The 67404-nt window shown below is 41.0% G+C and overlaps 3 protein-coding genes across 3 annotated transcripts; 1 reads left to right on the forward strand and 2 right to left on the reverse strand.

Moving 5' to 3' along the window:
* Positions 1 to 4501: 4501 nt before the first annotated feature.
* On the forward strand, positions 4502 to 18241 carry slc7a6 (solute carrier family 7 member 6). The gene is made up of 10 exons (XM_036136283.1): positions 4502 to 4764; positions 7818 to 8398; positions 8466 to 8591; positions 11913 to 12057; positions 12140 to 12263; positions 12360 to 12463; positions 12544 to 12640; positions 13581 to 13730; positions 14021 to 14204; positions 16301 to 18241. The coding sequence occupies exons 2-10, from the start codon at positions 7909 to 7911 to the stop codon at positions 16366 to 16368; spliced, it is 1488 nt and encodes a 495-aa protein (XP_035992176.1). The 5' UTR covers positions 4502 to 4764; positions 7818 to 7908; the 3' UTR covers positions 16369 to 18241.
* Positions 18060 to 27240, reverse strand: slc7a6os (solute carrier family 7 member 6 opposite strand). The gene is made up of 5 exons (XM_012852535.3): positions 26996 to 27240; positions 25725 to 26048; positions 21170 to 21376; positions 20243 to 20375; positions 18060 to 18911 (listed from the first exon to the last, which is right to left on the reverse strand). The coding sequence occupies exons 1-5, from the start codon at positions 27182 to 27184 to the stop codon at positions 18784 to 18786; spliced, it is 981 nt and encodes a 326-aa protein (XP_012707989.2). The 5' UTR covers positions 27185 to 27240; the 3' UTR covers positions 18060 to 18783.
* Positions 27241 to 34788: 7548 nt separating this feature from the next.
* On the reverse strand, positions 34789 to 50155 carry LOC105917657 (adhesion G-protein coupled receptor G1). Its single transcript, XM_012852536.3, has 12 exons — positions 49787 to 50155; positions 49521 to 49578; positions 49076 to 49163; positions 45187 to 45315; positions 44796 to 44957; positions 44661 to 44715; positions 44484 to 44575; positions 42712 to 42836; positions 35845 to 36125; positions 35651 to 35747; positions 35242 to 35555; positions 34789 to 35158 (listed from the first exon to the last, which is right to left on the reverse strand). Exons 1-12 carry the CDS (start codon positions 49839 to 49841, stop codon positions 35043 to 35045), a joined length of 1572 nt encoding a protein of 523 aa, XP_012707990.2. The 5' UTR covers positions 49842 to 50155; the 3' UTR covers positions 34789 to 35042.
* Positions 50156 to 67404: the final 17249 nt, after the last annotated feature.

Raw genomic sequence — 67404 nt, forward strand, 5'->3', positions numbered from 1 at the left:
ACAGACCACAGTAACAGATCCTACCTCTCTGCAGCCATCAGCACTACAACAACTCACTGAAGAAACCCCTGTAATATGAGTTACTACAATATTTAATTTCTCTTAGGGGTGAATGAAGTATTTTTGAAATGAACTCAATTGAAGACATTTGCAGCTGTATGCAGCTCAAGGCGGTCCTACACGTTTTGACTGGGCGGGCTGAAAATGCACAGCCCACAGCCAGATGTATAGTCAATGTGTAAAAACAAAAATAAAAACCATGTATCCCTGTTCTCCTACCTCACAATAAAACACCAAATTGTTTTGGTCTATCATTAAAACTCCCAGTGAAACACACTTAGGTGAGTGGTGTTAAACATAGCAAGCTGTGGAAAAGTTCAGGAGAGAGTAACGCCCCTGCACGGCCCTGTCAATATCAGCTACTACTCCACAATCAGGCCAAACAAGTCTCACACAAAAAGACCCACTTTTATCTGGAAAGACTCAATAATTGTGGAATAGTTGCTTGTTAATATAGAATGATATGATGGATGGAAAAATTACTGTGAATGTGTAATAAATGTAAGTTATTACATTGTCATGGCTGTGTGAGTGGAGCACTCACACAGCGATGACACATACCGACCAGGGCTCCCTCCTCGGCCCCAGGCTTCCAGCAGGATCCTCCTAATTACATTCTCTTCTTCACACACTCCCTCTGGGTCAGACTGAAACACTGTGGCTTCCTGCCGATGAGAAAACCGCGCTGATAAGGTTTAATAGAAATGTTTTCTCCTTCTTGCTTGTAGCTGACAGAGTTACGGTCACTAGCCGTCTTTCTTTGCCAAGTATCTTTGTTTGTCTCCTAATATCTCAGGCGATCTGAGTAAGTGCCAAGTCCAAACCTCGCCGACGCCATTGTGGCGTCTAGATTTGCTACTGCAGAGAATGTTTGGACCTTCATCATGACCTAATGGGAGCGTCCGTGGCTTCAAAACTTCTCTATATTATTTAGTTCCGGACTTTGGCTGTGACTTTTCTTCCAAGTCTCCCAAATCTTTGTACACTTTTTAAAACAGTTCTACTGCAGGACTTGGTTTTTTGATGACGATGAACTTTATTGTCCACTACACTACATTCACACATAAAAACACTACTATAGAAATGCCATTATAAGAAAAATGAATACATAAAAGAAGCATGTCAGTTTAGTTTAAAATTTTGAATACCATTGCCTATTCCACATTTTTCAGCTTGTTTAAAAAATGGAAAAAAAGAACAAGAAAACCTTACCCAATGCTTGTTTGCAACTGGTTGAAGGATGTAGTTTTCCTTCGGCTTTCCTCAAGTTTAAATTTTAATGTATTGATGAGAAAAAACTGTTTTAGTGGAGTTACGATTTTGGAAAGTGGAAATGTTAGAGATTTCTCACCAGACATAATCTCAAAATCCAATATGGGCGCCCAGTGTGTGAAATCTAGCAATGACTTTGATATAAACTGTTCATTTACACCTCTGCAACACCATGTAGAACACCGCCTGCTTAGTGAACATGTTGCTAAAATACAAACTGTTATTAGTTGGGATTTATATTAGCAGCTGGCCTGGTTGCTGCCAAGCCTGCTGGTTTCTTATAACGCCAGTTCACAGCAGATGTTGTCTCAAGGCACTTTACAAACATTCTAAGTATTTGCTGAAATACGTAGAATCTGTCTGTATGACTGGATTAAGTAGGCTGCCTCCAGTTTAAATGAAACCTGGTTGACTGGGCTCAACCCCATTACCAGGTCACTTGTTTCTGGTCCACTGTAATCAACTACATCGCAGGATGTCGAGGACTAAGGCCTCCGTACATGGGTTGCACTACCCGCTGCGCCACCAGCACACCCAGTTTTCTGCATTGTTGATGGCTTTGCAGCAATCCCTCATACAGAGCAAGCATGAAGTGACAGTGGAGAGGAAAACTCTCCTTTAACAAGGAGGAAAACCTCCAGCAGAACCAGAACCAGGCTCAGTATGAACGCTCATCTGCCTCGACCCACTGGGGGTTAGAGAAGACAGAGCAGAGACACAAAAAGCACAGAGGTACACATTGGTCCAGGAATTTCTATGTGCTACTAGCGGATGATCTGTCTCCCCAGGAAGATGTCACAGCTAACAGAGCGCCAGACCAGGTGTACCTACTATGCAGAGAAAACCACAGAACAAAATGTTAAAAGTTGAAAAACAACAAACAATTCAATTCAGTTCAATTAAATTTTATTTATATAGCACCAATTCATGAAACATGTCATCTTAAGGCACTTTACAAAGTCAAAATCAATCAGATTATACAGATTGGTCAAAAATGTCCTATATAAGGGAACCAGTTGATTGCTTCAAAGTCTCTCCAAGCAGCATTCACTCCTGGGGAACCGTAGAGCCACAGGGAGAGTCGTCTGCATTGTCCATTGCTTTGCTGCAATCCCTCATACTGAGCAAGCATGAAGCAACAGTGGAAAGAAAAAACATCCATTAGCGGGAAGGAAAAACCTCCAGCAGAACCGGGCTCAGTATGAACGGTCATCTGCCTCGACCGACTGGGGTTACAGAAGACAGAGCAGAGACACAACAAGAGAAACAAAAAAGCACAGAAGCACACATTGATCTAGTAATCTGTTCTACATTAGATGGTAATAGCGGGTGAGCCGTCTTCTCTGGATGATGTCACAGTTAACAGAACGCCAGACCAGATGTACCTACTATGAAGAAAAACAAGAGAGAGAACAAAAAGTTATAAGCAGGAATGATGACAAGCAATGCATAAGAATGCATAAGGACAGTAGAACTCGATAGAGTGAGAAAAATAGACCCTGATGTCCTCCAGTAGCCTAAGCCCATAGAAGCACATCCCCATAGGTAAGTCAGGGCAACATAAGCCACTCTAACTATAAGCTTTGTCCAAAAAGGAAAGTTTTAACATTAGTCTTAAAAGTAGACAGGGTGTCTGCCTCACGGACCAAAACTGGGAGTTGGTTCCACAGGAGAGGAGCCTGGATCTGCCTCCCATTCTACTTTTAGAGACTCTAGGAACCACCAGCAGACCTGCAGTCTGAGAGCGAAGTGCTCTGTTAGGAACATATGGGGTAATCAGAGCTCTGATATATGATGGAGCTTGATTATTAAGGGCTTTATACGTTAGAAGGAGAATTTTAAATTCTATTCTTGATTTAACAGGAAGCCAATGAAGGGAAGCTATAATAGGAGAAATATGATCCCTCTTGTTGATTTTCATCAGCATTTTGGATCAGCTGAAGGCTTTGAACTGCATTTTGTGGACTTCCTGTTAGTAAAGAAGTACAATAGTCCAGCCTTAAAGTAACAAATGCATGGACCAGTTTTTCAGCATTACTCCTGGACAGAATTTCTTATTTTGGCGATTTCCCGGAGGTGAAAAAAGGAAACTCTGGAAACCTGTTTAATATGGGATTTAAATTACATGTCTTGGTCAAAAATAACAACAAGGTTTTTTTTTTTTTTTTACTTTATTACCAGAGGCCAAGTTAATGCCATCCAGATTAAGTGATTGATTAAGAAGTTTATTTTTTGAGGACTCTGATCAAAAGATTACAACTTCGGTTTTGTCAGATTTTAGAAGCAGGACGTTTCAAGTCATCCAGGTTTTGATGTCATCAAGACATGACTGCAGTCCAAGCAGTCCTAGTAATTGATTGGATTCATCAGGATTTATGGATAAATATAGCTGTCATCAGCAAAACTTGAAATTATTCCCATGCGGCAGACTCTGAAGGCCCATTGCCTTTATTCAATCTTATTTGATGTATCAGAGGAAAAGGATGTGGATGCCAATATTCAGAGTTTTATTTATAAAAATAAAAAACTATAAATAAATTATGTCCCATTTAAATATAGGTGGAACACCACTGTGAATGAACATGATGTGTGGTCTTCCACATTTTTAACAAAACAAAATAAACCTCAGTATAATCAGGATGGGAGAAACCTCTTTTCTCCCATCACATGATATCCAAGAAAATGTATACTGAGGTTTATGGTTGGAGTGACAGAACTCAAGGTTGAAGCTTTATGAATGCTTTTGCAAAGCACTGTAATATGTTTTTCTTAATGTATTTGCATTTACTTTATAGCTGTTCCCACTATTTAGCTATTTATTCTTCCAACGTGTAACCTTACAAACTTAGTGCTTTCCTTAATAGCCTCTGAAACAAACAATGCAAATCCTTACACAGTGAATTTCACTGTGGGGAGGTGTGGATTTGATATTTAGTTTTTTCTCCGCATCATCCTTTAGCATCTGTTTAAATACTTTTGATGTCACCATTCTCTTTTTATGAATAAATCAGTCAAAATAGAAGTGCTTCGTGGGATTTTGGAAGATGTTGTACTGTTATCTTAGTTATTTTTCTTGCTGCTTTCAAGTGTCCCGTACAGAGTTAATGTACATGTTGTACATGATGCTTCCAGCCCACCATGCCCTGTCACATGATGCCTCCTCCAGCAGCAGCAGCAGCAGCCGGCTGTTTACGAGGCTGCGCATGGAGCGGCGCAGTCCTGGCTGCCTGTCAGAAAAACCCAAAGGGAGGAATTCAAAAACAAAAAAAAGCCAGCAGCGGTAAAACCGGACAGTTTCAGCCCGACTCCTGCCGCTGAGCACACACACTGTCTCTACTTGGTGTTCGGACGACTGTTATCACCAGCAGCTGAGGAACCGGGACAAAAGAGACTGGTCCGTGGCAAGCTAGCGAGACCAAGCCGAGACCGGAAGTAAGTTCTGGAAATTTACTTCGTCACCGTCTTAAATATTATTATAATTACTCTGTGTCTTTTAGGACATTTTTGGCACTATTAGGCGAGGTTTAAACTTAATAAACTACTCATATTTCTTACAGACTTATAAGTCTCATTATATATCTATCTATCTATCTATCTATCTATCTATCTATCTATCTATCTATCTATCTATCTATCTATCTATATATATATATATATATATATATATATATATATATAGGCTCTCTCTCTCTCTCTCTCTCTCTATATATATATATATATATATATATATATATATATATATATATATATATATATATATATATATATATATATATATATATATATATGACTCACAATATACTTGAGTAAAATAGTGAGTTTGTATTACACAAAATAAACACTACTGTGAATATCGAATAAATGCATGATAGAGAAAATAGTGTCAAATTACACGAGTTGTTGTTTTATTTTGTAATTCTTCAGCGGAAGCTAAGCGTCTCTGCTAGCTTGATGCAGACAGAGAACACCGGCTGCTGTCTGCGGTTGTTTGTCTCCTGTTGGTTATTAAGTCGCTTGTGGCCTGGCGGATGTTCGACATCTGTCCATTTATTGAATAGAGGGGTGGGGGCATAATAAAGGCTGGAAATACATCACTGCCGCGCTGCTTTTTATGTGTTTAAATGATTTGTCTACATAGTACAGATGTCCTGACTTTGTCTGGGAGGGTGGGGTTAGAAATGGCCCCCCATGGGCCCCATCCTACTGATGGACTGTCAGGGAAATATTTGCTTAGAAAAGTATTTTAGTGGTTGTGAGGTTTGTTGGAGCTCTGAAAAAACATCGACAAACACAGAGAGCTGCATGACGCAGGGCGTGTTTCCTCAGCCCAGGTTGTGTCATGTTTACCTGAGTGTTGCCCCTCCTACACCCAGATCCCCTGTTCTTGTTACTCACTGAGCCAGAAAGCACATGACACAGAGGAGAGCCACGGAGGAGTAAATAAAGGGAGACCACATCCTGAAAAAAAAGAAAGATTCATGGAATTTGATTAGAGGATTTTTCAAAATCTGACTAGAGGAAGAAAAAGCTCAAGACTTTGTGCACTCTGCTTTTGTTTCCAGGATAAAAGTCTGCATAAAAATCAATGACTCTTGTATGGCAAGATGTCGCTACAGTAGTCTGCCATCAGCACTCTGTTTATCTCAGTCATACATGTGCCATGGACCCCTGGGGGCTCGGTCATATGACAGCATGCCCACTGCTGATAAGGTTAACACTTCAGGAAATAACTTTTCTTTATATGTTAAGGTATAAAAGACCTTAAGACCAAAGCATATTCATGTACTAAAAGGCCTAGTCCAAGTCCAATTAAGAATCCGTGGCCAGATTTGGAAACCCGGTGTTCACCAATGCTCTCCAACCAGCCTGACAGAGCTTGAGCTAAGTTGTAAAGAGGACATGGTAAAGACATAACCCCGACTATGTGTTGCTATCTGTTGCTAAGGATGGTTCTACAAATTCAATTCAAATGTACTTCATTGATCCCAAAGGGAAATTTAATTGTGTTGTAACTCCTATTGATCCAAACTCTCCAGTTACCACTGACCAGCCATGTTTTTCAGGTTTTTATATGTCAAAAACGTGGGACACCACGCATCATTTTCATTCACAATGGTGCACCTATTGCATTTAAATGGGACATAAAAAGAAAAGAAAAGTGTTAGGTCTAAAGGGAAACTATCTTCAGCACATCAGCATCCAAAAGGCTCTTAGCTCTGGCAAAGAAATCCGGTAAACATCTAAAGTTGGACCAGAGACGTGCAACGTCCTTCAGAAGTACAAGGTCCTGCTCTCCCCAAATCCAAACAGACATTTAACACAGTGGAAAAGCTTAAGGCACCGGCTGATTTCAACACAAAACGGACCTCTCCTTTGATTATTGGAGACAGTATTGCAGCAAAACGCTGCTCAGTAAATCCTCCTGCCTGGAGTTGACATTTTTTTTCCCCACAAGAACAGATGATAAACAAGCAATCAGCTTCCTGTTTGTGTTCAGGAGTTATTTTTGGTGACTTGAGCTTTTTGTAGGGAAATCTGAGGAGTCGTGGGACGTGGAGACATGATCCAAATACGAGACATAGAACACCAGCCACATGTTTTGTCTTGCTAAGGTTTACAAGGCTAATGCCTGGAGACTTTTATCTCTCTCTCTCCCTCTCTCTCTCTCTCTCTCTCTCTCTCTCTCTCTCTCTCTCTCTCTCTCTCTCTCTCTCTCTCTCTCTCTCACACACACACACACACACACACACGTTGGTATATAAATCGTTGTAAGGGCATTACTTTGACTTCCATTTATTTCCTGTTGCTTTCTATGCCCTAACCCTGAACCCAACCCTAAGCCTAAGGTAACGGGTACATACCTAACCCTAAACTTAACCTAAACTCAATTCACAATTTCCATTAGGACCTTGCAAAAGGTCCTCACTATGCCAATTTGTCCACACGACGTTGGTGTGCGGTCAGTTTTGGTCCTCATAACGATAGCTATACATGCCCACACACAGACAGGTTTCTTTCAAATACAAAGTGAGGACCGCGCCTTGACTTCCATAGACTTCCATTCATTTTCAACCCTTCCTATGGTCTAACCCTAACCTAAACCTAAACCTAATTGAATCCTTAGTCCTAAACCCAACCTCTAGCCTCTAGGAAAAAAGGCAACATCAAAGTCCTCACTTTACTAGTAAAATAGGTAAAAATGTTCTCGCTCAGCTGCAAGTACAAGAACACAGACGCATGCGCACGTCGTCTTGCTCATCCTTTAGCTTTCTTGAACTTCAACTGAGTCACAGAAGCATCCTAAAGATGAAACTGTCTCCGCTGTTCCAACTTCTTACCTGCAGGACTGATTCTTTTGAAACACTGCTGCCCCCTTCTGGAGCGAAGACAACACAGGAGCCCTTTTTAATTCCCCCTGAGATGTTCCAGAACATTTTAGCTCTGTTTTAATAATGAATGTTCTGTATTCTGGATCTGTTGGACAGGTTGTGCCCGAGGCTGTTATTTAGGAACCAGGGATAGAAGCACCCAGAGCCACTGGGCAGGGCCCGCTGGTTCAGGCCTGAGACCGACACCATGTCCAGCGGCGAAGGATCTGACCAGGCTAACGGCAGCGCCGGCCTGTCTTCCACTAATCGGGACCATTCCAAAGAGAGCATGAAGCTGAAGAAGGAGATCTCGCTGCTCAACGGCGTCAGCTTGATCGTGGGAAACATGATTGGCTCGGGCATCTTTGTGTCCCCCAAGGGCGTGCTCATCTACAGCGCCTCCTACGGGCTGTCGCTCGTCATCTGGGCCATCGGGGGCCTGTTTTCAGTTGTCGGGGCCCTCTGCTATGCTGAGCTGGGCACCACCATCACCAAATCAGGGGCTTCTTATGCGTACATCTTGGAGTCATTTGGTGGCTTCGTCGCCTTCATTCGCCTGTGGACATCGCTGTTGATCATTGAACCCACCAGCCAGGCGGTCATAGCCATCACGTTTGCCAACTACCTGGTCCAGCCACTGTTTCCGACCTGTGAACCATCGTATGCAGCGGCCCGCCTCATCGCTGCTGCGTGCTTATGTGAGTACCGTTGCGTACGCTCACCTTCCCCCGTTGCTCCGTGTGTGAAGGTTCCCTCTCTCCCCAGGTTTGCTGACGTTCATAAACTCTGCCTATGTGAAGTGGGGCACCCGTGTGCAGGACGTTTTCACCTACGCAAAGGTGGCGGCGCTCATCGTCATCATCGTTACTGGTATTGTCAAGCTGTGCCAGGGTGAGTGGAGTCAAAACAAGAGAATGAAACCCAAACACAAGGCATCCAGTATCAGAATACCAGAAATCTGCCCGGTGTGGGAAAAAGTGCCTTTTCTTAGCGTTCTGGTTTTACATATTAGTATCCCTGGGTCTTAAGAGACAATAAACGTCACGTTTGATGTGCAACGATATGTGACGTATCATGCTGCCGTTTATTTTTAGCAGAAGCAGAACAAAAGTAACGTAAAGTTTTCCTTACTGCATCCAGATGGATTTGTAGAGAAGTAGCAGTAAGTTATTGTGACCACTGTCCAAATGCACTGATTCATCTTTCTACTTTAATTCAAAGGAGGAGTAAGTAATAATTCAATTCAATTTTATTCAATTTTATTTATATAATGCCAATTCATGAAACATGTCATCTCGAGGCACTTTACAAAGTCAATCTCAATCATATTATACAGATTGGTCAAAAAAGTCCTATATAAGGAAACCAGTTGATTGCATCAAAGTCTCTCCAAGCAGCATTCACTCCTGGGGAAGTGTAGAGCCACAGGGAGAGTCGTCTGCATTGTACATGGCTTTGCTGCAATCCCTCATACTGAGCAAGCATGAAGCGACAGTGGGAAGAAAAACCACCCATTAACAGGAAGGAAAACCTCCGGCAGAACCGGGCTCAGTATGAACGGTCATCTGCCTCGACCGACTGGGGTTACAGAAGACAGAGCAGAGACACAACAAGAGAAACAAAAAAGCACAGAAGCACACATTGATCCAGTAATCTGTTCTACATTAGATGGAAGTAGCGGGTGAGCTGTCTTCCCTGGATGATGTCACAGTTAACAGAACGCCAGACCAGGTGTACCTACTATGAAGAAAAAAAGGAGAGAGAACAAAAAGTTAAAAGCTGAAATGACAACAGTCATTTAAAAGCAATGCAATGCAAAACTGGAGAACAGTAGAAATCAGTAGAGTGAGAAAAACAGATCCTGATGTCCTCCAGCAGCCTAGGCCTATCACAGCACAACTATAGAGATAGCTCAGGGTAACATGAGCCACTCTAACTAGAAGCTTTGTCAAAAAGGAAAGTTTTAAGATTAATCTTAAAAGTAGACAGGGTGTCTTAACCTGACTCCGCCAGATAGATTTGCTCCGCATATCCATCTGGAAACCTTCCGTTGAAGTAATTTTGGGAAGGGGCGAAAATACTGGTTAGCTGATTGGCCTATGTTGGTGATAGACGGGCCAAATGAACCAATCAGATTCGTCGTCGCTCTGTTACGAGCGACGACGAAAACACAACCACAAGCCAAGCTACTCTTGCTGCTGCAGGTAAAGGCTCGTTAGCTCAGCAAAGAAATACTCTGTAATTCCGATAAAACTTGCTCGATAACCACGCTAACGCTAGTTTCATCGGCTGAAGCCGCCATGTTCTTTAGACTGAACTGACGCGCTTCCCGTTGCGTCACACCTCAACCCGCCTCAAAGCCAACGCTGATTGGACGTTCGTTTGGTGAACGGCTCCAAATTTTCTTTAACGGAGAGTAGCCAGACTGATCTGCGAGTGAAACCTTGAAAGCTCGCGAGATCAGGATGGTCTAACGAGGCTAGGGTGTCTGCCTCACGGACCAAAACTGGGAGTTGGTTCCACAGGAGAGGAGCCTGATAGCTAAAGGATCTGCCTCCCATTCTACTTTTAGAGACTCTAGGAACCACCAGCAGACCTGCAGTCTGAGAGCGAAGTGCTCTGTTAGGAACATACGGGGTAATCAGAGCTCTGATATATGATGGAGCTTGATTATTAAGTGCTTTATACGTTAGAAGAAAAATTTTAAATTCTATTCTTGATTAATGACACCTCTTGTTTCTAATTGGCACAACACTTACACAATTTTTACTTTCACAGGACAGATCTATGATGTTGTATTCTATTACTTGTCCGCTTCCATGTTTGCATGCTGCTGCTCTTTTGCCAGGAAAAAACAACAAACTGCTTTACTCTTTTTTGGGAATCCCGGGAGCTCTCATACGATTGGCTCAGGAGCCAGGAAGGAAACACGGGCTACTCTCTGAGCCAAAGTAGTTCCGCACCATATATCTAGGTTCGAAAGAAGAAAAACTAAGACATTGTTGATGGAGAGGACCGATTGTTTGCAGGGGAAAATGAGAATGATTTTGATTAATTTCACAGTAAATTCCTTACTTATTGTGCCTTTAATCACACTTAGTGTATACAAAAGGAGATTTTAGTGTTTTTACTGTCAAGTTGATTCTAAGTTGATGATCAGCGGACTGCAGCAAAAAAAGGCGACAACAGGCATTATTTATGCAAGCTAATGAAGTTAGACAACTTTGAGCATAACTCTGACCCTGCTGTACATAACGCTCCACTAGTTTGAAGTCTTATTGTTCAGACTCAGTGACAGAGGGCTTGTCATGCTCTCGTCAGAGAGAAAAATCTTGATCATCTTCCCAGTCGAGCCAAGCCAGTAACGTACAGGACAAACAACCACGCACGCACGCATTCACACCTAAGGCAATTGTAGAGAGACCACTTAACCTAACAGTCATGGTTTTGATCTGTGGGAGGAACTTTCTGTCTGACTACCTGGAAATAAGCCACACATGCACAGGGAGAACATGCAGAAACAGGTCAAAGCCAGGGTTTGAACCCAGAACCCTCTTGCTACTAGGCAGCAGCGCTACCCAGCCAGTTGGTTTTAGTTTTCTCCTGTAGGCAAACGCGCTCTGCCTCCGACGCGTCAACATGCAGCTCAAGCCTCTACAGTCTGACATGACGTCTGTTCATGTGTTGTCATTTTGCAGCCGCACTCAGCTGTCTGTGACAACCAACTGGGGGAAGACAGCGACTTGGCTTTCTTCTGGTGCAGAGTCACTCTCACTGTAGAAGGACAGAGACTTTTCTGGCGGTGGTGGTGGGATGACAATAACCACCTCATCATGTGGATTTACTTCTACTTCTTTTAATTCATCTGGAAAGAGCCAGAATAAAACCGACATGATCGTTTCAGCAGGTTGCGCTGTTGCTCATCTGGTGGTTTGTTTTGATCATTCTATGACTGCCTGCAGTGTTTTATCACCACCCTACCAGAAGCTGTTTTCACCACTGCTTGATTCAAGCCGCTTCTGTCTGCTTGAACTGTTCGAAGCGTCGCTTGCTATGTGTATTAAGTCATTTTTCCCCCCCCTGCAAACCATAATCAGATATTGATGGTGGAACAACAGCGTACCTAGAGGAGTCATGACCTGCCTGATCTCCACAATATTTTCACAATTATTTACTTGGATGGAGTGGAACACAGTTTGCTTCCATTTCCAGGCTACACGGACAACTTCAGGTCCTCCTTTAAGGGCTCGTCTACAGATCCTGGTGATATTGCTCTGGCGCTGTACTCTGCACTCTTCTCCTATTCCGGCTGGGACACCCTCAACTTTGTGACGGAAGAGATCCAGAACCCAGAGAGGTGATTTTTATTGCTCAGTGCAGAAAACGTCAGCAGTAGTAAGTCCTGACGCTTTTAATAATCAGATGTGCTGCCGTTGCAGGAACCTACCGCTGGCCATCGCCATCTCCATGCCCATTGTCACCGTCATCTACATTCTCACCAACGTGGCCTACTATGCTGTTCTGGATGTTGGCGCTATACTGGCCAGCGATGCCGTTGCAGTGGTGAGTGAACCGTCTGCTTCTGATGGAGATACGCTGATGGGAATGAGAGGAAGACGCTTGTGTGGACGGATGAGCTCAGACTTTCCACCTTCTCAGACTTTTGCAGACCACACGCTGGGCGTCATGAACTGGATCATCCCCATCGCCGTAGCTTTGTCCTGTTATGGCGGCCTAAACGCTTCCATTATAGCCGCATCCAGGTACGTGTACTAATGCATTTACCCGTTTGTAAACGTCAAGTAAAATGTTAGCATTCACGATTGACGTTTGTGTTGTGCAGGTTGTTCTTTGTTGGATCCCGGGAGGGTCACCTCCCAGATGCTCTTTCCATGATCCATATTCAAAGGTTCACTCCAATCCCTGCCCTCATCTTCAATGTAAGAGAAGAAATCAGCCCCAACAGAGAAAAGAAGTTGGACTTTATGGAATCTGCTGACATCTAGTGGCACAACTGTAGCATTGCGCCAGTTTTAACCATCTTGCTGAAACTGAAAAGCAACACGATCCACCCGCTGCTCTTAAAATGGGCTTCACGTTCCTCGGCTGGAACTGTGGTTGCTTTAAGGCAGTGGTGTCCGAACCTTTTGTTACGTGGGCCATGGGAACGTCATTGGCGGCCCTGAGTTAAGATTTTAATTCTTTTTAAATTCAGAATGGATTAATCACGACCTTGAACATTCTCAGCTCTGAAAATATTGTGTCACTACAAAGAAAATTTGGCTTTGAATTAAAAGATTTCCATGAAAAACCATAAAACACATAATAAATACTACCACACATATCTAAGATCTACACAGTTAATAACCAGGAAAAGGCTAATATAGCTTTAAACACAATCACAAAGGGCCAATTCTAATAGACTTTAGGGTGTCTTGATGTTTCTTGTTGCAACTAGTAAAGTTGTTAACATTTATGCCCCGTCCTTCAATTTACTTCAATCCATTTATTTAACAGCAAATGTCATTTCACGGCCCTTTATGTAGACCTAAAATATACCAAACCTACTGACTCAGTTGATGAAACTAGTTTGGTCTCCATGAAAAACCTAAAACTGAAATGGTCTGTTTTCCAATATTTTAGCGTATACTGTAGTTTCCAAACGTCTGCAAGTATGATGGTACATGGAAACATTACTGAGCATGGGGCTCCGGATAAATGAGTGAGAACCATTGCTGTATGTTGGGGAAAAATTAGGAATATTAAGGACCATCCCAGACAGCGGATCGTGATTAAATCCCACACTGTGAAGCATTCTGCTGATTAGATTCTGGTGAATAACCCACTGATGACTCCTCCTTTCTCCGTTCCCCTGTCTAGTGCATCATGTCGCTGATCTACCTCATGGTGGAGGATGTCTTCCAACTCATCAACTACTACAGCTTCAGTTACTGGTTCTTCATGGGTCTGTCTGTCGCCGGTCAGATCTACCTTCGCTGGAAGCAGCCTGACAGGCCCAGACCGCTCAAAGTAACTGATTTGTGGCATTTATCCATATTGGGTTGATCACAAGAGGGTATATTAGTATAAAAAAATAGTATCGAATCGGCACATTGATACCAATTCAGTAATACTTTCAGTAAATATTGTTTCTTTTAGATAGTTGAAGGAAATACTTTTCAGCAGAGTTCATATAAATGCAGCTAAATGCAGATGGTCCAATGTGATTAACGCGGACTGCAGTCCTGACAGCTTTATGATACATCATGTTCTCCTATAAAGGACATACTTGCTGCGTACTTATTCCAGTCCCTTTGCAGCTAACCCTGTTCTACCCCGTGGTGTTCTGCCTGTGCGCCGTCTTCCTCGTGGCAGTGCCTCTCTACAGCGACACAGTCAACTCCCTGATTGGGATCGCCATCGCCCTGTCCGGTGTTCCTGTCTACTTCCTGGGTGTCTATCTGCCAGAGTCCAAAAGACCACCCATTATCATCAGGTTGCTGCGTGAGTATATCACAGCTCAACAACACACTAGTACATCTAAAAAAAAAAAGTGAATGCTGTGTTAAAGAGCACTATTTTTTTTGCCAGTCATCTCAGAAAGTGAAACCCATAATCATGCCACGTAAAGTGATACATATCAAAGACCTGATCATTTGATGGTTATGGCTTACAGATAATAAAACCCCAAAATTCAGTGTCTCAGAAAATTAGAACAGTGCAAAAGTTGATTACTTGAAACGCATGGTATCGCAGCGTAACCAGCTAATTAACTCTAAAGTCCTGCAAAGGTTTCCTGAGCCTTTAAACCAGGGGTGTCAAACTCATTTTGGTTGAGGGGCCGCATTCAGCTTAATCTGATCTCATGAGGGCCACACGAGTAAACTCATTGCAAGATTAAATAGAACTAATAAATGTGGACTTGTTGATTTTTATATTAAGTTAATTTCACTTTTACACAATATATTATGAATAACCTCAGCGTTTTTAAGAAAAGTATGTGCAATTTCAACAATACTTTTACTCAGTTTAACATTTACTTGTGCATTATGCATAAGAACTGATCACAGTGATTATACAATGTTGAAAAACATTTATTCACATTTTTTTGGAACTTAAAAACACTGTCCTGCATGACAAAATACATCAAACAGATAAAAATTAAGAAATTATTTGAATTTTTCCACACCTGAAGCTTTTAAAACACAGTGCCCCTCGTGGACAATATAGGAACTGCATATTTTCAATTAAACAAAGTACATGTTTTTTTTTCAATAATTGTTTTATCATTCTTTTCCTTTTATCTTTTCCACTTGTGAAAGTCAAATCTGATGAGCTCTTTGTGGCATCTTATTGCCACATTGCCAGACAGGACACTGTCTTTTTTTTTTTTATAATGATAATGCATTTAGCCACAGGGCCGGACTAAATTGTTCGGCGGGCCGGATCCGTATGTTTGACACCCCTGCTTTAAACAGTCTCTGACTCTGGGTCAGCAGGCGACGCTGTCATGGGAAAGACAGCTGACTGGACAGATGTCCAGAAGACACTCATCGACACACTTCACAAGGAGTGAAAGCCACACACAAAAAAAAAGTCACCAATAAAGAAGCTGCTTGTTCACAGAATTCTGTATCCAGTCATATTGAAAACTGAGTGGAAGGAAGAAGTGTGGTAGGAGAGGGTGCACCAGCAACAGAAAGGACCACTTCACAAGGAGTGGACTGATGCTGGAGTCAGAACATCAAGAGCCATCACATTCACGTTCCTCGTGCCAAGCCACTCCTGAACCAGAGACCTCGTCACAAGTATCTTACCCATGATAGAGTTCTTACTGTTGCCATAATAAAAGGTACAGGAACATGAGCATGGACCTACAGTTAAGTTTTTTTGATGGAGTCAATGTCCCAGAGTCTGGAGGAGGAGAGGAGAGGAGCAGAATCCATGTTGCTTGAGGTCCAGTGTAAATTTTCCACAGTGATAGTTAAGGGTGCTGTGGGATCTGCTGGTGTTGATCCACTGGGGTTCCTGAGGTCCAAGGTCAACACAGCCATCTACCAGGATGTTTCAGAGCACTTCATGCTGCCCTCTGCAGACAAGCTGCATGGAGATGCAGAACATGGCACCTTCCCACTCTGCCAAAGGTGCCAGAAGCTGGTTCACTGACCATGGTGTTCCTGTTCTTGATCGGCCAGCAAACTCCTCTGACCTGAACACCTATTGGCTGTTGCCAAGAGGAAGATGAGACACCAGACCTGACAAGGCAGACAACCTGAAGGCAGCTATCAGAGAAACCTGGGCTTCAATCACACATACGCAGCACCACAGGCTGATGGCCTCTATGCCGCTGAACATTGACGCAGTAATTCATGCAGGAAGAGGCCCAACCATGTACTGAGTAGAAATGGAGAGACTTAAAACATCCTCTTTTGATTGGTCTAAGCTTGAAATGTTTTACTCCACGAGTAATGAATCACTATAATTGTTTCACTTTCTGAAATGGCTGGCAAACAAATATTGCACTTTTATGCAATACTATTGGCCTACTTGTATTAATTTGATGTTCTCAATGAAAGACCTGCTAACGTGTCTTACTGCAGGCTCTCTGACGTCCTTCACCCAGTACACCTGCTTCTGCGTACTGACAGAGATGGACAAAAGCCAGTAGCTCCTTTCATGTAGAAAGATTTCTTCCCCAGCAGTGCTGCAACAGATTCTGCTGGGAAAGAAGCATCCACTGTAGACCGCTGATAGAGACCGTTCACCGCGTTGCTGCCAGACACTGAAAATGCTGCCGTGTGCACATGCAGATTTACCTGGGGCTCAAAACACGACCCCTGCTATGGATAAGGACCTGGTACAGCTGCACTGGCAGCTGAGCGTACATCGGCCATTAAATGACGACCCCCGTATGTTACGTATTAAACAAGTACGAGCATGTGTTGAAATGAAATGAAATCTAAGTGCCCTGGGAAAGTAGCTCAAACCTCTCGGATTCTGTTTACATTGCAACCAAAAACGTCCCAAACCGTCAGGGAACCGTTCCCCAAACCACTCAGCAAGAGGAAGAGAATGGCTCGGCTGCAACCCCTCCAGGAAATGGTCGTTCACCTGGACCGACGAGCCGGGCCATGCGTATCACAGGCCGTGAAGGGAAAACAGCCAAAGAGGACAGGGGCTGTGGTCAGATGAGAGCAAAAGGACCATCTGTTGGTGGTAAACCAGTTCACCCTGAACACACCACAGGCTGGTGAAACACGATTGAGGCAGCGTCATGCTGCGGGGACGATGTTCTTCAGCAGCGAGCGTCCTGTTGGTGCGTCACCCAAAATCCCAAGAAAACATTCAGGCTGGAGTTGCAACATTTACTTGAGTTACTTTTTTGGGGAAACAAAAAAAACCAAAAAAAAAACGGACTTTTAGTTTTACAGCACTGTACTTTTTACTTAGTTGCATAATGTCTTTAAGAAGTATCACCACTCTTGAGGAAACTTTCTGGCTTCTCCACCCACCCTGAGTAACTTCACTGAATAAAGAACAGGCTCGTTTCAACCAAAGATGCACCTACAGTTTCTGTTAAAGTGACACCTCTCGTTTGTATACCAGCTCTGTTGTTTTTAATGTGATTCTCTAAACATGTTTTTTCATTGGACGAACGTTGCTCACTTCTAACATTCACCATATTATCAGAAGCATATTGGGGCCACGCCACCAAACAAAGGGATTCAGGGGTCCAATGATTATGGCTACAGGTGTAAACAGTTGGGCTGCAGTCCTGACTTCCACCTTTAGGGTGAACTGGTTCATTCAGCCATGAACCTTACCAAAGCATTTTTTTAATACCAGTATTTGTACATAACTTCATACTCTTGTCTGTTTACATAATTTTTAAGTATCAAATCAGACATTTATTACTGATTGCTCAATATTGTTATCAAATACGTTTTTACTCTTCAGGAATTTCTTGGTTGGTCACCGTTTATTTCTACCTGAGTAAAATCTGTTAAAGTAGTTTTGAGTAAATTTTTTGGCCTCCTGACCCACCTGTGGCTGTAACATAAAACATTTAAGAGCGAGGACTACCTTATCCAGGCCCTGGATGTTAATACTAGAAGTTCACCAAACTGGGGAAGATGGTATTTTATCCAACTCTCCACTCGTGCAGGTACTTTTATATTATTTTGCATATTGCTGCTCTACACTGAGAGAAGTCTCTCCCTCCTGTTTGTGTTGAATGGTTTTACCGCGATCACTTCCCTGTCTTTAAATGATCTAGTATTTGCACTTTATTCTGAAAATAAACGTTGGTTCAAAAATCATAGCTCAAAGCAGTCGCTTCATCATGCAGAGAAACAGAAACGGACTCTGGTGTTTTATTTTGAAAGCCTTCTTTGTGTACACATCTACATATTTACAGAAACTTTATTTCAACAAGCGTTCCAGAAACAATCAAAACTCCAAAGTGGATTTATCCAAACCCAACTCATACATCCACAACAGAAAGTTACGCACCAGCCTTTCACATTACGCAGAAAAAAAAAGAACAAAACAAAAAAACAGCTAGGTTTACGTACGCGCTACCATGCACAAAATGCAAACACTCTAAACTGCAAGCACACACACACACGTCTCAAGACGACTCGCCAAACAAAAGTATTGAACAGCACGAAGCGTACGAGGCATACCACACTAATGTGCAACGATTCTAAAAACGCATCCACTTGGAACAAACACCCACATATAAACCCACTCTAGCACGGCGTTAAAAATAAAGACGGGCGCTCTGGCTCCCCCTGGAGGCCACGGCCACTCTGCTCGAGCCTCTGCGCAGCCGAGACGGACCCAGGCAGCCGGCCTTCTCTGAACGCGGAGCCTTCTGTCAGCTTCACCACCAACACTGCAATACTTTGGCACGCCACACGAGTCCCGCATCAGAGGAGTGCTGAGCCGGCTGCCGTCCAGTTAGGAGCGGAGTTTTATTTTTTCCTCCGCTCTCAACTACATAGAAGCTCGGAGAGTGGGGGCGTTTTGTGGAAAAAGGGGACTGGAAAGGTTAGCGGAGCGGGGAGCAGGGAGAAGCCGGTCAGTCGGAATCGTATTTGTCTGCGTCGTCGTCGTCTTCTTCACCGCTGCAGCCCAGCTCACGCATCACGTCCTTCTGGTACCTCTGCCAGCTCCTCCTGCAGTAGGAGTGTTCCTCCTCCCAGTAATCTGGGAAAAAACAAAACACCGTCAGATCCATGTCCGCCCTCTGAACTATTCTAGATCGACATGGAGAGGTATTCCATCTTAACCTGAGATACGGCACATTAGCCAGGTCACAACAGAGTGATGATTTTTCTCTACTGCTTTAGGTTTCAGACCAGATGTGCTGGAGCTAAGTTCACATTGCCTTGTCAGCATGTGGATAATTTAAAAGGAAAAGTCCGGTCAAAATCAGAATTCAAACTGCTGAAAGTACTTTAAATAGAAAATTATTACATACGGTTCAATAAATGATAAGTTTTTTTTAAATTAAGAGTAATTTTCATTTGAATATGCTTTTGTGGAGGCTTTCGTGTTTATGGACCAACAGTACTGCACCTCCTGTATTGTGACGTCACGTTGTGGGATCGGCTGTTGAACAAGTCCAGAGGCTCTATTTGTTGTGTATCGCTGCTCGCTATTATCCAAGATGGCGACGACGAGTGCAGCAGAGTAATGGATTAATTAGCGACAGCGATGGGAGTTCCATCGATTTATCATCATCATCATCTGATGGCGATTTGGAATATATAGAAGACTTTCTTGATAGCAACCTGACTTTTGACGAAATCCAGCCATGCCAGTTTGAGGCAAGGAGACCAAAACGGGACGATGTGAGTTGAATCTCTGCTGCAGCTGCCGTCTCCTTATTTTTGTGTTATTCTTCTCAGTTTGTTCTTCTTGCCGATGAAATATCTCATGTCCCTTTTTTCTAAAGTCACTTGTAAATTTCAGGAGTTTGCAGGTTGCAGTTTTTTGGGCTTGTTTCTGAAAGTGAAGTCGCTTGTTTGGGCTCCACACTAAGTGACTTTGCCGCATTACAGACACCAGCTGAAATATCCCTACGCCTCATAACTGAAAGGTGAAAAAACTAATGTTTTTTTTTCACTTTTACCCGATGTATTGCAACATCCAACTGCCATACGTGGACATTGTTGCTTCAACAATAGCTCTCGTGAATTTCAATGGTGAAGTCCTCTGGAAATCTGAAATAATTGTTGTTGATCGAAGATGTGTATAATAGTTCCTATTGAATTAGCTTGTAGAGCGCAGTGCCTCTCCGCTAAGAAACGTCACAGGATGTGATCAGTATCAGTGATCGCCACGACAATTTATTTACCGATTGATGCTAAATTCATTAAATCACCACGAAGGTATTAGTTTTAGGTGTAGATAATGATCCACTGATTTTTCCTTGTTGACCGGACTTCCCCTTTAAACTGACACCAGGAGCAGCAAACAGAAGCTCTTAAACTCAGCAACATTCTTGGTTCTCCCAGGCTTACGGGGCCACCTACCTCCATAGCGCTCCTCTTTGTCACCGTCAGAGTCGCTGCCCTCATCGGGGTAGTCGTTCCTCCAGTTGCTTTCTTCATTTTCGTCGTCTTCGTCCTCGTAGACTTCCTCTTCGTGGACCACCAGATCTGGAACCTGAGGAGAATCAGCAGAGTAGTTACGTGCAGGCAACATGCTCCTGGTTTTTGCTCGTGTTTAGCTACAGAGGGAAAAGAAAAACTGCAGAAAGCAACAGAAGAAGCATGAGCCTTCAAGCTCCTAACCAAAAGGTACAACTTTCAGAGAAAACGTTTAGGGATAAAAGTTTTAAAAGATGTGGAGAGAAGCTGAATCATCTAAATGTATTTGACCAGAACTAAACTGGTTGGACTTTAGTATGAAGTCCCTACAGACCCAGAACAGTGCTGGGTAGGCCAGAGCCATGCCGGATTTTCCAGACAATAAGTCACACCTTTTTCTATAATTTGGCTGGTCCTGTGACGTATAGGTCAGGTGTGACTTATACATCAAAATAAACATTTAACACTTTAAAATGTTAACTCCTACTGACAGACACAAACCAAGGAGTAAACTTAACCGTCTACAGCTGAGAGGGGGCGCTCTAGTCAAAATGAACGGACACATTAGCTTAAAGATGACAGAGAAAGACTGAACACCAATGAAACGCCCCCAAAAGAAAATCCTATCCTGCAGAATTTTACTCTAGTCTACTCTCACTGCACTGAAGGAAACAAAGAAAGCAAAAGAAAGAAACGGGCGTGACTTATAGTCTGGAAAATACGGCCCTTGTTACATGGGACACTAGAAGTAACAGCAAAGGCAGCAGCTTGGTAAGCCCCGCCCTCTCTGTGGTAATTCAGTCCATTTCTTCATTCACTCACTCCGATTCCAGCACTCATTCATCTGTCCGTCCATCCATCCAAACACACCAGTTCTCCCTCGTCAGCATAGGCCCTGACGGACAGGATGTCCTGGATCCAGCCTGGTGTGACCGTTTCCTGGTAGTAAAGGTCGTAAACGTAGTCGTCCTCGTGCTCCCGGTGCGCCACGCCCAGCTTCTCCCCGGAGATGTCCAGCCGCTCCCGCAGCATCTTGGTGTTGTTGCACAGAATCACTTCGGGGTCTGAAGGAAGAGCCTTTAGGAACAGACAAAGCGGGACACGTCAGAAACAGCGCCAGGTTTCCAAACCTGCACCAACTATGAAGTGGAAGGAAATTAGTGTGTAGTTTAAGATAAAGCAGCAGACGGCTCAGGAATAAAGCAACCTCCCACAACCTGAACGTCTCACACAGCTCTGCTCATCTGAACCTGGGAAGGAGGTGGACCAGCTGCACACCTGCCAAGCAACGGCCGTCCACATGGGCATTAAGCAGGGAAGCAATCAAGAGACCTACTGTAACTCTGGAGGAGCTGCAGAGATCCACAGCTCAGGTCTGTCAAAAACGAACAGCTCTGGAGCTTCATGCATGAAGCGTGTGAACGACCAATAAACCGGCAGCACAATGTTTACCGCCTGCTTTGGCATGTGGAAAAATGTATGTGTGTTTGGTTACCCAAGCACATTTTTACCCTGCTGGGAAAATGTGTAGCAGCAACACAAACTGTTTAATCAGCAATAAAAAAAAAAAGAAAAAAAAAAGCAATCAACATTGATGATAGAAAAAAAAGGGTCAGTAAAAATTTCAATAGAATAACAGTTTTCCTTCCGTTTGCATTCTAGCCATGAAGGTTAATATTACAGTCATTACATCCTTCCAACCAATCACAAACGACCCAGGAACCAAGCTCCGCCCCCTTCAAAGAGTTCAGACAGCATGCGTTGTGTTTTTTAAACTTGCAGTTTTGGTAAAAAGTTGGTTGAATAAAGGGCTGAGTTTTAATTCAGTGTTTGTTCTTTATCTAAAAATAGGTAACTAACAGCATAAAATGGTTTTAAATGTGTTGATAATTATCGATAAATATGATTTCTATTTTATCTATGTGCTTTTTTCCTATATCATACAGCCCTAGATTTAAACCCAAACAGCATCAAACTCAGAGTTGGAGCTGAAATAATGATCTAAATCTGTAATAATGGTCTAAATCTTTACAAAGCTATAGAATCACATTTAGCCTCATACAACAACGTAACAGTTCAAAATGATGGAGAACACCTCAGTCAGATGGAAACTATGAATCTTCCTCAATGTTTGTCACAGGTAGATGTAAATGTGCACCAGTCTCTGCGCTGAGGAGAATAAAACGCACATGATTCACCTAACAGGAGCTGTGATTCTGACTGAAACAGAAAACGGCATCAGATCAGCAGATTAGTTCCCAACAGGTCAGGTGGGATGATTCCTGGCGTGGAGACAGTCCCACGTCCATAAATGACAATAAAGCTGTGAAAGAGTGGAACGATGGCAGCGCCGGCGCTGCTGGAGGACGGCGTGGACGGAAGGAAGAGAGTTTTCAGAGATCCTGCTGACCTGCTGGCACTTAGGCCAACTGTCCGGTTCTGATTGTCCGGGGCGGTTCTTGTTGACCAGGCTCCAGCGTTACAGAGGGAAACCTGGGGGAACCGTGCGTCGGCGGTGCTGTTTCAGGTTCTGACTATGCCACAGTCTTTGCAACCGGAGCTTCTCAGAGGGAGCTGAGCGACGGGTCGGGTAGTTAACCTCCCTGACCCGTCCAGAACCACCCACCCCCCCCCCCAGGAGGACCTCCATGTGGTCCGGCTCCATAAAAGGAAACCTGCAGCGAGGAGCAGATCTCCTAGGTAATCAGAACAATGGGTGCACTCATGTTGCTATAATTCTGCTCAACTCAGGACTCAGCTACACCATCGTAATAACACTAATTACTCTCATTGTAATAGTCGTCTCTGGAATGAACCGAGCTCAGGCTCCAGGTCATTATTTTGTGCACCATCCTGACTCCATGACTCAAAGCGGTCCACGGTGAGATGTGACAGACTTCCTGATGGGACGGGGCCTCTGCAGGCACCAGCCACTCTAAGCTAAAGGAGCGATCAGCGACAACAGCCCAGCCGTTTGCTTCTGGTAGTTCCAGTCAGGCTTTCCTGGAACATGAGCCCGAACGGTCCAGTCCCTGTAGAACCGAGTGCTCTCCGGATAAAGTCTGCTAGTCCAAAGCAGCTCCTGTCAGCAGTTTTATCTACAACCACCTGATGTTGTCGGGTTATTACGGTTAGCAGTGAGCCATTAGCTGTACGGGTGGTGTTTAGTCATCGTGTGGAGAATCAGAGTGCAGGCTCTGAGCTGAAGACAACACGGAGGACGCTGCAGAGCTGCTGTCTCTGTCCCACTGCAAAGGGAGAAAGCTAATTTCTGTTTCCACCCATGGACCACCCAACAACATGCATGCAGATTGGCTGGCTGGTTTTAGCTGTACACACATTTAAATAAAGCCCAGTTGAGCGACAGGGGAGTGTTTTACTTTGCATTTCAGGTAGTGTTAAATGGGTGTTAAAGGTTTCAGAATCAGACATACTTTAATAATCCCAGTGGGAAATTGTTGTTAGGTTTGACTTGAACACAGTAATTCAGTGAATTTAAGACTTTTTAATGCCTTACATTTAGATTTTTAAGACTTTTTCGGACCCTGAGGAACCCCTGACAGGAGTCATATTCACCTGATTACAACAATCAACAATAAATTATAATTGAGCTCCAGGCAGCAGTCAGACAGCAGCGTTCGAATGTGATAGAAATGGAAGAACTCAGCGGGTACAACCAGACAAACTTTAGATTTCCAGACAGTTTCTTTAATGAATCGCTGATGTCGTTTACTACAAATATCCCTCCAGGTCTCCAGGTTTTATTAGTGCTGAGACTGCCCTGACACTGAAGCTGCCAAAACGAACTTTTATAAAATAAAACTACCACTGCTCAGCAGCAGGGGTTGGACCCCCTTTTCCCTTCAGAACTGCCTTAATCCTTCGTGGCATAGATTCAACAAGGTGCTGGAAACATTCCTCAGAGAGTTTGGTCCATATTGGCATGACAGCGTCACACAGATGCTGCAGATTTGTCGGCTCCACATCCACGATGAGAATCTCCTGTACCACCACATCCCAGAGGTGTTCTATTGGACTGAGATCTGGTGACTGTGGAGGCCATTTGAGTGCCGTGAACTCATCGTCATGTTCTAGAAACCAGCCTGACATGATTCCTCCTTTATGCCATTCTGTGTTTTCCTGCTGGAAGTAGCCAGCAGAAGATGATACACTGTTGTCATAAATGGACGGACATGGCCAGCAGCAATACTCAGGTAGGCTGTGGTGTTGACACGATGCTCAGTTGGCAATAAGGGGCCCAAAGTGGGCCAAGAAAATATACCCCACACCAGTCTGAACCGTTGATACGAGGCAGCATGGATCCGTACTTTCATGCTGTTTTTCATTTTTCATTACTTTTCATTTTCTAATCTTCTCTTGGCCAATTTTGGTGAGCCGTGAGCGTGTGTGAATTGTAGCCTGAGTTTCCTGTTCTTAGCTGACATGGGTGGCACCCGGTGTGGTCTTCTGCTGCTGTAGGCCATCTGCCTCAAGGTTCAAAGTGTTGTACGTTCAGAGATGCTCTTCTGCATCCCTTGGTTGTAACAAGTGGTTATTTGAGTTACTGCTGCCTTTCTATCAACTCTAACCAGTCTGGCTATTCTCCTGTGGAATCAACAAGACATTTCTCGAGGCACTTTAAAAAGTCAAATTCAGTAATATTATATAGATTGGTCAAAAATGTCCTATAAAAGGGAACCAGTTGATTGCATCAAGTCTTGACAAGCAGCATTCACTCCTGGAGAAGCACAGAGCTACAGTGGATAGTTGTCTGCATTGTCCATGGCTTTGCAGCAATCCCTCATACTGAGCAAGCATGAAGCGACAGTGGGAAGAAAAACCACCCATTGACGGGAAGGAAAACCTCCAGCAGAACCGGGCGCCTCACATTATGTCTAGGGAAGGGTTGGGAGATATGGACTTCTATCAAGATATATTGTTGTACTATTGTAATAACGATAAAAGGGATAATAAAACTACTACCAGCTTCTTGTAGTCTTACCAGTTAAATGAAGAAATGTGATTGTTTGAATCACTAAACTTCACTGATCTTCTTAGACACGACTAAATGGTTTTTATTGTTGTCAAGATAAACACAAATTCTTATAAGAGATCTTTCACGAGAACGATACAACGATATGATAAAGACGTAGCCGTAGTCTGCCGCCATTTTAAAACAGACGGTCCAACTTCCCAATAAGCCGGGACAACAGCTGGGAGCTTCGTTGATAGAACAGGTCACATCACTTTGTCACGTATTCGCTCATCAGTACTGAGCGACACCACAAGCTCGACTAAAACATGTAAGGCTCAACAATGCAGCAGAGAACTACCAAGGAGAGGCTGCTGTTACCCTTCCAGTAAAAAGCTTTCGCCCACACCTTCTGGAGAACAGAAACATTAAACGACACAGAAACTGACCCACCTTCCTCAGAGGCTTGTCTGGGTCCTCCTCATCCTCATGGATGAGATCTACCACCTGGATTTCACCAAGACCCCAACATTTATCCGTCCGGCTGTCATCTACAGCCTCTGCAGCCTCTGTCTGCGGGGTCTCCTGCTCAGCGGACCTGGACAGCCCCGCACGGTTGCTGGACAGTATCCTGTAGCGCTCCTCCCTCCTGGTGCTCCACTTGGTGCTGCGCAAGTCCCCGATTATCCGCTGGGAGCTGGCGGCAGAGGGCCGTAGAGCGTGGGCAGCCCGGGGCCGAGCGAGAGCCTGCCGGACCTGGGTCTGGACCGGAGCATCCTGACGGGGAGAAGATTGACATGGGTCATGTCAAGCTGGACAACAGAATCTAGTAAGAATCTAGGATCGAGTCAGGTGCTACAAGCGCCTTTATATTCATATAATTGAAAAATAAACGAATTCTACTTAAACAAATAGAATCACACACACATACATACATATATAGTATAATATATAGTATTTATAGCGCTGACAGTGCTTGGCAGAAGCACTGCAGTTGTCACAGTACCCAGCAAAACCATCAGAATTTCATGTTTACCTGTTGTTGTGCAGGCCTGCTTTTAAAGCCCTACATCAATCCTGGTCATTAACAACTCAGACAAAGTGAAACAATTATATGTTTAATAGCAAAAACCCTAACTAACCACCCCAATCAACCCAACAAACATCCATTTTTGTGCTCCCTGTAAATGAAATATTAAGAATAAACTGGACAACTGCCCGGATTCACGTTTTTTTTTTTTTAAAGAGAGAAGTTAGGAGACTATGGCCGAGTCAAGTTAAAACTTTTTCTATTACCTATTAAACTCCGTATAAACCTAAATGTTATCCTGCTTGGCTAATTTCCTCCATAACATAAAATCCACAACAAAGCTGGTCAAGATGAGTTTAAGTAAACTGCTGTATCCGTAGAGAATCTTTGTTGTTAAAGCAGGAAAAAAAGTGGCGTTTTAGAGGCTTGTAAACACAGGCTCGGTTCCCTCAGCATCAACAAAACACCTCGGTTAGCTTAGCATCCAGGCTAACGCTACCAGAGCGGCCTTTGTTTTCAAACAGCTAGCGCTCCTGCGCGGTTTAACGCTCCACCTGCCAACAGCCCCTCGGCTACACACCAACCCTGCGTCTGTGCCGTCCACCAGCCGCCACTCCACGTCCACCGAGCTGTCCGCATTCAGCTGCGCGTTTGGCCGGGGCTGACTGGGTGGTCGCCGCGGCGGGCCGCTCACCTGTGTCGCTACGGTCGCCACGAGTTTGAACACGGAGTTCTCCACCTCGGGTTCGTCGGGTTCCGGTACCGTTTCCCCAGAGCTCTGGGACGACTCGGGTCGGATACGCTTGCACGCCAGCAACAAGGCATCAGCGGGGTCTGTCCCCCTTTTTCTTTTCACTCGCAGAATGGTCGTGTTGGGATCCATGATAGCCCTCTGGCGTCTGCTCGTCTAGCTGCTCTGGTTTGTGTCTGGAAGAGCGAGAAATCGCGAGATCTCGTCAGGATTCTACTTCTTCTTCTGTAGCGTTTTATGACACTTTACAAACTTTGTGTATTACCGCCATCAACTGGACGGAGATGTATTTCGGAAATTCATTTTCCCATACAGCTTCAAATCTTAAAATAACTAAATTATATACATACTTTCACACACACGTGCATACTAAATCCTCTCAGCTAATTTTGTATCTTTTAAATATTTTATAAGTGCTTGAATTATATCATGTGATTTATGCTTCCCTAATAAATTAACCATAGTTACTGAACCCCCCATTACCCTTTCCAGTTCTTTCCTCTCTTTTAATTATTTTCTACAATTAATTAACACATGTTCTTCTTCTTCTGTTTCCTCACAATAAGAACAATCACCTGATGGATGTTTCCCTATTATTTTAAACCACTATTTAAACTAGTATGACCAATCCTCAACCTGTTAATCCATATCTTCTCTCTCCTATTCATTATACTATTATTTCTTATGATTACCTCCTTCTGTGTTTTATGTAAATGCCTTTCTCTTTCTTCTAAATTCCATCTGTCCTGCCATATATTATTTATTTTATCTTTAATAATTACTTTTATTTCTGCTCTACTTAGAAAGACATCATATTCAATTTCTCTTGCTTTAACTGCTTCTTTAGCCAACTTATCTACTTTTTCATTACCTACAATTCCTTTATGTGCTGGAACCCATGTGAATTGAATACTTATTTTTTGTCTCTTTATACCATATATCAAATAACTAACTTCATCTAAAAGATTTTGACGGCTTTCAGATTTTCCACTTATAATCCTGGTTAAGCAAGACATTGAATCTGAACAGATAACTACCTTACTAGATTTCATCTCCAGCACCCATTGCAACGCCAAAATAATTGCCAACATTTCTGGTGAAAAAAAAACAAGTTATCTCTTGTTCTTCTTTTTATAAAAACTTTTTGTTTCGGAATATAAACTGCTACACCTGTTTTACCGTTTTCCTCTTTTGATGCATCCGTATATATTTCTGTAAAATTTTCATTCATCTAATTACTGCTGAATAATTTGATACAAACCTCCACAGGACTGTTCTATATTTCTGGTTTCTAAATTTACTATTGGCATTTCAAATAACCATGGAGCAATTTTAGATTTAATCACAGTTTTACAGCATGCTATATTATTTATCCCCAAATGATCTGCATAAATATTTCCTTCCCATCCAAAACTCCTTATGTGATGGCCATACTCCCAACATTCTCTGAATACCTGTTTAGTAGGGTGATTTTCCTCATGTCCTTGTAAATTTAACCAGTAATGTATTGACAGTTTCATCCGCCTTAAGTCCAGTGGCATTTCCCCAGTAATCACCTGAAGAGCAGGAATTGGAGTGGTTCTAAAAGCACCACAACATATCCTAAGCGCTTTAGCTCTGATTCTATCTAAATCTAATAACGAAGAATTTGCAGCTGACTTATAAACACTACATCCATGGTCCAACACAGATCGAATTAAAACATCATATATTCTTTTCAAAGATGTGCTTGTCACCCCCCAATCATTCCCTGACAAACATCTCAAAATATTCATACCTTTTTAACATTTATCGATAATCTTCTGTATATGTAAAAGGATTAACCCTTTTTCTTGAAAAAAACCACATATATTGTGTCTACTCAACAGACAAATGAAACCCCCTTCCATGTGACCATCTTTCAACCGTATTAATTGCTGATTGCATTCTATTTTTCAAATTACTAATATTGCTTCCTCTCACCCATAATGCCCCATTATCTGCATAAAATGCTTTACTAATTCTAAAATCTATAGTATCAAAAATATCATTAATCATTATATGAAAAAGTAATGGACTACATACACTACCTTGTGGAGTTCCATTTTGTATATCATAAATATTTGAATAATTTACCCCAACTCTTACTTCTATTGTTCTATTCTTTAAAAAATCCTTAATCCAATTAAACATTTTTCCTTTAATTCCCATTTTATCCACCGTAATTAATAAACCCTCCTTCAAAAGCATATCATACGCTTTTTCAATATCAAAAAATTTAGCTAAGATAATTTCTTTATTTACCTGAGCCTTTCTTATTTCATTTTCTAAACAAACAATTGGGTTTACAGTTGTCTATCTATTCCTAAAACCACTGCGATAAGGAGATAAAAGACGTATTTTTCTCTATTTCATACATTAATGTCTTAGTTATCATTCTCTGCATCAATTTACATCAATTAGATGTAAGAGCTACAGGCCTATAACTTTTTACCTCTACTTTATCATTACCTGACTTTACTATTGGTGCAATAGGAGGGCAATTCACATTGTTCCCATATTTTTTGTATAACTTCATAACTATTCCTTTAGCAGCATCTGATAACTGTTCAATCATCCTATAGCATATGCCATCTTTACCTGGAGAAGTATTCTTAAGTACAATCAAGGTTTAATGAATTTTGTTGTGCCATATTAAAGCCATGATTAAATAATTGATGTCAGAAGGAATTTCACCACCCTGCTGCAAAGACAATCTCTCAGCAGGGGTGCCTGCCGTAAACCCAAACCACTCCCCCACGGACAAAAGGTCAGAGCACTTCTGACCAGACTCTCAGACCACTTTTTCCTGGAGCCCTCGAGGAGAGGGAGGCTGCCACCCAGTCTTCACTTTCTTCCTGCCTGAGACAAAGGAGGAGGGAGGCCGGCCTGAACCATGAGGCCAGGAAAGACCCACAAGCCAGCACAGGGGAGAAATCTCTCTCCGCCTGGGAACATGACCGGGCAAATCAGAGTTAAGTCTGGTGTCTTAACTTCAACATAAAACACTAGAGGAAAGCATTCCTCCATGCCAAAAAGAGCTTTGTTTATTTCTTCTCAGCCTTTAAAGGAAAGCGGACTCCAGACAGAGCTGAAAAGCCGGCAAAGGACCGACTTCGCCATGCTGAGGAAAAATTTGCTCAAGTCATGGCTGCAACCGGGTCAGAGGACGCCATGGAGCCCAGGCCTCCAATCCTGACCACGTGTCAGCTCATGGCCACATGTCTACTGCTAAGCCACTAGCCGCTGCTGAAGAAATTACATTTTCCCTTTTCAGTGTTCCCTTCCTTGGATGACCAAAGTGGCCCGAAGTCACACGAGGCGCCGACAGGTCGGGCAGGTTTGAGGCAGGGAAAGGTTACACGGTCATTGGGAAATGTTTGTGTAATGTGTTTACATGGTGTTTTTAAAACAAAGAGCTAACGGGATTAGCTCATGCTAGCATTCGGTGCCCTATCATTGCCGATGTGATTTGGGTGTGTTTTTATGGTTATAACAAACGTTATCTCTATAAGGGTTTCATACATTGATGGGATATTAATGTTTATTTCAAATGGCCCCCTCTTTATGACTAAAATAAAAGCTGAAGCTTTTAAAATAGCGCCAAAATGCTATTTAGCTTCAGGTAACTTCCAATTCCCGGTTGTTCAACAAAAGCCGTTTTAAAGCATAAGGCTTGTTCGTTTCGCTCCACCATTGTTTGATGGTGCTATGAGCCTTATTCCTGCATTAATATGGAATATTAATGTCAATTTAAAGGTGTATTGGTTTAGGAGTAATCGATTTTAGCGACCGATCGCTGCAGTGACCCCTCGCTCCTGGAGGTAGAATCACATTCATAAAATCAGTTGTCCCTAAAGTAAATGATTTTACTGAGCAAATCATTCTTTAAAATATTATTTACTCAAATAATGTTTTTTGTAACTTGGGATTTGCATTGTGAATGGGTTGAAACACATACCAAATGTTCTGAATTAGTTAAGCTAATTTAACCTCAATTCACATTCTTTAAGATGAACTTTGGTTCTTTAACTCAAACAAAATTTCATCAAATAACGTTTTGTTTAACTCAGTATTCGCATTGTGAATGGATTGCAACACATGCCAAATGTTGTTCTAAATTAGTTAAGTGATTGAATTTGACTTTGTAAAGTGCCTTGAGATGACGTTTCATGAATTGGCGCTATATAAATAAAATTGAATTGAATTGAATTTAACTCCATTCCATGTTTTTCTTAAGTCAGATCTGCAGTGAGCCAGGATTCACTGAATTATTCTGATTAAGATCAACCACTTTTGTTTCATCTTTTGTTTAGTTTTTGCATGTAAATAGTTCCTTAGCGTAGCTTCTTTTTATCTCACCCTACACCGTCTGCTGTAAGACTCTGGGTTCATCATCATCCATCTTCCACTCTATTCAATAAACTCACTCCTAAGAACTAGCTCTGTGTGTGTGCTGTGTCCAGGTTCATCCTAGAAAAATATCATAAGATATATAAGGAGTTAAAAAATCAATTTTATTAGAATGGGATGTTTAAAATTATTTAGACTTCACTTTATTGGAGGTTAAAAGTTTTATTGATTTTAATCACTGCAGCCCATTTTATAAGTAAGTACTGACCAGACAGATTGGTCAAAAGGTTTTCTATCTGGGGAAACCCAGCAGATTGCATCGAGTCTTGACAAGCAGCTTTCACTCCTCCTGAAAGAGCATAGAGCCACAGTAGACAGTCGTCTGCATCAGTGTTGGCTTTGCAGCGATCCTTCATCCTGAGTGTGCATGAAGCGACAATGGTTTCATATTTTCATTTACACTGCTGTCCTTATATTATGATTAGTGATCTTTGTATTTTTTACTGGATTTTTGTGGCACTAGTGGCTCATTTTGTCAAAGTAGGCTGACAGGAAAGGGGGTTTGAGAGAGGGAGGAAGACATGCGGTAAATGACCTCGGACTGCAGCCTCCATATATAGACCGTGTTCTCTGGCCCTGCACCATCACAGCACACCCCGATCTTTGTATTTTTAAGTATTACTGACCTCATCTTGCACAAAATGAGGCAAGAAATTTATGCTGGAAACAGACTATCATGCTATGCCTGCCAGAATATGTATCCCGCCCCAAAAATGAACTAACAGTATCCCACATTCTTGAGTTGTCAGAACATTTATCCCGTGTCCACAGGTCAAAGTTTTGGAAATTCGAGGATGTTTGTTTTGATGTAGTACAGTTGCATAAACTGCCTAAAGAGCACCGAGAGAGGTTAAACCTATCCGTGTTCTAATTGCATCGCTATGAAATGCCGAAAAATGTTCAAACTGTTGTGATATTACCACCAGGATCATCAAAATAATTGATCTCAGATTGAATTCTGAACAGTGGAAGAGTCACAAAGGAATCCCACTCTGCCCGTAACACGAGACTCTCAAGGCTTGGACGGCCCTTTTTCCCAGCAGGAGGTCAGCAGTGAGCCCTCCTAACAGATAAGACACAGCACAGACAAAGAGTCACCAGATCACTTCAGCCTCTTCTCCTGACTCCAAGCTGCTGAGACACACACCTCCAAAACCCTCTGAGGACCAGCACTCAAGGAGAGGGGGGAGCCATGTGACTGAAGGCCTCCTGGAACCATCGATGGGGCCTGGAAGAGGCCGCGAGCTAAGTCAGAATGAGCCTTTCTGAAACTCATTTCCTCCCTGGCATAGGGATAAACTGCCAGCCGATTCAAAGATAAGTCTCTCACTTCTGCGTAAAACAGATGCCGAAGTGAAGGAATCCGTCTATGCCAGCTTTGTTCTGCTTTCTCAGCGCACCACAGACGGAGCTGGTTCCAGGCAACGCAGAGCTGAAAAGCTGGCACAGAAGCAACGTCCCCATGCCGAGGAGAGATCTGCTTAAATTGTGACTGCAACTGTGGTCAGAGTCTGCCTGGAGGACCAGGCCTCCAACCCAGACCACGACGTTAGCCACATGCTGCTGCAAGGCTAACGCTAGCCTGCCAAGAGCCAAGCGCTAGCCGCTAGCGCTAGTCAACAACTTCACTCCTTCAACGCTCCTCCCGTGAATGGCCAAAACTGGACAAGACTGACACGAAACAAAGGACAGAGGTTTGGGCAGCGGTCTGAAGAAAAAGTTTTATTGGGAAATGTTTGTAAACCGTGGTGTTTAGAACAAAGGGCTAACCGGTAGGTCGCGCTAACCAAACATGCTATTAGCCTTGCTAACATCCGGTTTCGGACAGTTCAGAAGAAGTTCGTTTTAAAGCATAAAGCGTAACTGTTCTGCGCCGCCATCCCCCGATGGTGTTATGAGCCTTATTCCCGCATCAATATGGTATATTAATGCCGGTTTTCAAGATAATTTTGGTAACTATAGATTTTAACCAGGTTAGCGACGATTGCTGTAGCGACCCCTAGCGGCCGGAGGTAAAATCGCATAAACAAAGGCAAGCGATTCTGAATTAAATGATTTTACAGGACAAAACGGTCCTTGTAATATTATTTCAACAAATAATGTTTTGTTTGACTTGGGCTTTGCATTGTGAATGGATTGAAATACATGGCAGATGTTTTTTTTAACTCCATTCCATGTTTTTGTTAATTAGATCTGCAGTGAGCCAGGATTCACTGAAGTATTCTGATTATGATCAACCACTTTTGTTTGTCTTTTGTTTGTTTTGCATGCAAATAGTTCCTTAGCTTAGCTTCTTTTTATCTTCATTTTGCTTAGTAGTTTAGTTAAGTTTCACTAGCCTAGTAGAGAGGATTTATTAATCGAAATATTGTGTTAATTCAGGTAAACAGCATTACATAGTGATGTTCTCTGGATGTTAATTTTATTTCTGTTATTAAATTCTTGAACTTGAAAAGAAGCTGTCACTCCTTAATCCTATGTGTGTGCAGGTTTTGCTGTTAAAAGATCGCTAGTGCTCAAATTCATCCCTTTCAACCATTGTCTTGATATCAGCTTAAGAGCTGATCATCACCAGACAATACTTAACAGACAGAGAGTTATTTATGAAACATTAAATAACTTTAAACAGTGCATAGTTGCACAACAAAACTTTCAACAAATGTACTCTTGTACAGATTAAACTATAAATATACAGTAGTCAAAACAGTAGTCAAAACAACCCATCGTGTTATTTCTAAACACAAGCAGGACAATGCAGTGAGAGATCTGAAGTACTGTTTGCCTGTATGGGACGCTGGACAGTATCACTGTCCATCTAGAGACTTAGCATCTCTTATTTCTCATGAATGCCCAACAAAAAGACAAAAGAAAACAACATTTAATTATATGTCTCTCTATATCTGTCTGTCTGTCTGTCTGTCTGTCTGTCTATGTATTGGTAGGGGCTGAAAAACGACCCTAATTACGTAGTCAGAGCTATATTAGGATGACTTAGATCAAAGGCATGTGTTAGAATGCCCCAGTCAAACTCCAGACCTAAATCCAAAAAATATCTGTCAAGACTTGAAAATTGTAGCTCCTCAATACTCTCCATCCAATCTGACTGATCCTGAGCTGTGAATAACGAACAATAGATAAATCAGTTCCTTGTCAAAATTGGGTTTTCACTTTGGTCTATAATTTAGATTTCCAGTGAAATACATTAAGATTTGAGGGTTTGACTCAAAATGTTTAAGGTTTGTATTTTCTTTTATGCTCTCCTTCTCAACCAGACAGTTGAACAGAAAACTCCAGACAGACATAGATGTTTTTAAAATGTTTATTATTTACTGGTATATCCAGTGAAAATGATTCATGTCTTTGCGTTGTAAGCAATAAGAAATAAAACTGAACAATAAATACATTTAAAGGAGATACAATTTCTAGTGCATTTCATTTTTTGATAGATCTCAAAGAAAAGGTTAACAATAGCAAAAATGGTCATTGTAACATTTTAAGGCTTCTAAATTTAGTCAGCCATCACCTAATATAGGCACTGTGTTTTTCTTTGCAGCAAATATCAGTTATTGAAGCTGGTCATCATCATTTTCTGAGAAGAAGGATCTCGAACTGAAGAGTTATTTTCTGATCGAGTCTTGCACAGCAAAGCCACAGACCATAGGAACATGAATACACCTGAACAAACAAAAGGACCATTAGATCTTTCAGGTTAATCAAATGATATCAATGCATGCAAAGACTTTGTCCCATATACTGACCTTGCAGAGAGTTACAGATGGTGAACAAGTAGATTCCAAGTAAGGTAGCGTAAGTGAGGCCAGCTAGCCCCCACGGTAATGCTAGTACCCAGCTGAGGCCCAGAACTGTGGCACAGTCTTTCCATAACCTGGGCCATTTCTCCTTGTTCATCTTCAAATCGTTGCATTCATAGTCTCTGCCACTTCGTAACCCCCTTATTTTAACAACCACTAGCAACAGCATACAGGAATTACACAGCACCACCAGGCAAATAGAAGCCAAAGTGATGTAGGTGACCAATTGTCTCTGTCGGAAGTTGTCGCTCATCCAACATCTGCTCATTGAGGAGAAACAAGACAAAGAGACTGGGGTCATTTGGAAGTTTCATTGAACAATCTTTGCACAAGTTAACTCATGGTAGTTTCTTACATTTGTGATGTTTGATTGTTGGAATCTTTGATTTGCAGAGTGTATTTGCCATAAACGCCTAAAATCCCACAAATGACTGCAACAACGGTAGGAAGGCCTAAGAAGACAAGATAAATAGCAAACCACAGCTTAGTTATTATGATCAAGGTAAAAAGTGAATTAACTTGACAGTCCCAACCAGACTCCCAACTCACCCCATCCCACCATGGAGAGTTTGAGCAGGTATCGTCTGACATAGATGTTAAAGACTCGGATGAGGAGTAGGTAAAGGTGGAATCCTTCCAGGGCCACCCAGGTGAACGTGGCCATCAGAGACCAGTGCAGGAAGAGACCCAGACCTCGACAAACCAAGCCATCCTCTTTTTCATCTAGCAGAAATGTCCAGAAACTGCAGCTCAGAAAGCTGAGGTGGAGGCACAACAAGGCCACTGTCAGCTGCATGTGGATGCCAAGGGCCTTCTCGGGTCGCCGTCGACTAAAGGAGACACGGCAGTGATGCACTATTAGTTTTATGATGCAGATTCAGTGAATTGTGCAGAACTGCTCTTTTCGTTCATCACCACGTCAAAGCTTGAAGTCTTGCTGCACAGTGTAACAAAGCACATGGTTAGAATGTATCAATTAAATCTAATTCAGGAAGTTAACCTTCAAAGTTTTCTTTCACACAAATGTGCTTAACAACATTCAGGCCAGCCTCTTGAAATTCCAAAATGTATCTGAACCCCGTCTTGTTGATGTTACCTCTACAGCTTAACACTCAACATGTTTAAGTGGGACCACGGCCCCTTTAGGAGGTTTGTTTTTCCAGCTTTGGGGTATTTCAGCAATAATTTAAAAGTGAGCTTCTGTTAAAAGTTTGTCATTTCAGAATCAGAATCACATAAGAATCTAGCAGTTAACTAGCTACTTATATTTCCTCTAGAGTACACTACTCTTGCATCGTCTTCCGTTTGTATGAATCCAGAATCTTCGAAATACAGAGGCTGAAGCAAATGGCTAGCATGATGAGGGCCCAAGACCAAAGCAGAAAACCTCAAATTATTACAAAGTTTGTGTGGTTGGTAGTTTATGAACCTTTGAACTGTTGTCATGTTGCGATTGGGAGCTTAGTTACAAGAAGATAACTATTATCTACACAGGAAATTGAGATACGAGACGGTTCACTGCAAATGACCTTCCTGTAAGAAAGGTTTTGATAAGAGAACATTTAAAGCATTTCTGTAGCGTAAGGGTAGCTCTCTGAGATAAAAGGCAAAAAAAAAATCACGTGGAGGTGAAACATATTTTTGTCAGACACAGAAAAATGGATGTGTTTTGTTCTGTTCCTAGCATGGTTCACAAATCGTATTGTATGTTGTGAGCACTGTACCCAAATTCAAAATACTTGATTTTACACTGAATCGTGACAAGTAAATATGAATTGGATATTCTGTTTAAATAATCATCAAATGAAAATCATGAGTCAGCATTTCATAAACCTTTGCTTAAAATAAACTGAAAATACCACTTTAAGTGCCATCTAAATATGATTCTTTGTCTTTATTTTACTTATATGATATTTGTAAGTGTAAACACTTGATGATCTGGTGTCCATTAGTGGACACTTGTCTTTAGCAAAATTTAGTCAGAATTCGCCCCTAAAAAATGTGGCTGAATGACATAACTGTAGAGAAAAGCTCCCATCAAGGACACTTTGATTACATGTACCACTGTGTGGAAGGTTCAACTGGAAAATGTGAACCTTTTTTTTTTTTTTTTTTTAGAACAAATTAGGTAAACCTAGAAAACATAAATAGCGAACCAGCATGTACTAAAATCCTGCTCACCCCCCAAACCTAGTAAAATAGCTCTTAATTCTGAAGTGGAAAAATGAGGAGACCTGACTTTATATACCTTTCAGCAATAAAAACATAAAAGGATGGCCTGCATTTGTTTTCAGTCCCCATTACCCTTCTCCATCTTCTCTTTCAGCTTTTCCATTTCAGGAGTTGCCATAGTGAGTCATCTGTCTCCATCTAATCCTATCTCCTGCATCTTCTTCTGTCACACCAACTAACTTCATGCCCTCTTTAACTCCAATGTCTTCTTTAGTCTTTCTCAAGGCCTCCTGACTAGCAGCTCCAGCCTCAGCATCCTTCTGTATTCAAATGAATTCAATTCAATACAAAAATACCAAAGGTATATATGATGCTGGTATACATTATGTAATAGGGGATTCCTCAACAACTTGTTGTAGATGCTGATGGCTGCAGGGAGGAAGGATATCCTGTCTTACAGGGGATCTGGAGAAACCTCTGACTGAAGACACTCTTGTTACATTAGTTTGATGAAGAGGATGCTCAGGATTGTCCATAATGTTCTTCATTTTATTAAGAGTCCTTCTTTGCACAGTCATCTCCACAGATTTTAGAAGCATCGCCAAAACAGATCCAACCTTCTTTATGGAGCTCGAAAGGGCACGTGATTAGGCAGTGCATTGAAGGATGCTGTTGCCATTTTCTGGGGGAACGGCTTTTGTTAAATTGCTGATTTGGATAGAGCTAGAGAAGCAAAGTGCTTGAAAAATTGACCGTACTAAAGACATAGGTGATGTATTGTACCAAGACAAGTACCAAGATGGCAAACCTTTGGAAAAGGAAAAATCTCCAGGATCATGATTGATCCATATGAGCATGATAACTGGACAAAGGATTTAACATGACCTGCCACCTCTGCCTCTACAATTCTCCTCCCAGGATGGAAATAGTGTCAGACCCATTCCTGTTCTCCTGAAAAATACAGTCATCTCCTTTGTTTTATTCACAGTCAGAATGAGATGATTGCTTCCACGCCATGCTACAAAGCAGTCCACCAGCTCCCTGTACTCAGCTTCCTGTCCATCTCTGATGCATTCAATGACTGCAAAGTTATCTGAGTATTTCTGCAGATGACAGGAGTCTGCCTTGTATTGGAAGTCTGAGGTGTAAAGAGTGAAACAGAATGGTGAGAGTAATGTCCCCTTTAGAGCTTCTTTGCTGCTGACTAAATGGTTAGACACACAACCCTTCAGGCCTAGCCCACATGCAGCAGGGTTTAAAAGCAAAAAAAAAACTACACCCTACACCGTTTTTAAAAAATATGACCATGCACAAAGGAGTTGTTTTTTTTTTATAAACGTTTTCATCCACACCAGCCCACAGAAATGCACCACTGAGCATTTTTTTTTAAATATGCCAGACACATAGGGGGCAGTGTACCGCAAAATGAAAACTTATGTCAGGTAATCAGAATCCTTCATAACAACCACAGCTTTCTGTTAGGAATGAATCATGGCGCCGGGAGGTTCGATCTTGTGGACAGATAAAGAGTTTGAGCTTCTTTTTTTTACCTGCCACCACTTGAATGTATATAAGTCACCTTAAATCTCTTCTTCTTTATTTTTTTTTATTATCCCCCCCCCCCCTCGATCCACTGTATATATCTGGATGTAATACTCCATGCACCTTTTCCTCCTTTGTGCACCGTCTGTTGCTTATAAGAGCCGATATCACAAGTAAATCTCTCCATTGTGAGATCAATAAAGTTCTATCTAATCTTATCTTTTAAACACCTTATTAGAATATAAAGTTAATAAAACTTAAAACAATGTTAATTGGGAGTCGTGTCAAACCAGCGGCGTTGCAAGGCAATGTGCCTCCATAGTGGAAGGGAGAGCTGGTGCAATGCAGCGGATCTCCAAGTTCTCTTTCTCCTCTGGCCCTCCCCGTATTGCAGCAGTTGGGCTTGTAAAACATACAAACAAAAGGTGTCTGACGTAATGTAAAAATCAGCACCTCTCTGACAACATTTATTTTTAACTCCACCGTATGGCCAAGTGTATAAACTATGGTTGCACATATGTGACGCAGCACAGCAATATTCGTTGCACACTGTGATGTGCCAGACATTAATATCCGTCTTTATCAAGTACACTCGCGGGATCAAAACCAGCGCATTTATACCTTTCCACTTTGGCCGGAGTTTTTAGGATCATTTGTTTTTAGGATCATTAGTTTTTAGGATCATCTGCATAAAAATGTCTAATTTTTCCCAGACAACCAGCTAAATGGCATCAATCTCACAAACTGTGGTCTGTTTGTTTGGTAGTCTCTGATCCAGGCGATTGTTGAGGCCTCCACCTGAGTGTTTCGGAGTCTATGACAAAGGAAATCAGGCTGAATTGTGTTAAATGCTCTGGAGAAATCAAAGAACGTGATCCTCACTGGGATGTCTGCCTTGTTTAAATGACAGTGGGTTTGTTGATGCAGGTGTGTGATGGCATCTTCCACTCCAACTTCACGGAGATTAGCAAACTGTAGTGGGTCCTCATAGCTGCTTGTTTGCTTACTCAGGTGGACCAACAGGAGTCTCTCTGGGACCGTCATGATGTAGGATGTAAGGGCAGCATGCCTATAGTTACTGAGGGCAGATGGGTGAGTTTTATTTGATACCGGTCTTCCACAACATTGGAACCTTCTTGGTCCGTCTAAGGTTGAAAAGTTGCTGTAGAATCACAAGGAGCTGCTCTGCACAGGCCTTCAAGACTCTGGAGTGGACATCATCTGGACCTGCAGCTTCATTCTGGTCAGTCTCTCCAGCTGCCTCTTCAAGCGACTTCTATAGACAGAAAAGTGGAAAGGGGAGGCAAAGGGGGCATCGCCTTCTTCTAATTTGGTTGAGAAGAAACATGCTGAAGTAAAAGGGTCCATGCCGAGGTGGAAGATAAAATATCTGAGGTGTGACATGGTAGCTTTTGTGTCAAAGAGGGTAGGATATCTGTTTGGCTGTGGGAAGGAGAGAAAAATGCCAAGCTTGTTCTTGAACTGAATCTGTGGAAGAGTGTGATCTGCAGGTGTACCTGCCCCTGGCCCTGATTCCTTAATCAACAGAGGAGGGAGTCCATGTTCACATTCCTGAGCTCAGCAAGTAGGGAGCCAAAGTGGACCTCTATATTGTCCATGTTGCCAAGGTCAATGAAGAGGGAACTCAGGTGGATCTGCCTGCAGTTCACATTCCCGAGTTCTCCAATGTAGGCATCCAGGTAGGCATGTCTCTTGTCAAGGTCCCCGAGAGCTTCCATGAGGGAATCCAGGTAGGAGTACCTCTTGTCCGAGAGGTGCAATGGTCTATATGGCTTAAGCACCCAGGGCCTCGTCATGACTCCAAGTTTCCAGAGTCCCTGTGAACTGAAGTTCCCAGAACTGCTACATGGGTTCTCCATCTCTCTCTTGCTATGAATGTCTTCCTCATATGAATGTCTTCCTCCTCTTCTTTGCTCACAAAGAGTAACCTAATTTTCACCTGTTTGTCACCAGTACCAGTTGTCAGTAACGCTGTCCTTGACTGATCCCATATGGAGATCTTATTATTGACTTGCATTGAAAATTTGGCAAAGGTTTTAAGCCAGATACCTTTCCTGACACAACCCTCTGCATTTATGCAGACTTGGGACGGTCCCACAATACAGGACACAGGAAACTGTGCCCCCATTGGGTCTGTATTCCCTGTTATTCTGATGCAACTAAATAAAATCCAGTACAATCAATTGGTTTCAGAAGTCATCTAATTGGTAAACGGAGTCCATCTCAAAGGTCTCAGAGAGTTTTCACAGAACTTTTTTTTGTGTGACAAACTTCTCATGTGTCATGAGAAAATCTTTGCATCCAGCATTTTGAAATGTCTTGTTACTGAAAAGTGCTATACAAATAAACTTGCCTTGCCTTGCCTTTGAAACCGTCAAATGTTAGGGAAAATCTTGCCTCACAAATTGTGGTTACACAGCTCTGTGATTAGTGTTCACTTTCTAATTCAATGCTGCTCATCAAGCAATTTCACTTCCTTAACTTGATAAGAACCGCATACAATCGTAGATAGTACATATCTGATCAAATGTACGTGGTCAGACAACACCTTTTTTCCTCAGCGTGGAACATAGTAGATTTGTTAATTTAACATTTATCGCCAGCTAACAGCCTTCATGAGAAAAGGAAGGGTTTTTCCATTTTTTCCCCTTTCCTCTCTTTCTTTTTATATGTTAATATCACAGTAAGCATATTTCTATTCTCATGGCTAAAAACTCATTCACTGGTAAGATCGGTATTCATGCCAACAAAGGTCTTCAGATTTAACTTGACTATTTATTCATCTTCAGGCACAGACAGGCTTCATACTTTGTCATGTTTGAACCAAATGTATTTTAGAATTGATGTTATAAATCAACTCAAAGTGTTATACAATTGTAAAGTGGGGAAAATACAATACATGTTTTGAAAAGTGTAGTATGCATTTGTAGTTAACCCCCATCTTAATACTGTAGGAATCCTCCTTCCATAGTGGGAACCAATTTTCTTTCACAAAACAACAAAAGAACAGCTCAGTCAGTTTGCATAGCATTTATGAGCGCCATTTATTAAGTTTTGCCACTATTTATTTAGCAGGATTTAAACAGGACCATTCAATCCTGTTCCTGCTGAGGAGAAGCATACCCACAGCGTGATGATTCCACCATAATGTTTCATGGTCAAGTTGGTGTGTTCAGGGTAATGTTCTTCTATTCTGGGCCCCACATAGTAGTTCCGCAGGTAAACTAAAAAGTTACATTTTGGTTACATCTGATCAGAACACCTTCCTTCCCGTTTTGCTTCATCACCTAGACGGCTGGTAGCAAATTGCACTCTATTTCACATATTTCTTTTAACCAGGGCTTTCTTCTCACTAGTCCTCCATAAAAGCCAGAGTTGTGAAGCCCATGGCAGATAAGACTGATAATAATCAACAGCTTACAAAACAATGACATCATATATACTTTAGCAAGTTATTTAAAGGAATTGGAATTGTAGTTTATGTAAAACTTAATATGAAGAAAGAAAATGCTAATCTTTTCCATTTATTTAGTGAAACAGAAGACCATTTAATAATCCTAACTGAGCTAAAACAGGAAACAGTCTAATTTAATGAAAGCCTGCAAGAAAAAAAGGTTATGTCTATTTTGAGGTATGTCACTTACGCTATAAAAAGAGATGCAAGTTAAAGAAACAACTTACTGCAGATGAACATAGTTGAACAGGCTGATAAATGCGAAGAGGGCAGAGAGCACTGATCCAATGTAGGTGATGACACTAAGTCTCACAGCATTACTTCCATCCACCTTCAAATTCAAGTCTGGATTCTGAACAGAAAAAATATTGTGCTTAGCTAAAATGCATTTTTACACCAGTCCTCAGGGGACTTCTATTTGATGCAGCTTCTGCCTTACCTCCCATATATTAAGCTCTTCACAAGTCAAGCTACTATTAATAGAAATTTGTGAGCATTGCTACTTGCAGTTTTTCAGAACCCATGCAGGGGGCACAACCAACATCTAGTCCATTGCAGCAGGGAATAAAAATAAATCAGACAAGATTACGATGACCCTGGCCTGTCTGCATCCGGACACATCTTGCCTGCTCTGTTTCCATCCGTTTCATGCACCGCACCTCTGAGCATTGCCAATCCTCTCCTCCGCTATCAAGCTCCTGGCATACGCCTGATTCTTGCTCCTTTTAGCTCACCGCAGACACCACCAGCGTTTTGAAAGCCTTTGTCTGTAGGTGTCCAGCATTTCTCTCACGCCTGCCTGCATACTCATGATTTCACCACTTTCGGAGTTCCCTGACTTGCCTTGACCAAACGAGCAGTTTGGTCAAGACTTCTACCAAGCTTCTGATCTTTACACCAACTGCGATTCTCCTCCTCAACCAATAACCTTTGTTTAGTCCTCGGTTTTGTCTGCATCTTACCAGTTTCCTCTTTGAAATAAAACTCCTTGTCCTTGTCTGGCTGAAATTTATGGTCTTCATAATTAAGAGACTGCCCTGTAGTTGCAGCAAAAGGTCCAACAAAGTATTGTCTCAAGGGGTCAAAATGGTAATGCACATGGCATTTTTCAGATTTACATTTGTCAAGGATTTGAAAAGGATGTATCGTTTTCCATTGATATTACAATTACGCAATCTTTTCCGTTGACCTGTCATACAAATTCCCCTTCATGTAATATTCTGAGTTCTGTTATGGTTTATGTTAGTTTTAGTTTTTCCTTCTCTCTCCTGTCTTTTGTTATCTGGCTGTTTTGAGTCCTGTCTTGTCTGGTTTCTTGTTTAGATTAGTGTTTACTGTTGTAGTTTATTCTGTTATGTCTTCAGAAGTTTCTTATTTTTTTTTTTATCTGTTCTTGTTTTGAGCCTCAGCACTGATGTCTGGCCTAATTAGTTACTCTGCACACCTGCCTAACTCCACCCCTGCTGCAATCACCTCTCACCGGTTTCACCTGATTCCACCTCCATATAAACTGCTGAGACCAGACATCAGTGCCAGGTTGTCCTGTTGAATATGGGTGAGTCTCCTACTGCAAATTCTGTATGATAGTTTGCTTTTTGGATTTTTGACCCCTTTTTCTCCAGAAACCTGAGCCATTCTGCCCGGTCTGTTCCTGCCTTGTCTGCCCTGCTCGTTTGTTTATTTTTTGTGTCATCTTTTTGTTTTTGACAGCCTGTTTGGATTTGTCCCCTGTTCTTTTGATTTTGTGATTAAAAAGCTTCTTTTAAAAGAAACCTCTTCTGGTCTGGCTGAATTCTGGGTCCTTTCCCTCTGACCATTACACTTCAACAAACCTTTGAGGTTAACGAGACAACATGTCAAAATAGACGTGATTATTTTAACAAGACACCGCACGAACATGTAAAACTGCTGGTCATTTCACGCCTTGCTTTGCATCACTGTGTCTCAGTTAGGCTATTTGGATGATGTTTGGTGTGAAAAAAAAAAAAACTTAGTTTACCACAAGCACAGCAAAAAAGCTCAGGTGGTTGCAGCTGCATATAAATTCTTCTTCACTTTTGGTGGTGTCACAGCCTTCAGCGCTCCACTGGCCTGAAAGCAACATAAACCAAACATGTAAATCCTGATCTGATGCTTTCATGTAAGAGTAGAAACGTTGTTTGCAGACTTAACGCACCTGTTTCATTCATAGCATGTGGCTCCTTCCAAAACACACACCTTCCACTGTTCTCCTGAAATAAAAAAGGGAACAAACAGAAGGTGAGAAACTGTTTTCCCCCTGAAGCATTTCTTATTCTATTTATGTAGTTACCGTTTTATTGTGGTTGAAGATTAACTGGACAGGCTCAGTAAGACCGCTGACTGACTGGCTTCCAGCCTTCAAAAACAGGACCTGCTCTGTTAAAACGGTTTCCTGTTTGTCGACAGGCTTCTGGGTAATCAACACCCTTCTTCTGCTCGGAGGAGGTGTTTGCTGGTATACGGAGACAGAATAGACCCTTGTATTAAAACACCATAAAACTAGCAGAGAAACTAATAGCAGAAAAGCTTGTTTGTGTACTGTGAAAAACATCACTCTGAAAATGAGCGCAGATGAGCATGAAGGAAAGGTCCACATTTTGCATTCGTACACTCAAGCTAAAACCTAAAGTCAATCTAGATGTGGAAATGATATTACACTTGTTCAGTTCAGAGGATCCCACCTGAAAAAAACTGCTGTTGATCACTGCGGCTACCAGGCGGATGGATTCATCCGACTGCGTTCTCCCGATTCTCTGAAGAGCTGAGGATGGGACTTCGACCCTGTGTCTCGATAGGATCTTCACTTCAGCCTTAGAACCACAATCACACATCAAAACAGGAATCAGCATTAGAGTGTATCAGTTATGTTTAAGGACATGTGCTTTAGATATAATCTGTTGGTTTATGTCCTGATAACATCTATGAACAGTCTATCAATCTGTGAGGGATTATCAATTAAATATAAGCCATGATTAGATTCATCTGCATGCAATTTCTGTGTTAACTTGCTGATTAACATCATTTTTACATAAATGTGCAGCTCAATACATTTTACTATCCACAGTTCAGTTAATTAATTAAATTCAACAGGGGAAAGTCATATTTTATTTTGACTACACAAAGTGATGTATTTCACATGCTTATTTATGTTAATTTTGATGATTATTATCACTATAAACAAGTTGTGGGTGAGAAGGTGAACTGTAGAGAAAGTTATGAGTAGTAACAAATGAGGGTAAATATCAACTATTTTGTTGCTATCCCTCCCTTTCCCTCTACACTTTGGGAAATTAACAAAGGTGCACAGCACCACATTCTTGGGAAGATGGCGAGGAAAATTTGTGAAAGATTCACAACACGTGGCATGAGCTTGGAGTCAGTATTTTAAAATCCAACACATGCGGACCTTTCTAGAGCATGGGCTACAAAATCATGTCTTAAGCCATGCTTGAGCCAGAGACAGCATGAGAAGCACTGTACCTGGGATAGGGAGAACAACGCACTGGACCGTTGCTAAAAGCCAAGCTTGCAAGTCCCAGAGTCTGGAAGAGGAGTGGAGAGGCACAGAATCCCTGGTGGCACCCCAAATCAGCAATGATGCCATGTCATCTGCTGTTGTTGGTCCGCTATGTTTTAAGAAGTCGGAGGAGCCAACCACCAGAAACACTTGGAACAATTCATACTTCTAAGCTGAATTTTATTGTCCCAAAGGAAATTTGTCTTGGGTACAGACTCTGGCTGCTACATAGTCCACACTATGAATCACACTACATTCACACATAAAAACACTACTATAGAAATTCCATTATAATAAAATTGAATACATAAAACAAGCATGTTACATTACATTCACAATAAAAAAAAATAAAAAAAAAATAAAAAAAAATCATAAAGACCCTTCTACAAATAATCCGTTATAGAAAAATGAATACATAAAAGAAGCATGTCTACTGACAAGCTCTATGAAGAGGCTGATTTCAGTTTCCAGCAGGAGTGTGGGCACCTGCCCACACTGCCAAAGGTCACAAAAACTGGTTTCAGAACCACCAAGTAACAGCCAAACAGCTCCTGACCATAGACAGACACTGGGGTGTTGTCAGGTGTAATATGAGTGACACCAGCCCGAACAAAACAGACACGTTAAAAGTAGCCGGGGCTTCCTTAGCGAATTCACACCTCAGCAAAACTGACCACCTCAATTCTACATTACATTGGAACCTCAACCTACAAGAACCATATACTGTTAAGCAAGGGCGTAGGTTTGATTTGAACTTTGGTAGGGATACTATTGGTCCAAAGCTTCCCTGGTCTGACATGATTGGTTCTAAGCAATATGCATGCTCCTATTTTTTTATGCTTGACTTGAGCGTCGGGATGCGTTTCGTCTGTTTAAAGAGAAAATCAGTATTTCTTGCTACATTTATACATATTTTAAAAGCATGACACACACTAGATGCTGTTTTTTAATGTTTAAAGCATCACCGGATCTGATGAATGTCGAATTAGGACTTTTCTCCCACTTTGAAAAAGTTTGCATTTGAACTTACCAGCAATAGAGACAGACGGTAAATATGTGCAAACATAGTCAAAATATGTCTGCTGTCTAGATTTATCCTGTATTTTCTTTTGAAGATATAGAAATGCGCAGAGATAAACCCCACCATTATCTTTGTTATCTAACATACTCTCTCTGCATCATAAAACACAGCAAAATTATACTTTCAAGGGACTGCAAATGAATTTATTGTGTTTACTCTGCACTGGAAGTATAAGTGTAACTGACACTAACAGCGTTTCAAATATTAAATTCAAATTTCAACAAATGTAAAATTGGGTTGTAGTTGCTCTGTGTAGCCCATTTCATGTAGTTTATCTTAACATTCCAAACACATTTCTTACATCATATATCTGAAGTGTAGACAACTTTACTTACATCCTCTCAGACAACTAATTATTTCCCTAACAATAGTGAGTAGTTATTAATGTCTAAAGGTGCAGTAAACCTTAATACAAATAAGCGGCATGGAGGACCCAATGCTGTACTTTGAGTAAGACTGGTGACTCCAAGACTGAACTGTAACCCGAGTGGTTGTCCATTTCATCATTGAAATGAGAACAAATTAATATACTATTGGTATATACTAGTACTGCTATTAAAGAACAGCAGATTAAACTTTAAGATATGTAAAGGCCTATATTAAATTAATTTTGTGAGAACATCAACAGATTAAATAATTTCTTACTTTTTTGGTGTACCAAATTATCCTTCATAATGATGAAATATTTTGTAGACTAAGCCCCTGATGATGAGAATGTCTAGCTCCACCCCTGGTGTGTACTAATTTACTAATGGACAGTGAGGAAATCTATGTACAATAAAATCAATGTAAATAGTGTTCCTCTGTTTTATTTTTATTTATCCTAACTCTAGAAGTAGAAATAGTCAAATAAATAGCACTGTTATTTTGTGGAACCCTAAATATGCTATTATAACTAAGCAAAAGTTTAAACAAAAAATAGCAGTTGTTTAGGCGGCATGTTGTTGTGCTGTATATCATGTAAAAGAAATTACACCTGCTATTTATGCCTGAACTGCCTCAAAGGGTTGACAATAAATGAAAGCAATAATAGCAACGAAATATTGGTAAAAGGGACACTCTCACCTTTTCTTTTTCAGACGGAATAGAAACATGAGAACTCAAGAAAAGCCTCGTGTGGAGAACTTTTTTCAGATTGTTCGCTGGCTCTCTAGTTTAATATAGTCATGGTTGTGAGGACAGCACAGAACCCCTTTTGGGTGTAATTTTGACAACTCTGTGTTAAAATAAGGAATGTTGAGCATCTTGTAAAGTTATATTTTGGTATTGGATTTACAAATAACAAAGTACTAAGTCTTTTTAGTGAGTCAGCATCAAATTATTATTAGTATCAGGACTTGGAAAAGATTGAGCAAACAATTGTGTGTCTTCATTCTTGCAATCTTATAACTTTACTCTCATAATTTCCAGAATTTTTTTTCCCGTCAGTGCCATCGTAGATTAAAGAAAATAAATTATCCACCATGAAGGTGTAAATTTCCAGGAGTAAATATTTTGAGATTAGTTTCACATATTTGCGACATAAAAAAACATGGATATTATCTGATGTTGAATAGTTGTAAAAATGAAATAAATAAATGTACTTTTTCCATGACTAAGGGTAAACATTTGCAATATCAAAGCTAGGATATTCTCTGACATCTCATCTCAAGACCCGCTTAGGGGTCCCGGACCCCTCTTTGGGAACCCCTGCTATGCAATACAATGACATATAAGTTGGCCAACATTTAGACATTTAGGTATTAAAACTCCTTTACTATTGGTTTTAATTGTCTGAAACTGATTTTTTTTTTTTTGAGGGGGGGGGGGGGTTATTAGCTCTAAGCCACAATGATCAACATTGACAGAAATAAATGCTTAAAGTGTCTCACTTAGGGTAAAAAAAACAATAACAGAAAAACACGAAGCATCTCTCATGTGTTGTGCATCCCTAATTAAGGGTTTTACCGCTGATCAACAGTTAAGAGCTCACCTTCTCTGATGAGTTCGCTGTTAATTGAATGACGCTTGAAGGACCGATCCTTGGCATTAAACATGTCGTAATTTTATCCTCATAACACCTGTTGGGAAATGTTTCACATATTTCATCCAAACGATCATGCCATGCAGGAAAAAAAAAATACTGGGACCATAACAGATTTAACACAATGTAAACAGGAAGTTTACAGAGGAGCCAAAGATAATTAGGGAAGAATGTACACTTGTCTTGTTAATACAGCACTTTCTAAATGCTGGGACGAATAATGAACAAGCCAAAAGAGAAAATCACTTAAAGTAAAACACTGTGGCAGCATTTATGACATAGGTACAGGGACATGCCTTTATTTATGTAAAAGGGAAGCAACCATTAGGGAGTAGGGATAGTTTTGCGAAAAAGAAAAGCATCCTATCAGAATGACATCGGCAGCATTATTTACCTGGTCCATATTGAGGGATCTTGGTCCATACAGATAGAGACGATAGCATTACACGGCTCTGTAAAATGGAGACAGAATGTAAAGAAGTCAGACGTGCTCATGTGTGAACTCGGGCAAACAAGAAGGACAGCGGAATATCCAGAGCTAACAGATCATCCCGACTGTAGCTATTTGCATATCACTGTTTCCCTATAGGGACCGTTGAACCTCGAGCGAGACATTAACAGTGAAACTGGTCCTCAAACTAAAAACCCCAGAATACTCACCAGCTTTGGTTGTAGAGAAGCAGAGTGTCAGGAGATAGAGAGCAATCCGCATCATGTCTGACTTTCTCAAACACTCAAAGTCTACAGGTCCAAGCACGGCGTTGATCCGTATGGTTGAGGGTTGCTTGTTGCAAGAAGCGGGGAGTTTCACATCTGGTTTGATCACATGCTGACAGAGAGGTGGCAGACAGCCAACAGCAGGAAATGACTTATAATAGTTCTATATGGCTTTCCTTTTTTTAAGTTCAGTTAGAGTTATTTTTATTAAATCCTAACAACAACCATGGTGTAATCAAGAGCTTCAAGACTGACCCGCTTCTTTTATGGCCAATATCAAACAAACAACTGTGACTAAATTGCCAAACGTAGGCTGCGAACAAAAGCAGAAGTTTAGCAAATCTTGTCCCAATGTTTTCCCCTGAACAAGAGCCAAGTCATATTGGTTAAGACACACTGACGGTTTGCAGAAGAAGTAAAACTCTGATGTGGGCGTAATGTACACGTTTAAAGCTAGCAGTTTTGCTGGAGGCAAACTGATGGGAGGAAAAATGGATTCAATATGTTTTTTTTCTTTTTGCAGAAGAACAGTGACACTACAAGAAGTGGTTTATGTATATTTTATTGAGCTAGTCTTCCTATATACAGTGACAACTAAATGTTTATAGGAAGCACTTCTTCTTCTTGCCATTTGTCTTTGTTCTAGTAAAATCTGACTAAAAGGAAGGCAAATTGTTAAAAATAAAATAAAATATTACTTTTTCACATAGGAGTAGGTTGATTTGGCTAGGTTCATTCCCCTAATGAAGGAAATCATTAGTTGAATATTGTTCCATGCATTTACTCGGGTTATCTTTGTTTGATGATCTGGAAATATTTAAGAGTGACAAAAAAAATGCATAATAGGGAAAACATCTTTTGATCTGACTGGATGTCATGTTATAGGTGGCCTAAATATATTTACTCATCTTAGTTCTCTGAAATATTCCAAAACAGTTTCATTACCTTTGTTGAGGTTGAGTGTAATTTAGGAGAACCTGGCATTAAGAAACCCTGTCCTTTCTAAAAGAAATACTCACACAAAACATATTTTGTGATGAAAGAATGGAAGGTGGAAATGCAGCAATAGCAAGAGCTTCTTGTGCAGCGTGAGAAAAGTCCGAATTAGACAGTGAAGTTGACACATCTACCACAGAAAAAAAGGTTAGAGCTTCATTTGTGTTGCTAAGGTTTCTAAAATATTAAGAAATTATTTCTGAGGTCATTCAGCTGTCACCATTCCCCCAGTCTGCTCCAAAATGAACCAAATTGTTTTGTCGCTTCTGGTTTGTGCCATTAAAAGTTTTGCGTGCACTATACATGATTATGAGATATTACCAGTGGTGTTTTCAGTCAAGCACATGACCTTTCTTGAAATCAGACATCAGCACCATTGTCTGTGGCAGGCCACGAACAAGCACTTTTTCCCCCTTAGTTTTACGTCAGCTTTCTATGTTCCAGTGCGTTTTTGTTCACGATTACGTCAGCGACAGGGTTCAGACATCAGATGTTATGACAGCAGGAAGGATCACAAGGTTAATTTTTTTAGTTCTTTCTGCAGAGGAACAGCGACATTACAAGAAGCTGTTTATGTGTATTTCAAAGAGCAACTTTTTGTAAGCATATTTTATGACTTTTCATATTAATCACCATTATTACTGGAGCTGTCTTAGGACATTTGTCTGATTTTATTGAATACATCCTTGTGTTAAGTGTTATTTTGAGTAGGTTTGATTTATACTACCAAGGTTGACACTGTTATTAAAGGGAATGTGCCACGGCGGACAGGTGATGAGGTCACATGATCAATATAGATTATTCCTTTAGAGAAATAATGAACCATGACTTCTAAGACAATAAACAATAAAGTGACTGTGATTAAAAATGAAATATAAATAAACTTAAAGAGTGAAAAAGGCCTAATTTGGAGAATGTACTTAATGTGAACAAATGAACACACTGATAGCCCAAGTCTTTAATCAAAATGCCTGTTTTCACATGATGATCCAGTCTGTGTAGGAGCCACTTCTGTTTTATCTACAGGAAGTATGGGGCTTGAGAGGGTGCTGTAAAAACAACACGGCATTGTGGGATACCTGAGCATCTGGAAACATCCTTCTGTTTGTTTACACCATATACATCCACAATGCTGCCTCTGTTTTTTGTTCTGTTTTTTTTAAGTTGCAATCCTGAGAGCTGTTTCACAAAACCAGGATAAATTAGGCTAGGATTTTCCAGATATCCTGGCTGAATTAAGCCTGGACTCTGTTTCACAAAAGCAGTAACACGTAAGTCAACATGGCAATTCATTATGTGCAGCAAGGCTGCTCCAGAGCAGGGAAACAGCCAGGCTTAGTTAATCCTGGTGCCCTATCTGTTTAGTCAGAGGTCACACTGATCAGAAACCAATGAATTTTGTGAATGATTCTGTTTTCTTATGCGTGTTTGGTATTATTTTTATCAACCTGCATTACAATGCCACTGATACACATTGGTATTCAGTCAAGTGCTATTATTATTTTCAAATGTTGATGGTAGCCTGTACCATTATTAACTTAATGGAATATTATCCATGTGAGAGCATTGTTGGTGTTCAACTGTTTTTGAAGACTACTGTTGTTCTGAGTTACTGTTGTTCTGAGGCCTTTAACAGACTAAAGTGTTGAGGGAATTAGTTAAATAGCTGATGAAGAAGTAAAGGTGTTGTCCATAAGCTCTGGTGTTACACCATTTTCCATGAAATTCAGCAACTCTAGATTCCAACATGTATAAATGTGGTTTGGACTTTAGAATCCAAACTACATTTATACATGTTTTTATGTTATAAATTTTCACCCAAAGATAGCAGAGGCACCCACAGTGGATGAGGTGAATAAACAACAGAGGCTGCGCGTGAATCAGTTACAGGGAGGGACCTATAGAAGTGCAACCATTTCAGAGAGAAGAAAACATTTGCTGTTAAATATTATGTTGATTATATATTTACATCCTGCTTTAAATCTGGTGGAAGTTTTGGTCATGCGTTACTCATTTTCAATGGGAAAACAGACGAGTTGGTCTCACTTCTCTGACTGGCTGACTGCCTGTCAGTGTTTTCAAAGCGGGAGAGGCTCACAGCTGCACCCACGGTTTGCTGAAGAGACAATAAACTTAGAACGATTGGTGCTTTTATTTTAACTTATTAAACATTTATTTAGTTAAATTTTTGGATAAAAATTCGCTAGAGGTGTTTGAAAAGTTGCTAAATAGCTGGCAGCAGTGTTGATAAAAGTAAGCGAGACAAACACGTGAGAGCAGAACGTTAGCCCCTCCCACCAGTCCCCTCGGCGTTAGCCCCTCCCACCAGTCCCCTTTCTTAAGAAGCCTATTGAGGCTATTTTGTGACATTCTTAACCAACTTGTAATGTAATTTCTAAAATCAGCGGAAATACACGTTTGTTCTGTGTTTCTTGGAAGCTGTGATGTCATCTTTAAAACGCTTTGTGACAGTAAAAGCATGATACTCCTTCAACGCCCGGGATCAACTGAAGCCAGGGGAAGAACTCATATCAGTTTCTCTGAAATCTTAAAGTTTTATCAGCCAACGTTTAACACAAAATGGTCTTGGCATCTGGCTGATGTGGCTCGAGGATTCCCACAGAAGATCCCTCCCCTGCTCTATCATCATCATCTGCAGGCTCTCCCTGACTGTCAGTGCTGCAGCCTACTCTCTGCCATGACACATGACACATGACCCTGTATTACAATACAACATCAAATATTTTGGAGTGTGAATGCGATGCGAGTTATTGTGAAATATTCATGAAAACCCTCTGCTAATACCTGCTTGGTTTCTCCTTGCAGATAGCAAGTCGTAACCTCTCCTAACCTATGAAGACCCAGCATCATCGTTCACTGCTGCTGCTGACCTCTGATCTCCCTAACTCTCCCTGGCTCTTTTAAATATATGGAAAGCCGCAGTGAGCTCAGGTTCTACACAAAATATTAAGATGAGTTTATTTATTCTTACCATGAACTAACTAGCAAGGAATGGAACATAGCTAACTACTCTTGTTAACTAGCTTAACATGATATATTGGCACTTATTAACAAGTCATCATTTAGCTAACATTATCTGCATGCAACAACATGAGTCAACTTACACGGTTTGTTTGGCAGAAACCGTTAAAAGTGTTTTACCTTCTGCTGGTTATGACTCGTTTGCTGAACACTGCGCAGCACGCTTAGCAGTGCACGCTTTTGGTGCGTTTAATGACAGCTCGGAAAAAAAAAAAACCCACATGTAAATTTACGGTTGTAGCGGCTGAAAAAAGTGCAGGGGACAAAGTGCGCTTACAGGGAAAGTGGGGGTGAAATGTCCCACCCGTACCCCCATCAGTCACGGCCATGGTCACAACAGTGATGGCATTCAATAGCTGCTTTGCATGGCCCAACTAAAAAAGCTTTGCTATTAACCTGACAAAGAAGTCTTTGACATGGTGTGTCCCACAGGCAGATCATCTTGATGCAGCGTGCTACATCTACCCTCATTTACCAATAGGGAGGTTTTGCATCTGAGTGTGACTCTAATAGAGACAGAAAAAATATGCTACCTCTGTGAGGTGTGCTATATTTTAATAAGTGCAAAGATACGAGTTCTTTGTGTTTGGAGCTAAGAGTCTGTGTAAAGATAAATGCACACACTCTACATTTGCATGTACGCGCTTTACATATGCAAGGCAACTTGGGGTTAAGTGCCAAGGGCACATTGATACGTGACAAGGGGAAGCTGGAATTGAACCCACAACCATCTGATTACAAAACAATTGCACAACTCATCAAGTCACAGTCGCCGCACGGCTCATAACTGCACACACAGGACTCACAAATACACAAAGAATTCACAAACAGACACAAAACTTAAAAAGTATCCAAAAGTTTCAGCCCCACATAAAGCCGACTGTAGTAACCTAAATGACTCAGAATAAAAGGCTGTATTAACATTTCATAATGGTGTTGTTAAAGAAATGCTTTGTCAGTGTGTTTCATCAGAGGAGGACCCAAATGCTAACAGGCAGCCAGAGTCAGCACGGTGACTTGAAAATAGGTTTAATAAAGTAAAAACGTACAGACCAAGGCAAGCATGAACGTGTACAGGCTTGGTGTAAAACTAAACAGCTGTGGACCTGAAAGACATGGCACACTGCAAAAAGGGAACTGAAAGTAAGTAACATTTTCTTTCCCCTGCTTAAAACATTTTATGACTCTGTGGTGGTCTCAGCCCTCCTCTACGCTGTCGTCTGCTGGGCCCCTGGCAGCACAGAACGGGACAGAAAGAGACTGAACAAGCTGGTGAGAAGGTCCACTTCTGTCCTGGGCTACATTCTGGACTCAGTGGAGGAAGTAGCCATGAGGAGGGTGTTGTTCAAGCTCACATCCATCATGGACAACACCTTCCACCCCCTGCACCAGACTGTAGAGGAGCTGAGCAGCTCCTTTAGTGCAAGGCTTAGACATCCTGTCTGTAAAAAGGAACGCTACCGCAGGTCATTCATTCCTGCTGCCATCAGACTTTACAATGCTGCACTATAACTGTAATAACGTGTGCAATAACTAGAGTGCAATTACTAATTAATACCCTGTGCAATAACCTGTGCAATAATCCTGTTAAATAAGAGACTTCAGCTGTATAGGTATCTCACTACCAGGTACCACTTTAATGTACAATGCCAAATCAATATGTATATAAGTCACCTTGAATGTACATAAGTTATCTTAATTCTCTGCTTTATTTCCTTTTTTTATTTTTATTTTTTCTCGATCCCTAGTATATATGTGGGTGCACTGTATATACCTTATGCACCTTTTCCTCCTTTTGGCACCTTCTTTTGATTATTGATCCGATGTGACAAGGGAATTTCTCCACTGTGAGATCAATAAAGTCTATCTTATCTTATCTTGAAATTGGTTTATTTGTCCTTGATCTGAGCAGGTTAATCCAATTATCTGCCAACGGAATTAATGTTTTGACCCTTAAAATAAGATAATTAGATATACTGCACTTGAAATAAGATGATGGAGATGAGTTGTTCCTATTTTAAGTGCAAAAATCTTATTGCCTTTGGCAGGCACATTATTTTAAATTGCCTGCTCAAATTTAGGAGAAATACACTCATTTCAAGAACATTTGACTCACTTTTAGTTCCCTTTTTGCAGTGTATGGCAACAGTATATTTCAGCAATACATTCAGCAGTAGTCTGTTTTTTAAAGTAACAATTTCAAACCTGTTAAAAAGATGCCCTTGCTTCCGCTAGCATTCTGGAAACCAAGCTTTGCTGATCTGTTTAAGTGTGTTTTAACACTTATAACAAACCTCTCTGAGAGCCAGGGAAAGCTCTCAGAGAGGTTTGGGAAAGGGTGTGGGTCTGGGAGGGGATGACAACCACTGAGCTATATAATACACTGGAGTGCTGATTTTGCCGAAAAACTGAAGTCACTGGCCGCCATCTTGCTACTCCCAGAGAATCCCATATGATTTGGTTGCAACAACAAGCAGTTTTCTAGCTGTGTGAAAACGTTTCACAGGTAATTCTACAGTCAGTGGATGTACTAACACTATCAACTACTGGAAAATTAGGTGCTAAAATATTTTACATGTTATTCATAAAAAAAAAAAAAAAAAAAAAAAAAATATATATATATATATATATAAGTATGTGTATATGTATATATGTATATATATGTATACATATATGTAAATATATGTTTTTGTATATTGTTATTTATATTTTTATAAATGTTATAAATATATATTTAAATGAATAAAATGCTAAATATTTCAGTACATGACTTTCTCAGTACTCGATAGTTTTAAAATAAAATAAAAGTATATGGCATTTGACATTTTAAAAGTTTTAAGACCCCCCTAAACATGAGAAAATCCTCGATTATTATACGTTATTCGATGCTGTAGCGCACATATTCCCTAGTTAACGGGGGGAAATAGGGAGTACCAATTTGGCAGCGACTCGTTCTAACAGCGGGCGATTAGCACTCCAGTGTATAATATAGCTCAGTGGTGACAACACGGTGGGCAGGAGATGGGCAGGAGGATCTTGGCCAGACGTGTCACTCCAGACGGGAAGTTGCAGTACCTGGTGGAGTGGGATAACTTGGGTCTGTACTGAGGCTGAGCGGGACAACAGGAGAGACTGACTGTTTGGCTGCTGTCACAGGACTGTTGTATATTTCATATGTGGCGGTGTGTAAAGAACGAAGAAAAAAATGTAACCAAGTCTTTTAGCAGCACAAACAAAGTGCTAACTGCTCAGATGATGTGTAAGAAGCTTTTATGTGGTTGTGGTGTATTTGTGGTGATTCATGCTGCCCTACACAGTAACACTTCCCTTTAAACCTCCCAACAACGCATAACATACTGCAGTGACACGTCATTTGATCTGATCATCTGGAAAATGAGTCACAAACTGTTCCACAGTCTGAAAGGGTTAGAAGCAGTGGAGAAGGGCAGTTGGACTACAGACTGAAAGAAAAGCTAGCAGTCCATAGATGTTACCTGTGTGGTCGGGGGAAGGGCGGTGGGACTGGGTGGCTGGTGTTTGTCGGTGCAGGTCCTCCACCAAATTTCTTTCTAAGGCTGTGCAGCGAGCCTGCTCCTTACAGCGTTGTCTTACTATATCATATTCTTATGTATTTGTATATCAGTTGAATTCTGAAGAAGAAAATGTCACATTAAAAATATTTAATTTGCTTTCTAGACTTTCCATGTTTGGGATTGAGTGTGAAAGTCCAGTCTACTGAACAGGACAGTTAGCTTAGTGTGTATTGCTATGTTCACATCAAAGCCCCACCTCTCTAAAAATAAGGCAGGATATGTCTCAATAACTAATGTTATTCTTGGAGACACTATGTTTAATTTTCTGTTCCTGTTTTTCCCCCACATACAGCTACTGAAAGAAAATACAATTGGGATCACATCATTTTGTGATAGTTATGCAATTAAAGAACTAGCTAACCTGTGAAGTTTATGTTAAACGTTCATTCAGTACAAACTTGCTGAAGAGTTTGACAGACATTTAAAGATCATTTGTTGAGTTTCGCTGAGTTTCCGTTGAACCCTTCGTCAAAGAAGTCTAATGTTAGGCTGGGATGGCTGGGGCATGTACAGCATGCCATTCTCTTACAGAGCCAGACCTCTCAACTTTTATCAAAAGTTAAGAGTGAGATTATGCTAAATTGGGGGGTGGGCTTGTTTGGGGGCGAGGCTAACTGGACCCTGGAAGAGTCGGTGGAGTCAACTCCATCTCATTTTTATCCCACCAGACAATGAAGTAGACATGTATTACTTTTGTTAAAAAGAGAAAGAGACGTATTAATACTTTATTGTTCAGTTAATGGATTAAAACATAAAAAAATACACAATTATTCAAATAATACTGAATAAAATTAAGTAGTTTTAACTTATAGACCGAATTATTACACTGTTACACATTCATCTATGGGATTTTTTTTCATAGATCTATAACCTGATTGGTGATTCAGGCTGAATTTCATCAAGCCTTTATGATCAACATTTTCCCCTCAGCAGTAACACTGAAGCACACAGAGGTTCCCGCTGCGTCTTTACGCACGATCCAGCTGCTGATGTCTCCCTCCTTTCAGCTCAATGCACTTCTAGACTGTTACAGTTTATAACATTCTCATCACCTTTCACAGCGACAGGTTTCTCAGTCAGTCGCCACGCTGATCAGACGAATCTCTATTGCTCTCGTCAGTGCGCTCTGGGCGGTGAGGTGGGCGGATTTTACCCTCGTTGTTGCGCTGCGTGCGAGGGATAAACAGCGGGGAAAATGCATAACTAAATATTGTAAAGGGCTCCTATAAAGGGAACAGGGGTACTGACAGGTCTGAGATGAAGCCCCTGATGTTACAAGTTCTTTAAAATGACCCTTAAAAGTGCGCACCTGAATTAAAGTGCAAGGCAGTAGCCCACCAAAGTGCCACTGATTCTATGTTGTTAAAAATACAAGAGCATGAAACACAGCTACAAACTCTCCTATTGACTTTAACTGGCACACGTTGCTACCGATGTGAGGACATTAAACGTAGTGATTCACGTTTTGAATGGTGGACGGTGATAAAAGCACCTGCTCCGAGGGAAAGGAGGGGGGAGAGGAGCAAGCGCTGAGGCACAGAAATACGGTGCATGTAGTTAAAAAATGCAGAATTAATAAAAACGAAACCTATAAACAGACTAAGTGTTTTTTTAAACTGCATCTGGATAGCAGAACTGTTTTATTATCCAGCGTGCAGCCATGACTGTTTCTGAATGAACTGGTCATCTGGCAGCAGCTCCCCCCGCCCCCTCCCCTCCTGTGTACGCGGTACAGGACCTTACCGGCTCACTTTCACCACTGTTAAGACTAAAATTATTCATAACTCTGATCACTCTTCCTGCTGCTCTGTTAACATGAACTGCAGCAGGAATTACTGATGGCCACAAGCTGTGAAAGAAGCCGAAACAGCTCAGCAGAAGGCAGAGTTTTGTCGTCCGCAGCCCAGATGGGCTAAATGATTTTTATGCATGAGAAATGCCATGTTTGCGTGTGAAATGCCATGTGTTGCGTGTGAGCATGTGAAGTTAGTGAAATGCGTGTGTCACACGGTCAATGCGTGAGAGTTGAGAGCCCTGTACAGAGCACAAGCATGTTTTCTGAAAATGAAATTTTCATATTGACTCAAACTCAAACTCTTATACAGCTGTGCTGCAGGCTAGCCAGACATTAACTGGCATCCAAGTCAAGTACCCCAAGTGAGGGGTGAAGCATCAGTGGGTGTAGAAAATGTGGGGAAGCCCATGATAGCATCCGGTTCTTTGGCATTGCTGGTATATGGTAAGTGTGTTTTTATGGTTATAACAAAGGTTATCGCCACAAGGGTTTCATAGATTAATGGGACATTAATGTTTACGTTATCCAGCCCACTCATTATGACTAAAATAAAACCGAAGCTTTTATTTGTTAGCGGTGAAAGTTTGCTAGCCAAAATGCTATTAGCTTCTGGTAATTTTCGGTTTCTATGAGCCTTATTCCCGCATTAATATTGAATATTAATGTCGGTTTAAAGGCAATTTTGATAACTTTAGGCTTTAACCGATTTAGCGAACGGTCGCTACAGTGACCCCTAGCGCCAGGAGGTAGAATCGCACAAACAAAGGCAAGCGATCCTACATGTAAATAATTTTACTGGGCAAATCAGTCTTTAGAATGTTGTTTACTCAAAATAATGTTCTGGTTAACTTGGGATTTGCATTGTGAATGCGTTTAAACACATGTCAAATTTTGTTCTGAATTAGTTGAGCTAATTTAACCTCAATTCACATTCTTTAAGATGAACTTTGGTTCTTTGAATGCTATTTACTCAAAATAATGTTTTGTTTAACTCAGGATTCGCATTGTGAATGGATTGAAACACATACCAAAAGTTTTTTTAACTCCATTCCATGCCTTTTGGAATCAGATCTGGAGTGAACAAGGATTCACTGAATTATTCTGATTATGATCTACCACTTTTGTTCGTCTTTTGTTCGTTTTTACATGTAAATTTAGTTCCTTAGCTTAGCTTCTTTTTATTTAATTATTTTAATTTTGCATAGTAGTTCAGTTAAGTTTCACTAGCCTAGTAGAGAGGATTTATTGATCGAAATTTAGTGTTAATTCAGATAAACAGCATTATATAGTGATGTTCTCTGGATGTTCATTTTATTTTTGTTATTAAATTCTTGAACTTGAAAAGAAGTTGTCACTCTTTTATTTTATGTGTGTGCAGGTTTTGCTGTTAAAAGATCGCTAGTGCTCAAATTCATCCCTTTCAACCATAGTCCTGATATCAGCTTAGGAGCTGATCATTACCAGACAATACTTAACAGACATAGAGTTATTTATGAAACATTAAATAACTTTAAACAGTGTATAATTGCACAACACCCAGGACAAGCTGGGGGGACTATGTCTCTCGGCTGGCCAAGGAACGCCTTGGGGTTCCTCCTGAGGAGCTGGCCCATGTGGCTGGGGAGAGGGACATCTGGGCCTCCCTACTGAAGCTGCTACCCCCGCGACCCGACCCTCGATAGCTGGAAGAGAATGGATGGATAAATAAATAAAATATAAACACCTAAAATCATTTACGTAATATACAGATTATCCAAATGGTGATACCAGTATACATAATGGCAGGCAAATTTTACTTTGTCATGTGAAAACGACCCCTACCATCAGCTGTATGTCAGGACTAAGAAGTAAACATAAAACAGATGAACAGAATATACATAGCCTTTATTTTCCCTCAGTGGGGAAATTCAGGTATACCAGCAGCAAAGCAAAGGGAAATAATGCAGAAAAACAGAAAGAAAGAATAAGAGACTGTACAGTGGGGGGCAAATTTACTGCATAAGAAAAAGATACTTTGCAGTGCCAAAATATAGCATTCAAATAAACGTGCAAATAAGTAGGATAAGAGAAAAGTATAACATGCTTATATATTTATGCATACAAAACACTATGTACAACAAGTGGAAAAACAGGTATGTAAAAACCTAATAAGTTGTTTGGAGCAGTGATGGTTCTTAAGTCTAACGGCTGCTCGGAGGAATAACCTGCACTAACGCTACTTTTAGGATGCATCGGTTTGGCAGCAGAGGTGCTCTGCAGCTCTGCAAAAGCTTCATGCATGGATAAGCACTGAGCAGCAGTGACGCTATTTCTGCTACCGCACAAGGCTTCCTAGGTCACTGCAGGTCTCAGCTGTAGATTAGCTGCTGCTTGAACAGATAGTAGATCACTGATGCAACCACAGAGTCAAAGAAGGCTGCAAGACAGAAGTCTTTTTATGAGCTACAGGGTATGCACTGGCTTCTGTTGTGCTTATGTAAAATGACTGTAAAAGATCTGAATTGAATTTATTTCTTAATAAGACAGTCAGGACTGGTCAAAGTCTCCCAAAACCTCAAGTTTGAGGAATTGAAAGTTGAACTTTGTCTAGAATGTCCAAAAGCTAAACAGCACTAAAGGAACATTTGCAACTAAACATGATTGTATCATGTTCTGTAGATGCATTTCTTCAGCTGGATTTTGGGGTTTTAGTCAAAGTGGAAGCAATTATGATTAGTTGCCAAAATATCAGTGAGTTTTGACCCCAAAAACCTTTAAGTTGTCTGCTTTAAAGTAAATTTTCAGCTCAATAACAAAATACTACTTCCATTTGTACAAATGTTTTTATTTCCCTTCAACCAGAATTGTTTATATTTTTCTTAAACTGTGATAGAAATAACCTGTATAAAGATTGCAGAGGAATTTTAATTGGTGATCAGTATTGTATCCACCTATCAGGAACCCATGATGCATATTACAGGAACTGGTTTTATGATGTAAACAATTATCATAGTAGGAATATTTGACCAATTTCAACTCCACAGAGTTTACATTTTTTTCAGCCTTAACTATTTGAATGGCTCTGATACAAAAATACAGCTGGAAACAGTTTTTTTTAAAAAAGACTACAGGACTAGCTATGGAAACTAACTTTTAAAAATATCTCAGTTGAAATCGTCTCATTTAAAGATTTTTGTTTTCAGTTGACATTCCTTTGTAAGGGGAAGTAGAAAGAGAATTTTTACTTTTTATTTCTGCCAAACGCAAGGCCACCGTAATGCGAACTTCTGCTTCACACCAATGATGCTGGGGAGGATTTTGAAGTGTTCAGTTTTAGTAAAAAATATGGGATAACATAGTATTACCATATTGCTATTTTTTCTCCAACTCCAGTACCTTTAGTGGACAACACAGGCTTAGCAGGACTAGTTTGTTTTGTGGAGCTTTTGTGTCATCGATCAAGCCCTCTCTTCTGGATGTGGAGGAAACAAGATAAAATAAACAAGACTGTAGGTCTTGCCATCTTTCATTAGTTTTTGTTAGTATTAATAATTTTTAATACACAGACCAAATCACACTTATGGTTTCTATAATTTAAAAATGGCTTTGTTGGTCAGAGAAAAAAATAACACAGTGTAAAATGATGAGGTAAAAATAGGAGGGATTTGAAATATAAAAGGAAGTGAAACTGAATTGGCTGTCTAAGTCATAGGACAGTGTGGAATCTCTCTCTGTAAATCAAATACAGGCACGAAAAAAACTTTGCAACCTTGCATTGCACTCCTCAGGAAGTCTCAGATGCCAGTCAGAGACAGATACAAAACATGCTAGAGATCACGAGTCAGCCTAGACAGTAGATGTTACATTTGTTTCAAGATTATAAACCTGACTTGATTTGAAACCTTAAAGCAGAAGTTGGCTTCCGCAAATAAAGTATTAGATATAATGAACAGCTGAACATCAGTCACAATAAATGGTTCCTTCTCTAGGGGTGAAATTTATCACTTTCAACATTTATTTTGTCGGCTTTTAACACTGCATTTCTGATGCATTTTTTTCTTTATATTTCCTTCTTTTGACCACATGATGTGGGTTTTTAAGTGATTTTTTTTTTGCTTCTGCTGTGATAAAACACAAATGTAATATTTTCAAAATTATTTTAACATCTTTAAGTAGCAGATTTATCTCAATTCCGATGGTAAATGGCTTGTACTTGTATAGCGCTTCAACTAGTCTTGACGACCTCCAAAGCGCTTCACACTACAGTTCAGTCATTCACGCACACATTCACACCCTGACGGTGGTGAGCTATGTTAGTAGCTACAGCTGCCCTGGGGCAGACTGACAGAGGCGAGGCGGCCATGCACCGGCGGCACCGGGCAAGATTCACACAAACAAGAATCATGCGGTCACATCTGAGCCTCGCCAGGTTTAGCATCTGCTTCAGTGAACACCAATGGTCATTCTATATTTCCAGCGACATTCCAGCCTTTTCCCTCTTGGAATCATATATTTTTTGGGATTTTTTCACTGGATCTTGGACCATTCTGCATTGTTTCGCTGGGAGATGCTAATAGCCGCTAGCCACGTCCTTGTTTTATCCCCTGCTGTGCATCCACAGTGTTGTACTTCCTCTGTTATTAAACGCAAACACAAAATGCTTTATTTACTAACAAACTGAGCAAAAACAAAGCATAAAATGCCAAAATAATAACTAGTACACCAGCAAGACATGATCTTTCATAAAAACTATGTATGCAACCAGAATGAGCTACTGAATGAGATTCTATGAATAGAATGATGTCAAATAACGTGGCTATGAACATTTAAATCTCTGATTTTATTTTACCAAATGTGATCAATCAATTTGTTTTCCCCTTTCATTTCATTATTTTTAATGACATATTTTTATTTCAATCATTTTATCTGGAAGTTGACCAGAATTCAAAGTGCAACTAATTAAGCTTTGAAACATGCTTATGAGACCAAGTGGTAAGCTTCAAGGGGCATATGCACCTTATATGCCTATACAAAAAAGATGAAAAACCAGTTGATCATGATAAAATAAGGCTATATACATCAAGCGTCTGTCCTGATAGTGTTTTGATAGTCCTTTTTAAGCCAAAATAGAATTCCAGCACCAGGCGCCATGAACAGACATAAACAGACATGACACCATCAGCCGGCAATACCATGGAGCTACCTGAAAGCCGAATGGTGGCTGTTGACGCAGCTACTTAATAGAGCCCTATTGTCCTGCAATGCTTCATGGAAAACCAACAGCTCAGCATGGTCGAAAATATCTATTTTTTTCTATTTGGTACATTTGCAGAGGATAACCGAAGCCTGAAATTTACAGACATCTTCTGGATATGAGTTTAAGGTGCCTTGTATTGTGTTACAGCTGCTCACAGATGAGTCACTGCCATTGCTTGCCAGATGTATGACAGAAAGCTACAAACAGTAGAACATAAATCATGCTACACAGTGTAATGGATGATGGGATCCACATTTGGACCTGCTCCAATCACTCCTTCTCTTGAGCCAGTTTTTCTAGGTACGCCAGTGCAGCCTCCATTCTTTTGTCCAAAATCAAGTAAAAATGCGCTTAGGAAAAAAAACACCTTATCACATGATATATCCCCCATTTCTGTCAAAATCACAGGGATGCCTTTTCTCATGGATTAGTAGTATCATCACAGGAATTTGGAGTGCAGCAAAATTACTACAAATAGCAGGTGGCCCCCAGGTATAACTAATTCAGTCAGAATTTGGCTTAAAAGCATTGCTAATGCTAGTAGCACTATTAGGAAGGTGTGTGCTTTCTCAGCTTTAGCTCCCGCTTTAGTGAACACCAATGTTCATAATGTATTAGCAGCACCTTTTGAGTCTTATCCCAAATATTTTTTGTGCATTTTTACACTTCTTGGACTTTTTTTTTTTTTTTTGGTGCTACTTTGCTGGGAGTTCCACACTCATTCGCCTCCCTTGCTTAAGGTTGTTGACCATTTGTACACATGTGCAGTGCCGTACCTCCAGTTACGTGGTGTTGTTATGGTAAATATACACACAAGTTTTTTATTTACTAACAAACTTAGCAAAAAAAAAAAAGCGTAAAAGACAGAAATAACAAATAATACGGCAGCAGGATGCCATGATTCGTCAGAAAACTTTGTATGCAACCAGAGAGAGCAACTAGCATATAAAATTTTAAAAGTGATATAACATGCCTATGCACAGGGTCCGAAATTAACACGCGCCAGTCGCCAAATGAGAGTAAATTTCCCGTTTGGCGAGTGAATTTCAGAGGGCTAGCTGCCACACGGCGAGTAAATGTTTGTACCAAATAAATTAAAAATAACATAAAAGTAACAAAACCCATCTGGGCTGTGGATGACCCGTTCACAGCTCTGTCCATCCAGAGCTCAGTCTAAACTCCTCCTTCTGCGGAGCAGGAGGCAAGGGGGCAGATGAAGCCTTTATTCAGAACCAGTCATGGCTGCACGCTGGATTAGAAAAAAGTTCTGCTAACCAGATGCAGTCTAAAACGCCAATTAGTCTGTTTATAAGTTTCGTTCTTATTTATTCTGCTTTTTTTTTTAACTACGTGCGCTGTGTCTCTGTGCTTCACCGCTCTTACTGCGCCGTGGAGCCAGGTGCTTTTATCAGCGGCCAGCCTTCAAAACGTGAATCAATACATTTAATGTCCTTCCACTCGTACCAAAATGTCCCAGTTGAAATCAATAGTAGAGTCAGTAGCTGTGTTTCATGCTCTTGTTTTTAACGACACAGAATCAGTGGTGCTTCGGTGGGCGTGGTTCCTTGCGCTTGAATTCAGGTGTATGGCAAGCGGATGGGGCCAAATATCGTCCGTAAAATAACGCGCAGTTCCAACCCGTATTTTACGCGAGCGCGCGTTTTTTACGTCAACGCGTCTTAAAGGTGTTTTACCCAATAATAACACTGCAGCACCAGACACAACCAGGAGGTCCCTGATCGTTGGGGAAAGGCAGAAAGAAGATGCACCTTCCTTTCTGATCCTGTCTAAATCCTGCTTAGTTCAATAATAAAGGCTGATATTACACAAAACTCACTCTGCTTGTTCTCCCTACTTATGCCCTTGGTGCAGAAGATAAATGAAATCTTTAACAGCAATGTTAAAATATTATCATATTATCATGTGAATATAAATACAAAGCATACAGAAAATGCAGCTTTATTAAGTGACCTGGTTTATTTTATTTAGCTTTTAATTTCTTTTCAAAATTTAGTTCTACTACTTGGCTTGTGCTTTGGTAGTTTCATGTTTAAAATGACAAAAGAAATATGAAAAAGCTTATGGTCATGGATTTGAATCATCAGTGATGGTATATTTTCATGCTCACTTTGCATTCTTGGAAATTTAATATGTTTAGACCGGCTACTGATGATCCAAATCACAAAAAAGTGGTAGACAGACGTTTAAAAATTGACTTCAAACATTTAATCTCATGAATTTGGGCTTTCACTGCCATCTGCTGTCATATGAGAGTAACTACAATTGACGACCATAAGCACGTTTCCAGCCAGAACGCGCGGTGACGTAAAAAAACGCGCGCTCGCGTAAAATACGGGTTGGAACTGCGCGTTATTGTATGGACGATATTTGACCCCATCCGCTTGCCATACAGGTGCGCAAAATTACGTTACATGTAATTTAGATGTGCACTTTTAAGGGTCATTTTAAGGAACTTGTAACATCAGGGGCTTTAGCTTAGACCCATTTTTCCTTCTCTCCCCTCTAAAGGAGTCCTTTACAGTCTTCATTTATGCATTTTCCCTACTGTTTATCCAGCAGCTGGATCAGCGTAAAGACACATCATGAACCCCTGCGTGTTAAGTGTTGCAGCTGAGGGAAAAATGTTGTACCATAGGCTTGATGAAACTCTGCCTCATTCACAAATGAGACCAACATGGATAGAATGATGATTATCTGTAGTGTTTTTTATTGTCTGGATGTTAATCTGATAATTCATATTGTGCCTGGCCAGTTGATTTTTACATCTACCAGCTAACTTGGCCGGTGAATCAGGAAGTTAATTTCGGACACTGCTTATACACCTTTAACACACGAAAGAATTCCATGGATAAACGCAAACTACTTTCTCACGTCAATA

Source organism: Fundulus heteroclitus, chromosome 4 (genome assembly GCF_011125445.2).
Source record: "Fundulus heteroclitus isolate FHET01 chromosome 4, MU-UCD_Fhet_4.1, whole genome shotgun sequence".
Lineage (NCBI taxonomy): Eukaryota > Metazoa > Chordata > Actinopteri > Cyprinodontiformes > Fundulidae > Fundulus > Fundulus heteroclitus.

Coding starts and splice junctions, on each gene's coding strand:
- slc7a6os (XM_012852535.3), bottom strand. CDS start 27,184: ATGGATCCCAACACGACCATTCTGCGAGTGAAAAGAAAAAGGGGGACA. Junction 21,377..25,724: donor CAGACAAGCCTCTGAGGAAG/GTGGGTCAGTTT, acceptor CTGTTCCTAAAG/GCTCTTCCTTCAGACCCCGA. Junction 18,912..20,242: donor CAAAGAGGAGCGCTATGGAG/GTAGGTGGCCCC, acceptor GTTTTTTCCCAG/ATTACTGGGAGGAGGAACAC.
- slc7a6 (XM_036136283.1), top strand. CDS start 7,909: ATGTCCAGCGGCGAAGGATCTGACCAGGCTAACGGCAGCGCCGGCCTG. Junction 8,592..11,912: donor TATTGTCAAGCTGTGCCAGG/GTGAGTGGAGTC, acceptor TTCCATTTCCAG/GCTACACGGACAACTTCAGG. Junction 12,264..12,359: donor CCAGCGATGCCGTTGCAGTG/GTGAGTGAACCG, acceptor CCACCTTCTCAG/ACTTTTGCAGACCACACGCT.
- LOC105917657 (XM_012852536.3), bottom strand. CDS start 49,841: ATGATGCGGATTGCTCTCTATCTCCTGACACTCTGCTTCTCTACAACC. Junction 42,837..44,483: donor GCTTTTTTGCTGTGCTTGTG/GTAAACTAAGTT, acceptor TTTTCTGTTCAG/AATCCAGACTTGAATTTGAA. Junction 35,556..35,650: donor AACAATCAAACATCACAAAT/GTAAGAAACTAC, acceptor CTCAATGAGCAG/ATGTTGGATGAGCGACAACT.